The 72,089-nt window shown below is 37.8% G+C and overlaps 5 protein-coding genes across 5 annotated transcripts in view; all 5 read right to left on the bottom strand.

The window, feature by feature from the left end:
* Window positions 1-958: 958 nt before the first annotated feature.
* On the bottom strand, window positions 959-5,689 carry LOC145782242 (solute carrier family 35 member G1-like). Its single transcript, XM_082594025.1, has 3 exons — window positions 5,494-5,689; window positions 4,514-5,388; window positions 959-3,942 (listed from the first exon to the last, which is right to left on the bottom strand). The coding sequence occupies exons 2-3, from the start codon at window positions 5,378-5,380 to the stop codon at window positions 3,817-3,819; spliced, it is 993 nt and encodes a 330-aa protein (XP_082450151.1). The 5' UTR covers window positions 5,381-5,388; window positions 5,494-5,689; the 3' UTR covers window positions 959-3,816.
* Window positions 5,690-17,180: 11,491 nt separating this feature from the next.
* Window positions 17,181-20,012, bottom strand: LOC145781766 (solute carrier family 35 member G1-like). The gene is made up of 2 exons (XM_082593438.1): window positions 19,149-20,012; window positions 17,181-18,460 (listed from the first exon to the last, which is right to left on the bottom strand). Exons 1-2 carry the CDS (start codon window positions 20,010-20,012, stop codon window positions 18,332-18,334), a joined length of 993 nt encoding a protein of 330 aa, XP_082449564.1. The 3' UTR covers window positions 17,181-18,331.
* A 6,014-nt stretch (window positions 20,013-26,026) lies between these two features.
* On the bottom strand, window positions 26,027-30,441 carry LOC145781767 (solute carrier family 35 member G1-like). The gene is made up of 2 exons (XM_082593439.1): window positions 29,578-30,441; window positions 26,027-28,689 (listed from the first exon to the last, which is right to left on the bottom strand). The coding sequence occupies exons 1-2, from the start codon at window positions 30,439-30,441 to the stop codon at window positions 28,567-28,569; spliced, it is 987 nt and encodes a 328-aa protein (XP_082449565.1). The 3' UTR covers window positions 26,027-28,566.
* A 5,502-nt stretch (window positions 30,442-35,943) lies between these two features.
* On the bottom strand, window positions 35,944-65,463 carry LOC145781768 (solute carrier family 35 member G1-like). Its single transcript, XM_082593440.1, has 3 exons — window positions 65,203-65,463; window positions 37,727-38,766; window positions 35,944-37,043 (listed from the first exon to the last, which is right to left on the bottom strand). Exons 2-3 carry the CDS (start codon window positions 38,588-38,590, stop codon window positions 36,921-36,923), a joined length of 987 nt encoding a protein of 328 aa, XP_082449566.1. The 5' UTR covers window positions 38,591-38,766; window positions 65,203-65,463; the 3' UTR covers window positions 35,944-36,920.
* A 5,296-nt stretch (window positions 65,464-70,759) lies between these two features.
* Window positions 70,760-72,089, bottom strand: part of LOC145782591 (sodium-dependent phosphate transporter 1-B-like) — a 10,348-nt gene continuing 9,018 nt past the window's right edge. Inside the window, exon 15 of the mRNA XM_082594404.1 lies at window positions 70,760-71,748. Within this exon, the coding sequence (XP_082450530.1) occupies window positions 71,593-71,748 (156 nt within the window). The 3' untranslated portion in view covers window positions 70,760-71,592. The remainder of the gene's footprint in view (window positions 71,749-72,089) is intronic.

Raw genomic sequence — 72,089 nt, forward strand, 5'->3', positions numbered from 1 at the left:
CGTAATAAACGGTGATGACGTCATCATCCAGTTAAACCAAGTATCACAAACAGTTTCTTGCTCACTCAAGTTTTCTCACATGCAAGATGAAGATTGCAAACCTTCAGTGACAATTTTTATCAATACGTGAACCTTTAAACTCGATTATCTCAAAACCACTTTTTTTAACTTGGGCCACTTTAGAATCAGATGTCCCGTGTTGTTCGCATGATATGTCCTGCCCAATTCCACTTTAAACTTTTTATTGTTTGAATGATATCTTTGATTTGTGTTTGTTGTCGTTGTCGTATCCATTTGGCTGGTTTCCTGTCTTTCCATGTAATGCATAAGAGTACTTTTTCATGTGATCTTTGCGCAGTGCGTAGTTTGAGTGTCAGTGCTTTCGTTAAGTTCCATGTTTCTGCTCCGTATGTCATTATTGGGAGAATGCATTGATTATATAAACAACAAGATGGCTTGACACAATTGTAAATGACAGTGGTATGAGAGTGCATGAATTGAAGGAGGCTGCGTGGGATCGAGAGATGTGGAGAAAGATGACGTATAGAGTGACCGAGAGTCGTAAACGACTGAACGGATGAAGAAGTAACTGAACTTTTCTTGGATAAATTGTGTTTTGAATTCGTTCTTCAATATTTTTAACTTCCCTTTTGATGCAAGACAAATCTTCTACAAGTCAGCAGTTATGAACTGAGCGAATGGCAGTTGAGCAAGTGACAACTAAGTTAGCAACTTTTCAGCAAGTGGCTAATAATGAAACTGAGCAAGCCAAAGCATGTCACGAGTCAGCATTGTCTGACGACAAAGCAAATAAATAAATTTATCTGAATCAAAATCTTTTTTCTCGGTTACGTCACTAATGGCTAGTCGTTGAAGACGATACATTGCGAAATTAATTCAGTTGCTTCCAGAACCTGCTTAGAAACCACCGTGAGAAAACATTCCAATCACGCCACTCTTGCATTGTGTTGTGTGTTATAGCAATAAGCATCAGCCTTGAATCTTGTCGGCAAACATGGATGATATAATGAAATGAAAGCGAGAACATGCAGAAAATCTTTGCAAAATTTACGATGAAACGCAGTAAATTAACATCACTTTCTACTATCATCCAAGCTTTGCTAAAAACTTCAAGGCAAAAGTATTATTTTAAGGTTTATCCCGGTTCATTTGTATCCAACAACAAACCATCCTCCCAGCCTCGCACGCCATGGAAGGAATGATGCGTCGCGCGTTGATGACGTTTACAATCAATAAATTGTTGACAACCACCGGTCTGGTGGGGCACAATGAACCAGAGTATCGTTACCGACAACGCTTGGGACAAACAAGAAGTGTACAGAGAAAATATTAAAAAAGTAACAGAAGTAATTCTACTAAAGAATAAATAAAGACTACGGGGTCTGGTGAAATGTAATTGGATGAAACTTTGGAATACTCTGTTTAATACTCACACGTCTCAACACTAGGCAAAACCTTTAGAGTGTGTTACGTTTTGAATTCACATTAAACAATAAAAATACAACAATTAAAGTACACACAGAAAAACTACGAAGGTGACCGAACGACTTTGAGTAGCTGTCACTAGCAATATTATGTTCAGTTGTTACTTCATAATACAGAGCACCACAAACATTGGTGTACAATTAACGTCACAATGGTCAAGCGTCGTGTGCTTTTGTGAAGCGAACAGCAATATAGCGGACACGTGGGCCACCAAATGGTGCTGCATGAGGTCCCAATGGTGTAACATGACCATTTCTTCTTTTTTTTGGGTGTTAATTTTCCAGTAAACTTTAAATATGTAATCTACTTGTATTTAAAACAAAAAACAATAGTGAAACACAGGCGGTCGTTTGTTGAATAAAGGGAACACCTAAAAAGTGGTCACGCTACTCCACTGGTGGCAACATATCTGGCGACAGAAGGCGCTAAAGCGATATTGTTGTCGGAGATGCTACAGAAGAAGCTAATCCCGGCCGGAAAATCAGCAATTTTTACCTTGATTCAACATACACAGACGTTGTATGAAAGTAAAAGGAACTGATTTGCTAGCAGAGACCAGAGAAGAATATGCAATGATTCCGACATTAATGCAATGAAGACTAAAGATATTCTCTAAAGTGGCAATGAATCGGTCTGTGTAGGTCAGTAGGTGAGTGACTAAAGTAGGTCAGTGGCTACGCAATCGCTCATCACGTCATATAAAGGAGGCACAAAGCTGCACAATAAGGTTGCAACAAATATAACAACAAACTATCATTGCATCTCTTCTACAAAAAGTACGAATTGCATGGAGACTTCGCAAAACATGAAGACACATGGGAAACAGGCAGAAAGTTCACATGAAGCTGAAAAATGAACGTAATGGAAAATTAAAACTACTGATATTTCATCGATTCAATCATAAGCTATGGTGGGACTTGGTAGAAAGATGTGGAAAGTGGGGTAAGACGGTCCGGATGAATAAAAATCAAAGTTGTTGATAAAAGAACGGGAAGAGCTCAGTGAAGGAGGAACACTGCGTGACATCGACAAACAGAATTGTACGAACTGTGTTTGGGCAATTTGAGGTAAAAAATACTTTTCATATGTACGTCAGTACTCAGTACGAAAGCAAAGTGACAAGTAAAACAAATAAGTTATGAATTAATTATTAAAATCTAACAGAACTTAAAATCGAAGATAAAAATATATTTCAGTAGAACTCGTTTTGTTGCATTCTCGCCAACAACAAACTTGGGATGGCCGATCAGAAAGCGAGTATCATCATCATCATCAGTGAGTATTATCATCAGGTTGGGAGTCTATTCACCACCAGACATCGCTTTGTTAATCGTACTCCTCCTGTTCGGTGGACAAGGTCGTGCAAAGGTTGCTCTAGCAACCAACCACGTGGTTACGAAAGTTTCTCAGTTTGAAATCTTCCCGTTTCTGGTGCTTAACACCAACGATTGACACGCAACGACAGCAAAACTCGACTTAGCACGCTGCGGCACTATGCACGAGCATTACTCCATTTTTGCAAAGCACAGCCACTGAACAACATATGTTAGACTACCATGTTGTGAAGCGACAAAAACCAACTTTGAGAAGTCAGAAGAAAAGAACAATACATCAACATAAATTATTGCAATTTCATTGCTGAAAATTATTACAAATATATTAACAAACCCCAAGAGACATTCTTGCTTGATAATTGTGCCACAGATATGCCTCCATGTTGACAAAAATCAGAGCGGAATGAGCAATGTGTGGGATAAAAACGAAGAGAAAGAAAACGACTGAAGAGGAGACGGAAATGAGGGAGACTATAAACTAACTTACAAAGGCAAATAATGCCCATGTACTAAGGAGGGAGGAAGGGAGGTTTTTTCGAAAGGCATTGAAGATGGGTGGGAAGAGGAAGAAGATGCGATGGACAGAACAAGATGGAAAATAAGAGTGAAGGCAACCGCTGCAAGCAAAGAATCGGCCCCCACCACAAGTGGAGAGAAAACTAAATTTAGATGATGACGTTCGCGCTTTTATAATTTAAACCTGGGCTTATAAAAAGAATTAGTACGATTGCAAAATAACTAAAAACATCAATGCAAGACATCTCGCGCACTCACAGCGCGCATTGTGTTGTGAAACAATGTAGCAATCAACAGTAATTGATTTTCATGCCGCAAATGGCATGCTTTTGTTTGAGCGCATCTTTCAGATGCATCATGGTAGTGACATCATAAAGGCGAAACATGGCACAAAATGGAAATGTTATAAATGAAATTCTCCTAGTCGCAAACAATAAATAAGGAAGGTCACTTGCACTGGTCATTCGCGCTTGTTGGCGATGGTTGTGTTGTAGACCTTCCGAATGGCAAGCACGAATATGCTGAAAAAGATCAGGCCTGAACCCCCTAAACTGAGGGGGGAGGGAGGGTCGTGAAGGACGACAACCTGAACAATAAAATAGTTTTCGTTGAGTTGCTTTGTTTTATTACTTGACAGTGTTGACACATCAATCAACTTAGAAACAACTTCTGACATTTACAAGTCGATAGAAAACTTGGAAACAAATGAAAGGATGGGTGTGCATTTCATATAAACTAATCAAGAACGATTGTACAAAAGAAATACGATGACAAGTTATTGAAAATCTTCTGTTCAGAGTAGCAACAAAAGACAACATATTGTGCCTACTTAAAAACGTGAAAATGTTAATTATATGGAACAATGCCCCAAGGAGTTCTCCATTCTTAACACCACCAAACCTTGTATCCACAAAATGGTTCAAATCAACACAAACATGTAAAAGTGCCACTAACAAGAGAAATATACTTTTTCAATTCTAAACTTTATGTCAGTGCAAGATTAAGGTGAAACGTGATGTGCTCATTCAATGCACAATAATTTAAGTTAAGCAACTAAGCTCACCAGACCCTCAAAAGAAGTAATACAGTAATACATAAACAAAGTACATCAATTTAAACACCAAAGTTTTATAAAATAACACTCAATGTCAACTCACCTGCAGCACAAACACAATGACGATCTGAAATGATCGCACAACGCAAATTGTGCTCGCTCTCTCGTAATGTAAACTGGTGGTCATCAGCCACTGTGAAGCCAGGCCGGTGAATCCAACCAAGAAAATATAAGGAAGCTCATTCCAGCAGGGGAATGCGAAGGCTTCTGTCACGACTGTTATAATGGTTGATGTGAAGAATCCCATCAGGGAGTAGTAGAAGACATTGAGGGAAGCGTGGGTTGCTTTCCCAAGTTTCCTAATGATCACAAATGTTACCCCTGCAAAGACCCCTCCAGCTAAAGCAAACATAACTCCAACGATGTTGTACCCATCATTTCCAACACCTCCGAATATGAACGATGGTTTTGCGATAAGAACAATCCCTGCCATTGCAAATAGAGACATGACCACATCCAAAATTGTGAACGACTCATTCAACAATAAATAACCAAGAAATCCTGCGAAAATGACGTTGGAGAAAGAGAGAGTGACCGCATCACCGAGAGATATTCGCTGGACTGCTTGGTAAAGGCAGATGGCTGCAGACGATCCAATCAGCCCACGAAGCAGAAGAAACTTAAACATCCCAGGAGGTCCCAAGATATCGAAAGATCTGTATTTCCAGTTGTATGTGACATATGGCATCAACAGAAGAAACTGCACGGCACAACGACTTGCTGACAATTGAATAGCAGCATTGGAATGGATCAACTTTACAAGAAGATTGTTGACAGAAAACACAGCCGCAGACACAACGCAGCAGAGAATACCGAAGCCAGGAAAAGGTGGCTTGTGCTTGTGTATCGCCTTCTCATTGTTGTTCTCTTCATAGACAGATGGACCAGGCTCTTCAAGTACCACAGACATTACTTTTCCTAAAAATAAAAATCAAACGTAAGCTACTACAAAAAGGTACCTTATGCTTGTTCTCAATGTCTTGAAACAAAGTATAGCCTAGACTAACGATATAAACTGCTTACCTAAAGCAAGAAATTAATGAAATTGTATTAGTTTGAGGCGCAGGCTTTCCTAGTTTCATCCCAAACAGCTGAATATCTTGAAAATTTAGCAAAAATTCTTTCTTGTTGAAATATTTTGAATTCACAGCAAAGCTTTGCTAATGTTACTGAAATAATTAAGTCATAAAAGTAAGTTTATGTATCAAAATAACCTTCCTAAACTTCTGGTGGTGAGAATAAAAATAAATTAAAAACATTATATTTTGATACAATTCATCTGGGGATGTTCAATTTAAAGACACAATCATTTTTGTTAAGCTTATTTTAAGCAACGGTGATAGTTATCATCTTATCACTTTGGCTCTTACAGCTCTTATCAATTTGTCTGCGTATCCAAATGGTGAGAGCCCTGGTCTGAAAGAGTGCCAGTTCGACACCGCTCAAGAGCATGTGGCTGTGTCATTGGCAAGACACCTAAAGGAAAGCATGCCATCAATTGCAGATAAACCTTGATAAGAGATTATTATGGAAGCACAACATGTAAAAAATACATAGAACAATAGTACTGTAATGTAATAGATTATGTCATAAGATGATTCCAAGGTAAATTTTAAAGGATCCCTGTTCCAGCCTTGAACGTATGTAAGCTAGGTTAGTGCATTTATGACTGTTGGTGGAAAATATTCCAGGCATTTATTACACATACTGATTTATTAAAAAAGTATTTTACAATGAACTTTTGGGGTTCTCTATTTTTATTACTAGATCATGTGTACCTATATGGTATAGCCTACATATACAAGAAATCACAAAACCATATCCTTGAGTAATGACTTCTATAGTAATTATAGCCTCTGCCTTCATTTTTGATAAATTAAATCAGGGGTCACCAAACTTTTTTCTCTGAGGGCCGGATTGCTGCAAGATTAACAGCTGCGGGCCGGATGCGAATTGCGAAAAGATATACAACTATTTAGAATCTCCATTGACTTGATTTGAGCACAATAAATAACAAAGTCAGCGGTGGAATAGCAAAGTTGTGATGAAAATCGAAAGGTTGCAGGAAAAGTTATCCCCTGCTGTGATACACTACAGGGCATCGTGCTCTTGAAAAAATATTACATCTTTCCAAATTTGGTCTAGTAGGCTGTCCCCATTTGTGGTGGCCTAATGTTAAACAGCAACGTCTGTCTTTTACAAAAAGTTTGGTAACTTTTTTCCGCAACAGTTGTAGTGCAGCTGTTATTTCCGCAGCACGTGGTGGACCAGATAAAATCAGTTCGCGGGCCGGTTTCGGCCCACGGGCCGTAGTTTGGTGACCTCTGAGTGAAATAAGAATATGTACAGTACAGATATGCTTGTATTCCACAATAAATTCTAGAGTAGTGATGAATAGGCTTCCAGAGGTACGATAATAATTCAGAGACCAAATTATTAGACTGGCAACTAGGCCTATCCTCTGAATGAAAGCCATTTATCCACAATACTCTGTAAAAACTGTTTTTGATTCTTCTAGGCTTGCTTATTACAGCATAAGAGCACAGCAATCATGTCAAGTGCTTGTGCAGAAAAGAGAAAACCTTCAAAGGTTTAACACTTGAACTCGCAACTTAGCAAGAACTATCTTGTTATTCAGGCCTATCAGGGCCGGATTAAGGTTTTCATGGACCTGGGGCTATTGGTAATCTGAGGCCTATATTTCATTTCCCTCATTGTACCAATCACAATTAAAATGAAATAACAAAAATTATACCCGAAGTACAGTATTTACTTATTAAACTCATTCAAATGACATGCTTTCTGGACTTAGACAAAGCAAAGCTGTTAATAACATCATTGGTGTCTATTTTTTCCAAAATTTTGTTTTCAATGCAGAGTAGAGCCAAGGAATGCAATCTTTTCTGGTCCATGGATGAAGGCAGTTGATTCTTTACTCTTTTAAGCACTGAAAATGAGCGCTCACCTGAACAATTAGAAATCATCAGACAAAGATACATTCTTAGTAGCCTACAACAAATACGTTAGGAAATGCATACATAAACTCATTTTCATTGATGAATCTAAACATTCGAGTTTCTTTGCTGCATTCGCTGTTAAAATAGTGTTGTTTAAGCAGTGCAGAAAAATGAATTATCTCTTCAGGCAGTGATTCTTTCAGAATCTTGATCATCTGGATGATAGTGAAGCAATGTTTTAGCACTCTCTTCAATTTTACAGTTAGACATGGTGTTTAATTCCGCCAGAAACGAAAATCTTATTTGAAGACGATCGTATGCTGCGATTCGGGATTTCATACACAAAATAATTTGGTCAATGATTGGCAAATATGAGTCTACTTTGAATCTGCACGATGGATCAAGTGATGTGTCTTCAGATCCACCTTCGCTATCCAAGCATACTTTTCTTCTCTTCCTTCTTGAAATTTCTTCATTCAATATAATGATGACAGCCACTTAAACCCCCCCCCCCAGGGTTATTCAACTAATCTTAACAAAGGTCCAGTTTGACAAGTTGCATATTTTTAACGGTCCGGTGAACAAGTTATTTCACACGCAACCACGAAACCTAAACTACTTTATCAAACCACTTTCTTAGGTAAAATGTAACTCGAATTAGATTTCTGAGAAAGTATTGGAGAGTTTGGGAGTCGACTACCCCCAGCAACTAGATTAATCACAGTAGAAATTGCTTCCTTCCAGTAGAAATATGTTTAAAAAAGCCCTGAAACGTGGCAAAGAGGGTATTCTTCCAAAAGCTCAAGGTCCACCATCAACCCCCAGAAGGTCCGGATTCGGACCGCGGTCCGCCAGTTGAGTAGCCCTGCTCTACCCTTTTTTTGAGTTTTTGAAATTGGGATCTAAATTTTTGAACAAAGTTATAATAGACCCTGAAGCAGATTTGTTGCCTTATTCAAAGTAATTTTGCTATCCTGTAGCGCCCGACTAGTTTTATAAAACCGTTCCATTATGCAAGACCATAACTCAATTAAAATAACGGTTTCAAGCTTTTCCATTGACAAGATAGCCTAAACCCCTTGGCTGTTTCTTTAGTTTGTGATTGTTCGTCATTGTCATCAGACATTGCTTTCAAGACTTGAAGAACTGCTTGATAACTTTTTCTTAGCGCATGTATAACGTCATATCGTGTGCCTCCCAACGTGTATCAGACGAAGGCTTAATTGTTGGCAAATAAGTTAAGAACCACTGGTTTACACAGTTAGCGTTCGTTCTATGATATTCGTCCTTTATTTTTTCGATCGTGATAATAACACTGGTCTACACAAAATTTCATGTTTGGGTTTTGACAACTCATTTTAGCTAATTTTGGGGCGCTGAATCCGAAAATTAACTCAGATTTTCTCTATCACATCACGTTTTTGAGATATGAAATATCCCTAATTTTTGAAAAAAATCAATTTTTGCCCCCCCTCTGTTGTCAAAACAAGGAATTCTGATGCAATAAACACTGTTTTACCTGCAATAATCTAGCTTTAATTAGCAAACAAGCATTCTATATTATATTCACTCATATTTGCGTTGTCTTTATTAAAAATTTCATGCCTTGAAATAAAAAATAGGCATGCAAAAGAGCAACCATAATAACATCAAACGCTACATTATGCTGACGAACATGTCGATAGGACAGTGACAAGGTATTATCTGAATTATAGCCTACAGTTCACACAATATGCACATTGCACATAGACATTCCAATGGAGTGCAGAAATTCTGAAGACACACACAGAAATAGCAAAGTGCCAAAATAAAGATTGACTCAAAGGGACTTGGGCAGGGCGAGTTCAGAAACAGTCAAAAAAAGAGCTTTCATAAAATATGAACTCTTCACTTACGGTATGCTTAAAAATGCGCTTTTGAGGGACTTTCTTTTATGAGCAGCATCTGGAATTTCTCTTTTAAAACTCCAGCAATAGTCGGCCAGCCATCATATGACAATCCCACCGACCTTGATAACGTTCCTCCATAGTTTTAATATCCTGGTGGAAACGTTCACCCTGTTCTTCACTAACTTTCCCAAGGTTTTCTGGAAACTCATCCGCATGGCTCTTCAAATAGTGAACTTTGATGCTCATCCTGCATCCCAAATCTTCAAAACTAAGCAGTAGCTCCCTTAAGAGATCTTTATAATTTTCTGCTTTTCTGTTTCCCAAAAAATATCTCACAACAGCACTGAAAGCATTCCAAGCTCTAGCCTCGAATGGCAACATTGATTTTACAAAATTTTCATCCTTTAACAATTGCCTGATTTGTGGTCCATTGAAAATCCCAGCTCTTTTTTTCTCTTCACTGAGACCAGGAAAAGCATAACATATAATATACTTAAAACACTCTCCTTCATGATCCAAAGCTTTTACATATTGTTTCATGAGACCAAGTTTGATGTGAAGAGGAGGCAAGAGGATCTTTTTGATATCAACTAACTGATCACGTATGATATTTTTGTCTCCAGGTGTCATGGTGAGCCTTGGAGGCCACTCTTCTTTGTTCCAGTGCTGATCCTTGGCCCTGCTGTCCCAGTAGCATAGGAAACATGGGTATTTGGTGTAGCCACTTTGTTGCCCCAGCAACCAGCTGGCTTGAACGTTCAAGCCAGCATGGAAAAATGCAACGCTACCAATCTCCACTATGTCCTATTACGATTATCATAACAGGAATTTTTTTTATTTTAAAGGAAATCTGAACCAATTTATGAATTTAGTGTAAACATATCTCTATATTTGAAAGTTTATAGCTGTCACAAAATAATTATATTTGACATTTTACTGCACTAAAAAGGGTAAAATTGGTCAATTTCATAAAATAATGGCAACGATACAAAAAAAACTTGATGTGATAGAGAAAATCTGAGTTCATTTTCGGATTCAGCGCCCCAAAATTAGCCAAAATCAGTTGTCAAAACCCATACCTGAAAAAAAAAGTTGAAATTTGTAGACCAGTGTAAGCATGTCAGTTGCTCTTAGTAAGTTGTTATCGGTGGGCCTATTTTTTGGTGGGCCTGGGGCTGCAGCCCCATCAGCCCCCGCCTTAATCCGGCCCTGCTGCCTATCATTGGACCCCTAATCAATCCATTAACAACAAGATCTTGAAAGATTAAAATCAATCAATCAATGGCTGGTTTATTTTTTTCTCAAATTATCACGACAAATACACTGGTAGGCCTACATTACATAGAAGTGAGAGAGGAAGAAAAAGACCTTATGAGGTCACCAAGTCAGCTTCCACCCTGGCAGCAGTATTTTACAAAAAAATATTACCAACAATATTGAAACAAACTCTCCAATCTTTCTCAACATATTTGCTCTCAACTTAACCTCATCGCGACTGAACCAAGCAACTTCAGCAACATACTTATATATAGTTGGCTCACAGCGGCGTCCGGCACCTGACGTGACTAACGTCGCGTCTTGTCGCGAAGAAATTGCGAAACAATGATATCGACAGGTTGCGTCATCAAAGCCTTCTCGGTGCGGTTCACCGTTGGAAAACGATGAGATGTTGTCACATAAGCACTAAATGCCACTTTGGCATGAAAACATTGCGTTTATCATCAATTTGAATTTCATTACCTAACACAGACTAAAAACAAAGACTCAACTATCTGTCAACCTCAAACATTTATTTTGATTTGATGTCACTTTTAATCTTCACGCTTGAACAAATCCAAATTCTTAAGCATCACTTTTGGGGATTACCCAACAGCGGTATTAAAAATAAAAATTCCGAGAAGCATCATAGTTCTATTAAATACTTTTTGAGAGAAATTAACTTCCCATTGGCATAATGTTCTTCAGAGGAGGTGCGGTTGTGTAAGCTTTCGAACTTGGCAGATCTATTTCGGCGTGTAAACGAGCGAAACACTTATTTACTCGGCTTTGCACAAACATTTTTGCGACAGAGTTGCTGAGCATTGTAGCCTACTGTAAGTCAGCACTTGAAACATTATTTTCTGGATCATATGTGATCTTAATCTTCATAAAAAAATCTGATTAAATTATGTTGTAGCCTACTGTAATTCTACTTTCGCAGCAATCCTATTAGTCCAGATACAAAAAAAGCACTGTCACAATTAGGGACATCTCGTGGAAACGAATACCGGTACTTATTTCTAACGTTCAAAATAATCAAATTTCTCGTGGTTTTCCCACCGGCTACTTATGCGAGAAATCTTTTTTATCACTATCGTTTGGTAAAATAAAGAAATCTGCTAGTTGCCGAAGCAGAGACTTCTTCGATGCCTCTCGCATAGCCTAGCATACTGGCAGCGGAACAGTAGCAAACTTTCCAAAGACGTTGATTATCAGGGCCGGATTAAAGGTTTATGGGGCCCTGGGCTGAGCTGAAAGTGGGGGCCCTTATCAAGTGACATTTTTCGCTAAAAATTAATGGTGGAGTGGAGCTACGACACGGGCCCAGTTGCATGTACACCGAGCCCCAAACAGCGGACCAGTAGCGTACGGTAGCCAGAAAAAAATTGTGGGGGGCCAAATATTTGATGAATTGAAGAGAACAACAAAGTGTTTGATTTAAAGCCATCGCCAGTTGATGTGCAGTGGCGTATCCTGGTGGGTTGAAGCAATAAAAGTGGTAGGGGGGATAGAATGTGCCGAAGGCACGCGTATTCTAGGGGGGTCCAGGGGCATGCCCCCCCGGAAAATTTTTGAAAAATTACACTCAAATAATGGATTATAGTGCTTTCTGAAAACACTTTTAGGGTAATATTTGTATGAAATTTATTAGCAGATAAACAGCTATTAACTTATTAAAGATAGCTCTTACACACGAACGGGCAAAAACTGCGGCTAAAATTAGAGAACACTAAAAACTCAGCTACACAAAAACTCAATAACTACACAAAAGCCCAACAGAGTAAGCCATTCTGAAATTGCTTCCACAAATTACAATAGTTCAAAGAAACGTAAATCGAGTAAATTTTGCGCGATTTACGATTTGCAAAATTTATTGGTGTCTTTCTGTGTGTCTAAAGCAAGTCCTTGGGGGTGTTAATAGCCAGATGTCTTGGAAAACGATATAAATTTCTACAAACTTTATTATATTTTCAACAAAGGGCTCAACTTTGGAATCCAAACTTAGAAAATTTGGGGAGCATGGCCCCTTTCGCCCCCCCCCCCTCTGGCTACGCCTATGCAGCGGATCACCTTCTTGTTTGCCCTTGGCTTGCCACCCAGTGCAGTAGGTGGGACCTGTCAGTGTATAACTCCGTTGCGGAAGAATGTGTCAATCTGTGGTGTACGGTATCAACGAACTTTAGAAGACTCGATAGAAGACGAAGAACTGCATCATATCTAACTGACCATCTTGTATCAGATAATGTCTTCAAAACAGGCAAACCATCTAGGAATTTTTGATGGACTTGCCAACGATGAGTAGACGAGACGAGCCATGAATAAAGGCTTTGCAACAATTCAAAAAGCTCAGCGGCAGAACGGCATGTTTCTACAGGACATTTAGGCTACCAATTAAATTAAAACGGCAGCCGTGGCCGAGTGGTTAGCGCGTTGGGCTCGCAGTCGAGAGCCTGCATGTTCGACTCCAGCCACCCGCACTTGCTGTTGTTTCTCTGGGCAAGAAACTTTACGATAATTGCCTCTACCCAGTGATCGATTTCGAGTAATGGGTAGTACCAAATTTAAGTCATAAGTAGAGTAGACAACCGGAAACAGACATTGCAGTCGGCTGCAGCGTGGGTCAGGTGTACGTCGGAAGGCGTACACCGATGCATAGCGCTCAAGTCCGCTTTCCCGCAATGCAGGATAAAGATAATAAAACAAACAAACAAAGTGAATGTGCTGTGCAAGGGACATATTGAGCTACACTACATTTCTCGCGCAGAAGAGCTTGAAGACCGTTATACTTGCCACTCATATTGGCAGCATTATCATAACTTTGACCTGCAATCCGCACCATTTTCGGATATGAAAGTATCAAATAAATATGTTTTTGTTAAAAAAACGAAGAAAAATTGAATAACTGGGATTGGGCAGGTGTGCTGCAGCACCGCAGCACATATGGGTGAGCCGCCCTTGCTTGTTTGAGATACAAATTAAAGCAGTAGGAATCTCCAGCTGTGCAACTAAAAAAATTAGTAGATTTTTTTCTTTGATGTGGGGGCCCCCAAAAGTGGGGGCCCTGGGCTTCAGCCCAGTCCACCCCCCCTTAATCCGGCACTGTTGATTATTATAATAATAATGCTTGTTTTTATACAGCGCTGTATTCAAATCAGATTCAAATCTATTGAGACAAAAGTATTGATGTTTTGTTGTGTGAGTTAATTTATTGCCGTTTTTTCGTTAATTTTATTGCCGTTAAATTTCGCCCTAACCAGTCGAGCTTCGAGGTTAAGATTAAAAAGTTCACTAAGCATAATTCTGCGCTAGGAAATGCTTAGAAAAGTTACTATACTTGGGTCCAACCTGTCAGAGGCACTTTAAGTAGATCAGACATGCAGAATTGTTGCATTATGGTACTTAACTACAGCTTTAGATAACAAAAGATTACAAACATCAGTAGCGTAGCCAGGAATTTTGAAAGGGGGGGAGTTGACGACCCAGCGGCGGGGGGTCTGGGGGACCTCCCCCAGAAAAATTTGAAAAATTACTTTGAACTTGGTGCATTCTGAGAGCATTTTCAACAAAAATGTGGTTACGAATATTCCTGTAAAATGGTGGTGTCTGGTGGCATAGCAAAAGGATAAGATCATGTTTTCTTCGGCATTTGTCGGAAATAAAGCTAATTCTCTATGTTTTCTTGTTGCTAATTTCTGGCTGAGATGTTTGGTATTGGCAAAACTTGCTCTTTTAATGCAATTTTGTTTAAAATTAAGCAATTTTTTTAGACTGAAAGCATCATTCTCAATATCGTGACGTCACACGCGTGCCAAAGGGGGGTGTTAGATTTTCAACAGGTCCTTGATAGGCCTACCTTTAGTTTTACTGCATTACTCCCGTTAATTTGTGTATTCGCCACCTAGCGTCGTTTGCCCTTCATTGTTATGTTATCGCTCTTTGCAAATGGCAACACTCACCATGAGATTGTCATCGAACTTTCGAGACGTTTTCCTTTTTGCTGCTAGTTTGCCAGCTAGCCGAACTTGTTAGTTACTGTAGTTTGTAACTGAAAGTTGATTGAGTGATGTTTATGCTTTGTTAGCTGCTTCTCTGTTATGTATTTCTACAGGACTTAAGTTTGACAACTGCTATGGTAATACTGTATTTACGTGTAGGCTGAATTCCATATGTGCAGCTTGCTATCTCTCAAAGTTCAACTTACTTGTGATGTAATAATGTTTTTTGTAGCTGAATGTTGACTTTCTACCGTGAACATACGTAACGTATCTCTGATGTGCGTAAATTGTTGTTAGTCTAATACTTCAAACTTAAATATTGCAGAGTCAATCACCATAGAATCCTCCGCGTACAAGTGCATCATTTGGCCTTAGTGATCCGGTTATACTACCGGTACGTTTATTATTCTGAATTGTATGATTGATTGATTTGTGTCGTGAATTGTGGATTCATGTTTACTACTGAATTATTGACCAATAATTTGTCAGTCTAATGGAAATTAATTCTTGTAAACCGATCTTAACTAGGCCATGTGAATTGCCACGTTTCTTTGTTTTTAATGCTGGTCTAGCGTTATGGTTGTACGGTAGCCTACGTAATAATTGTGAAAGGTAACATCGCGAATTTATTTATTCAGTGCGTCATTGGCCAACCTGTGGAAGTTGTGTACCGTACAGTGGATTGAGAACTGTTAGTCAACAAATTTGGTACGTTTATCAGTTCGACTGTTGTGCTTGCTGAATTGTGACTAGTGTCTTATGTTGTGTTATTTCTTGACAGAAAAACCGTATAAACTTCATTGCTGCGAAGCAGTCATTGGAAACCGAGTGATTTCTTCAAGTTGGCGTGCTTTAGTAGTGCTCAGTCCTGCCAGGTGGATTAGGAAAATCGTAACGTCACCGGCGCAATTAACTACCGTACCTGTTGTGTTCGCGTCGCACACAACAGGGGGGGTTGTAACCCACAAACCCCCCCCCCCCCCCCCTTGGCTACGCCACTGATAAACATCTGTTCTATTTGCGACGATCGATTGTTACCGGTCTGTGAGCGTTTTTCAAAATTCTTGGGCTACTTGTACACCGTTATAAAAACTGTGGGCCATGGCTCAGCAGTGAATCATAAAAGCATTTTCATTTGGCCACAGCCTACAGAGGTAGCATTTGTGTAAATTTTGGCGCATTAGTGTTGGAGGTCGAACTTATCAGTAAGCTCTTTCAATTCGAGCCTTTTTAGAATTGAAGTGTAAATTGACGTCTGCAGACGTTAAATCAACGTAAAAACGATTGATTTGTTGTCTGGGTCGGTGTGACTATGAGCAAGCGAACCGAGCATAAAATGTTTCTAAATTAAAAAACAGTGCAGCCTGTTTGTTTTCAATTTGAGAAAGCAGGTGGTCAATAAAGCCTGCTACTGTGATGAATGACAAAAATCAGCAAAATCTTATTGCCATCCAATAAGTTACTTCAAACTGATAGAGTCCAATAGGCCATAACGTAGCCAATGAAAACCACTACAAATATCAAAATTGATTTCGCACTCGCTCATTGGATGCACACTGTGTTTTTTTCGCATCCACACAAAAATAAATGACCATCCATCCAATTAACTTTCCTTATTATAATGAAAGAGTATTGTGTACGAATGAATTGCCTTCTTCTTGGGTTTGAGGCCACCGCAAGTCACGTTGTCAAATCCAGGCACAGCGGCCAATGAATTGTGTGTTCATCGAGCGTTGTTAGCTCCATATATCTAGCCTGGGTCGGTATACAGGACAATGGTAGATAATGTGGTGTGCAGTCTGAAAATCTGAGCCCCATGCACAAGACGGTGAGTCGGCGAGGCCCCGTTGAAACATGCTGCCATTGAAACGGCCCACCCCAGTTCGCAAGCGATTGAGCTTCACCCATTCCTTCCGAGTTAGTTCTGCTCCAGGTGGTGTAACATCTTGGATGAACTTTTCAATGTTCATTCATAGCTTGTCACGCCAGTGTCGGAGCCAGGTAAGAGCATTGTTTGTGATGTTTTGAGGTTGTTGTCATCACATGAAGGGCTAAGGGGGCAGTTGGTGAGGATGTGCTTCATCGTCTGATTGTCTATGCCGCAGCCGCAATCACACGTAGGGTCAGGAGTCATCTTCCATCGGAAAAGGTTGCTTGTATTTCTCCCGACTCCACAGCGGGCTCTATTGAGGCAGCACCACTCTCTTCTCTCAAGGTTGAGTGAACTCCAATCAATCACAGTCAGTCCGGCCGAGATTTTATCTTCCACTCGGGAAATAAATGGTTTCAGGAGGGGAGTAACAATGGGGAAATTCCCGCTGTGATGGCCTCAAATGTGGTGAGTCCTGGAAAATCAAGTTATTGAAGCGAATGGCAACAACTGGAGACCGCAACTCACAGGTCACCTGGGTGGTAAAAGGATAAACCCTCGGCCCCGGTTGCCAAGGAAAGAAACTCACCCTACTGAGCAAGTGCACTTCTCAATGCAGTTACAGTGGAAAGCCTTATTTAGCTTACTAAAGCGAAATGCAACACCTTGGAACATTTAACACAAAAGCATAACGTAACAGCGTTAATTTCAAATTCATATTTTTTGTTATCACAGCAAATAAGACAAAAAAACAGCAAAGAAATGAATAGAAAGATATAATTCATGAACTAAGATTTTACAAAAGTTAGCACTGAATTAACTGCAGGCCTTAGGCTAAGTTTATATCAGCAAAGAGACATCTTTATAACTTTATATTTCTAGCGGGCGTATTAAACATCTTCTTGCCAGGTAGGTACTTCATCAATCATCAGAAATAAATTCTTTGACACCTTGTTGGTGATTCAGATTGAAGGTGCAAGATATTTTGACCCACACAGAAAAGTACAAAAACACAAGAAAAAGGAACAAATAACAACACTTGCTTCCAAAAAAACAACAATCTCACACTTCAAGTAGATCACAGGTCTATTAGTGTAGAGCGTGTTGTATCCTACCATGCACATTGCACAATAACGTACCATGTTTATATAGACTAGCACAATATCATGTTATAATTAAAAATGCATGGAGAATCAGCAGAGCCCTATTTATGGCATATGCATTTACTTTATTACTGTAGAGTAGAACATCATTAGTGCTTTATTTAAATAGAATCAATTATCATATAAATCAATTATCATGTCATAAGCAACATCAAGCCGATGTTAGAGAACCGACTTCGCACTTTGTAAAACTTGTTCTTTTTAAACGAAAGAAGTTATTTATTGTTTCATTTATCGGAAAAGCGTTGGAGTGCATTTTGTAGGCGGTTACACAGCTTAAACATACCAGAACAGGCTGTACGTGCGTGGAAACAGCAGGAGTCGATGGGAACCCAACAGCATTCCACAATGGAAAGGAAATTTAATTGCGCTTTGCATCATCAGGGTCCTCAAACGTTCAGATGTTGAATTTGATCGTGATTTTTATCACAACATACAACTTGAAAAACTACGGTGTTCAATATTACTTTAATAAACACAAAACAATAAACAACAAAAATATGCATCTTGAATAAACCGAGAATCACTGAACTGGCCTATAGCTTACAATGAGCCAAGGCGTTTTATTCAGCGTAGGCTACATCATTGCACGGACAAGATCAAAAGGTTGAAACAATTTCGTCGACTGCACTTGGTGTAAGTTATATTTGACCTGTGGGCGTAGGCAGATTGGTATTTGCCAAGTCTTGTCAAATAAAAGCGAATAAAGATTTCAATTTCCGTGGTTTCAGTTCAGCTTTCCTTGTCTCTCTTTAAACTTGTAAAGTTTTTTCAACGTAACTCCAAACACGCTGGAAAATATCAAGGCAGACCCACAAATGCTGAGAACTGAAGGAATATCGTGGAGAATCAATATCTAAAAAAATTGAAAGTTTGGTAAGTCTGAATGTCAAGAAAGAAATTCAATACATTTAGAAAATCAAGCAGAGCTGGTTCAGCTCTTTGAGACTGGAGTGTGCGTTAAGAGCAACTCACGTTAAGGACTGCTCTCCATTGAGAAGCACCTAATGAATGGAATAATTCACAGACAATAACACTTCAACAATTTTCGGGATTTTTACTCTGCCAGTCTCTGTAATTGGCCCTGCTTCAGAGCCTCTTCGCCAGAATGCAAAACTGCCAGGAATAACCTACCAAGGCTTTGTCAGTACGAAGATAAAAATTCAAACCAACAAAGCAGAATTATGGTAATCGATTGCAAGGTCAATGTAATGCAACTATCAATGCTCTTAAAGCGTTTGAAAAATATATAAAAACACGGAGACCCGAATCGGTACAATGAAGGCATTAAAAGTGAGCCTGTCATTATTTCGGATTTAATATATAGGCTACAATTGCAATGATTAATCCACCACCAAAACTACATGCAACTATTTGTGTATTTGACAGAGATTGAGATTACTTCACTCAATTGGGGAGTAGCAACTTTGTTTTTATCTGCTTGTATTTCTGAACACCACAAAGATAAACAATACATGCCAAACATAGCAGAGGTCTACAAATAGGTAGAAGCGACAAAATGTTCATTAAAACAAGACAGTTACCTGCATGACATAGACAATGACGATCTGTAGGGATCGGATGACCGGAAAGACGGCGGCTCGTTCGTACTGGAGTCCGATAGTGAGGAAGATCTGTCCTCCTATCCCTGTCACTCCGATGAGAAAGATGTAAGGAAGCTCGTGTTGGCATGGCAACCGAAATGAAGACGATGCGACGAGAGCGGTTATGCTGGTGAGCGATCCCATAATCGAATAGTAGAAAATGTTGAGGGATGGATGGGTCTTCTTACCCAGCTTTCGTAGGACAACCATGGTGCTCCCGCTTAAAAACCCCGCCATGACCCCTAACCCCACCCCTAACCCTTTCTCATATCCATCGCTGCTTCCTTCATGTCCGAACAGAAAACTGGGTTTTGAGATCAAAGCGACCCCCGCAATTGTCGTAAACACCATTATGACGTCAAGAACAGTCAGTTTTTCGCGGAGAAAAATAAACGCGAGCACAGCCGCGAAAATAATGTTGGTGAACATTAGAGTGACAGCGTCACCTACCGGAATGCGCTGGATCGCCTGGTATAGCAGCAGAGAGCCGGTGGAGCCGGTTGCGGCGCGAAGAAGAAGATACTTGAGCATCCCAGGTGAACCGATAAAGTCGACAGAATTCCTCCGCCAGTTGTACATGACGTAAGGAAGCAAAAGAATGACCTGCACGGCACAGCGACTCGCCGTGAGCTGAAGCGCCTCCACTGACGTCACCATCTTGACAATCATCGTGTTGAACGCGTAGATGGTAGCGGCCATGAGTCCGCATGACATCCCGACCCACCAGTAAGGGGATCTTTGCTTTATTTGGGGAGAGGCGATTTCATCACTTTCTGCAACAATAGAAGTTTCCCGCAAATGCATCTGAGGACTGTAGCGTTGACAAATCACATTTCAAGAATTATTTGTGTCCGGTGTGAAGCGGGTTGATGTAATCACGTGACTCAAGAGCAGCGTCGGATTGTTATTAACTGAAAAAGAAAAGCAAAATATTGAACCTGTCATATTTGTGGGTTTCTGACCATAGCTGTAAGAGATAAGGAGCAGGGGGGCGATTGCTTCCCTGCTAAAAAAAAATGTCACAAATTTGGGCAAAAATGTCCATCTATTTGGGCAAATCAATCTTACCATAATGTTTCGACGTCTCACCAGTTTAGAAATTTTACATGCTTGTTATAATTTATAGGGTGCATTAATATTTTCCAATGAATGTAAAATGTATTATCGCCTACTTTGAAAACCGTTGCATGTGGTACTGCAATCTGGGCAAAATGATAAGTTTCGATTCGACAGCTGCAAGATAGAACTAAAAGTGTACAGTTGGCAAACAGAGGTAAGCTTAATTACTGATATTCACTAACATGAAGGCTGCATTTTTTCATAGGTAAAATTTAAACCCCTAGCCTACTGGTAACTTTATGAAGTTTTTTGTTATTTTCTCAATATCTTTCTAACGTAGTTTTATATAAAAATCATTTTGGAAAAAATATATATAGTTGTTTGGACAAATCAAATCTTACCATAGGTTTTCAACATTTTACCAGTTTAGTAACTTTATAGTGTTGCATTTTGTATAAAAAACTGTTTTGCTTTGAATGTAAAACATAGAATCGACAATTTTGAAAACTTTTATATTTCGTATTAAAATTTGGGCAGAATGTTAAGTTTCGATTCAGTATTTGCAGAAAATGAATGTAAAATAATGCGTTTGACAAGCTAAAGTAAGCTTATTACAGATATGCATTAGAATATACACACTAGCCTACAGTTCTTTATCAGTAGAATTTTGAAACCCTGCTGGGTCCTGGTGGGCTTATGAAGTTTTTTGCTTTTTCTCTATATCCCACTAATGTAGTTGTTTGTAAAAACATTGCGCAAAAATATCCAGCTATTGGATAAATCAATCTTACCATGAGTTATGCTATGCTCGCAAAACTTGACTTAAATTCTACAAAGATAGCTTATCATTTTTAGATATGGTCAAACAAGATAACCATTTGTTATAAGTTACTTATAAACTTTAAAAATCAATAGTTGTGCAGTCACATATAGGCTACACCACTTTTGTGAGCATTTGATCCTGGCAACTAACTATAGGCCTGCACAAAGTGAAAAAGTATATTAAATGAAAACAACTTGCGAATTTTCTAGCATTTAATTTCATGTTTTTGTGGGCTACGGTTTAACTGTTTTCTAATTGAATCTTTTTGTATAAACTGCTGTTTGTCTTTGCCAGTCCTGGGGTTGATATGCTCAGCTATTTACTCTCAATGATGTAGTATTAGAACAACAACAATCCAACATAAAGACACATGTTATGTTGTTTTGTCATCCAATACATGCAGTTGATGCATCATTCCAGTTAAGCTTAATACAGTATATATAATTTTTTGTGATAGAGTTTTATTTTTTACTATTTGGGTTTTGTGGCCGTGCTAACTACTGATATATAGCCTACTACATAACTTTTCCATTCAGGCACGTTTTAAACCTTTCAAGGTTTTGCCACCTTTTCCCGTTCGTCAACGTGCTGGTAGGTCTATATCGATTTTTGTAGTTAGTATCTTTTTCGTCCCCGACGCGTTAATGACGAAAAATAAAATGATTGATTGATGATTGAATGTAGATTAAAGTTAATTCAGCCTTGTTTTGCTGTTGTACATTTTGTTGCCTGTGTTTTTGTGCACGGCTAAGTTGATGGCTGTAGAGTTATTAGACTGCAATACCTCAGGCATTGTGAACAATTTTGTGTTTTTGAAAATATATTTTGAAAGACAAAATTTGGGCAAATTTTGTTTGCCCCCCCAAAATGTGTTACTCTCCTACGGCTAATCGGCTATGTTTCTGACAGAGGAAAATCTTGCAACATGCATCAATGCTCTCACGTGATGGTTTTGCTCACACGTCTACCGCCAGAACACATTAAGGTTATATGCTGGTAGAGAATTGGTTTGCGCGTGACTTCTAGAATAAAGAAGCTTTAAGATCAAGCGGCACTGGTTCGACTCTCATGGTGTGTGCTTAAGCAACGTACGTTAAGAAATGCTCTCCATTTAGCGGCATCTAATGGATGGAATAATTCCCCGGCAACAAGACTTCAACAATCGGAAACTTCACTCTGTCAATCTCGGTGACCGGGCCTGCGTCTGTGATTCAAAGCCTCTACAAGTATGAGAAACTACCAGGATTAAGCTCTACAAGAAGCTTTCCCAGTCCGAGGATAAAGATTCAATCAATCAAAATGTAAATGTACCCTTTTCATTATCGTGGTTCTCTCACTGGCTGCTTGACATGTGCCCAGCTTTTTCATACTTTTTTTTATTTCACTGGTTGCTAGCTGGCCCAAAACAGGGAGCATCTATCAAGTTGTTTAAAATTTCCCCTTCTTTGCTTGTAGTTTCGGGTCAAAAATGTGACCGGTGGCCTCATTTCCGTTATGTTTCTTCTGGCACAAATGTCTCATGACGTCACAATGCTTACCTGGTGACATGCAAAGTGAAAGAAACAGTGACAAAGAACTTCCAAACTGCAACACGCCAACACATCTGTAACTTTCCTGTGGGCATTTATAGTTTTTCATCTGTGCCTTTCTTGGTATGCAACCACAGAAGCAAACCGCCATTGCAGTTGCTGCTGTCTGTACTTTTATTCTCAGTTTATTTATTATTATTTTATACTTTTATTTTATATTGATGCTTCACGTTGTTCTTCCATCTGTTCACGAAAATGAAACAAAACATGCCAATAAACTTCCATTGCACAACTGATAAGTCAATATTTGATTTCATTGCTCAACCCAGGGTTGCCAGGTTTCCGAAAACGTTTTTAGCCACAAGAGGCAACAAAATTAATCAGTCCCTATATCGACCCTAATGAAAATCAAAAGTCATATGAAACTATTAAAACACACTTCAATTAAAACAACTGACACAATTAAAAATCCATACAAACAATGTCACATTCTTGCTCAGCAAGTTCTCCAAGATTAATGGTTCTGCTATCTCATGTATTTAGTTCTTTGATGTTGATCGTTTGTAAACAGTTTCCGCATTTTGACTGTTACTTTAAAATCTTTGCAGCAGTTCTGATTTAAAGTTAGCCGAGACTTAATTCTTAATATTGAATCCAGTGTAGAGAGATTTAACTTATTTCTTTGTTTGCTTTAGTTAGACATTGGTGACAAAAAAAAACACCCGTTCCACAAATGCATTGCTTACAGAAATTGAAAATGCATTGAGAATGGCTTGAGTAATTATGGCAATCAAATACCGTATAAAAAACATGAATAAAAAACAGCATTAGAGTCTACTTGTTAACACTTGATGTGGAAAAGGGACCGATCAGCAAACAAAATTTCAGGCATTCATTCCTAAGCCTAGTACTTCATAAAAGCGTTGAACTCTATAGTTATGAGACTCGTACTTCATAAAAGCGTTGAAAACTTCAACAGTTCCACTAACACTCTAACTCCTTGTAAATTAGCCAAAATTAGCCAAAAATCAAGTGGCTAAAACTCAATTTTTTTTTCTAGTCCAGCGCACCAGAAATTAGTCACATCTGGCAACTATTCCTCAACCCCAGTACCTACGTCCTTGTGGCAAGTTGGTCCTCTATTGCGTCACGCAGTGAACGCTTCATTGCCTTCACATTGCTCGTGCTCAGTGACGTCACACAAAACAAACAAGGAGACATCGCGAAGCCGAGAAAGATGTAACTGTAACGTCCGCTTTGTTTATTTGGTTGCGACGTTAGAGTGACGAATTTTATTTATTGTTGAGCTTTGCTCTATTGAACTGCCTGGTCAGTTTCTTCTGCCTAGATTGCTTCCAACAACACGACACATGAATTGGTTTTCACGTGTTCTTTTAATGTGCGTTTTCAGACAATCTCATATACAGGTAACTTTGAGATTTTACTTTCTGACCGTCTTGAGAATAGAAAAATTTAGAATGAAACAATTCAATCGACAATTTACGAAATTCCCTTTCTCTGAAGATTGACAAATGTTGAAAAACAAATACGTCATAAAGGTTGTAGAAATCAATGAAAACTGACGTTATATTATCGAGAAATAAGTTGTTGGTAGGAAAACGAATGCAAGTGCAAAACACAGGCACAACCGAGGCCAAATATAGACAAACAAGTCGCGTAGTCACTTGAACACAAAGGGAAAAGAATTTATTTGAAGTAAAACTACTAATTATTCTTTAGAATAAGCCATGCAATGCACAAATGAATGCAGAGGGCTTAAGTAAAATATTCGGCAGTAACAGTAACTACATGTAACTGTACGGCGACGGAACAGACATTCTCCGACAGCTTTTTACAAAGACTATAAAGTTTTTGTTGTTGGACGGCTTTGGAGTTTTTGTATTTTATTGTTGTGACTTCATTGACAATGACTATTCATTATGATGTCAATGACTAATAGTAATGTAATATGAAGAAAGGCGTTCTTCCCGGCTATCAGCACAAGGCTGATTACTCACTAGCACAGCGAGCTGCAGTGACGCTTCGCTAACCAGAACGGTGTAGCTTCCACGCCAGCCATTGAGACCTCCAAAATAACTTAAAAGTAATGTAATATGTAATGTAATGTATGTAATGACTATCAGTAGCGTAGCCAGGAATTTTGAAAGGAGGGTGTTTTGACGGCCGCCGGGCAAAGCCCGACGGCCCTTTCGCTAAAGGCCACACCTAGCGGCGGGGGGTCTGGGGGCCTCTCCCAGAAAATTTTGAAAAATTACTTTGAATTTGGTGCATTCTGAGAACATTTTCAACAAAAGTGTGGGTATGAATATTCCTGTGAAATGGTGCTGTCGGGTGGCATAGCAAAAGGATAAGATCATGTTTTCTTCGGCATTTTTCGGAAATAGAGCTAAGTCTCTATGTTTTCTTGTAGCTAATTCCTGGCTGAGATATTTGAATGTTGGGTATTGAAAAAACTCGCTCTTTTAAAGGGCGGGGAAACCCAAATTAACTTTGCGAGTTTTTTGTTTCAGCGTGATGTCATTGTGTACAACATGCGTTTTAGCAATAAAAAAATCCAAATTTTGTTGCCTTCGTCTCGCTAAGGCCGCTTTTGTTTGATACCCGTTTGCGAGGTCTCGTTGCGCATCAAGCTGTGATGCTGTTCGCTGTGACGTCACAAGGTACATATAGCTGTGGCCAAAAGTTTAAGACCATACTTGATTTATGACGATTTTTGCATTACTTCAAAATACTGCATCAGGTATAAGATGATGCATAATGATGATGCAACTGAAACAATATCTGATGCAGTATTTTGAAGTAATGCAAAAATCGTCATAAATCAAGTCTGGTCCTAAATTTTTGGCCACAGCTATATGTACCTTGTGACGTCACAGCGAACAGCGTCACAGCTTGATGCGCGCGAGACCTCGCAAACGGGTATCAAACAAAAGCGGCCTTAGCGAGACGAGGGTAACAAAATTTGGATTTTTTTATTGCTAAAACGCATGTTGTACACAATGACATCATGCTGAAACAAAAAACTCGCAAAAAGTTAATTTGGGTTTCCCCGCCCTTTAATACAGTTTCGTTTAAAATTAGGCAAGCTTTCTTTTAGAGATGTACGGTAGGTTGATTGCTTTTTTTTGCAAGATTATTACAGTTTTATTATTTATCAATTTTCTCCTTGGATGATCCAAAAAACGATCTTATTGCTTTAAAGTTAACCTAATGCTTTAAAGTTAACCTAATGCTTTAAAGTTAACCTAATGCTTTAAAGTTAACCTAAAGTTTAGAAAATGTAACGTCATAGACGTCCAAACATCTTGATGAGTGTCAGACAAAAAGCTTTGAGACAATGAAGTTACTTCATTTCTGATATATTCAAGTTTTGCATAACGAATCACTGGAATCGCGAAGCCGAGAAATTTGTTTGTTAAAACAGGCTGAATGTTCAAAGCAAAAACAGCCATCACAATGAACATCCACCGAAGTATACTAATTTACAGTACTTAGATAAGCAATGAAAATTAATAGACGGCATTGTTATTAATATCAATTCAATATGATTTCAGTGATTATAATACAATGTAATATAGTAGCGTTGAAAGGTCAGTGCAATTTTTCACAGCTGTGGATATTGCGGTGTTTCCATGGACTGCACGAGTTAGCTGCAGACTATGGATACTGAACAGTTGTAGAACAGTCACACCCTGCTATAGGCATAAAAGGTCATTTGAATAATATTATAATAAAGCATATGACACACAAGTTCTTACTCATTTTAAAAGATAAAGCACCAGAATTGCGTAGAATCGTAGTAAAATCATGCTTACAGCAAACAGCTATGAAAAATTGATGAACACAAGCAATAAAAATGCAAAAAATTATTGATACTGATGAAACTAAAGGGAAAAAGAAAGTCGACGAACCTTTTCACACATCTTGTTAATGACATCCTCAACAGTTGGGACCAATTTTCTTTACAGATTAAGCAAAGCCAAACCATTTAATCGGTTTTCAGAGGTTGAATTTCTTAAATAAGTTTTAAGTCTTCGATAAGCAGAAAAAGATCTTTCATTGGTGCATCATTCTTAATATCGTGACGTCACACGCGTGCCAAAGAGGGGGTTGAAACCCCCACCCCGTCCTTGGCTAAAGAAGTTAAATCAATGCTAAAAATGACTTATTTTCGGTCTGGGATATCTAAAGAAGGGGATGCGAAGGCTCGCAGTGATTGCCTTATTATCATGACACTATTCAATTCAATTTATTTCTCTTTGTCAGAATGCAAAAGAAATGATATTGTGAAAAAGAAATACAGCAACAAAACCAACAAAAGGAAAAGGTGGCAAAACCATAATGGTTTAAGATGTGCAGTGTGCATGAAAGGATCTAATAATATGCATCGATAAATATAGTTAAGCACGGCCACTAAACCTGATACTAAACAAGTTGATGAATTAGTTAAGAATCAGTCGCCTCCTCGTTCCTGAAACAACTGGAGCGCCAATTCTTAAAGCAATGAGAACACGACTGAACCCAACAACATCACAAAAACAAACTAATATACACATATTGTAATTACGTAACGGACTATCAAAACAAGGACTATTTACAGATTTTATACAGAAATAAAGTGTTCGCAGCAATGATATTAAGTAGCCTATAGATTGCAGAACAAATACACAATATGGCAGCTCATTATCAAGATAAAATAGTTAAAAAAGCTTTGTTTTTTAAATTAATTTCCTGCACATGGAAGAGCATAAGAAGCAGTTTTTGGTATTTCTAATAAGAGTTGAACCATCTTTTATAGCGTCAGTGAGGGATGGAATGTTTTGGTACCGCTAATGAGAGGTGGAGACTCTTTGGTAGTGCCGATTAGGATGAGGTGTCTGAGTTGTTTCAAGCACCAGGGGCGGTAGTTGGTACCGCGTTAAACATGCGGTTCTTTCTAAATTTGCAGAAAGTTTTGTAGTGCAGCTGGTACTGTAAGCAACAAAAGACAGTTAACAAATGTTATGGAGTGCCGATTTAAAGAATACTTGTATGGAAAGACAGTTGAAAAGTTACCAGAAACCTAAGCTGTTTAGTTTTTGCAGCAGGCTAGTCAATGTTTTTCAACCTTTTTTGAGCCACGGAACACTTTATGCATTAAAATAATCTGACGGAACACTAAACGAAATTTTATAATGATACAATAAAAATAAACAACACAACAACAATTCATTTACTTTTAGTTTTTGTCAGTGCGATATCTGCGCCTGTCTGGATGTTCACAAAGTTGATATTTGGGCAGAAATTGCAGACAAACGCGAAGCTGTTGTGATTTTCGACCGGTGATTTGGGAAAGATTTCATTGTTTTACACCAGGGGTCACCAAACTTTTTTCTCTGAGGGCCGGATTGCTGCGAGATTAACAGCTGTGGGCCGGATGCAAATTGCGAAAAGATATACAACTATTTAGAATCTCCATTGACTTAAATTGAGCACAATAAATAACAAAGTCGGCGGTGGAATAGCAAAGTTGTGATGAAAATCGAAAGGTTGCTGGAAAAGTTATCCCCTGCTGTGATAGGGCCTATGTTGGCATCGTGCTGTTGAAAAAACATTACTCGGTCCATCACCAGGGTCCTCAAACGATTTTCGTCACAACATAAAACTTGAAAAACTACAGTGTTCAATATTACTTTAATAAACACAAAACAATAAACAACAAAAATATGCACCTTGAATAAACCGAGAATCACTGAGCTGGCCTATAGCAATGAGCCAAGACGTTTTATTCAGCGTATATCATTGCACGGACAAGATCAAAAGGTTGAAACAGTTTCGTCGACTGCACTTGGTGTAAGTTATATTTGACCTATGAGCATAGACCGTTGTAATTTGCGGAGTCTTGTCAAACAAAACGGATAAAGATTTCAATTTCCGTGGTTTCAGTTCAGCTTTCCTTGTCTCTCTTTAGCTTGTAAAGTTTTCTCAACGTAACTCCAAACACGCTGGAAAATATCAAGGCAGACCCACAAATGCTGAGAACTGAAGGAATATCGTGGAGAATCAATATCTAAAAAAATCGAAAGTTTGGTAAGTCTGAATGTCAAGAAAGAAATTCAAAATATTTAGAAAATCAAGCAGAGCTGGTTCAGCTCTTGGAGAATGGAGTGTGCGTTTGAGCAACTCACGGCAAGGAATGCTCCATTCAGAGGCACCTAATGAATGGAATAATTCACAGACTATAACACCAAGGATATCTAGAGAAGGGGATATGAAGGCTCGCAACGATTGCCTTATTCTCATGACATTACTATAGCGAAATCGATTCTTATTTAATAAATAACACTAAGAGGTTAGATTGTTGTGCAAATGCCAGCATTTGATGAATGCAAAATAGCAGTAGGCTACTAATGGAATAATTCACAGACTATAACACTTTAACGATCTCGAAACATTCACTCTGCCAATACCGCGCCTGCATCAGTGGTTTGATGACTCTACACTCTACAGTCTACAAGTATGCGAAACTGCCAGGAATAACCTATCAAGGCTTTGTCAGTACGAGGATAAAGATTCAAACCAACCAAGCAGAAGAATTACGGTAATCGCTTAATGTAATGCAACTATCAATGCTCTTAAAGCGTTTGAAAAATATATAAAAACACGGAGACCCGAATCGGTACAATGAAGGCATTGAAAGCGAACCTGCTGTCATCATTTTGGATTTATTATTGGTACAAATGCAATGATAAATCTGTCACCACTAAAACTACATGCAACTATTTGTGTATTTGACAGAGATTGAGATTATTTCACTCAATTGGGGAGTAGCAACTTTGTTTTTATCTGCTTTTATTTCTGACCATCACAAAGATAAACAATACAATATATGCCAAACATAGCAGAGGTCTACAAATAAGTAGAAGCGACAAAATGTTTATTAAAACAAGACAGTTACCTGCATGACGTAGACAATGACGATCTGTAAAGATCGGATGACTGGGAAGACGGCAGCTCGTTCGTACTGGAGTCCGATAGTGAGAAAGATCTGTCCTCCTATCCCTGTCACTCCGATGAGAAAGATGTAAGGAAGCTCGTGTTGGCATGGCAATCGAAATGAAGACGACGCGACGAGGGCGGTTATGCTGGTGAGTGATCCCATAATCGAATAGTAGAAAATGTTGAGGGATGGATGGGTCTTCTTACCCAGCTTTCGTAGGACAACCATGGTGCTCCCGCTTAAAAACCCCGCCATGATCCCTAACCCCACCCCTAACCCTTTCTCATATCCATCGCTGCTTCCTTCATGTCCGAACAGAAAACTGGGTTTTGAGATCAAAGCAACCCCCGCTATTGTCGTAAACGCCATTATGACGTCAAGGACAGTCAGTTTTTCGCGGAGAAAAATAAACGCGAGCACAGCCGCGAAAATAATGTTGGTGAATATTAAAGTGACAGCGTCACCTACCGGGATTCGCTGGATCGACTGGTATAGCAGCAGAGAGCCGGTGGACCCGGTCGCGGCGCGAAGAAGAAGATACTTGAGCATCCCAGGTGAACCGGTAAAGTCGACAGAATGCCTCCGCCAGTTATACATGACGTAAGGAAGCAAAAGAATGACCTGCACGACACAGCGACTCGCCGTGAGCTGAAGCGCCTCCACTGACGTCACCATCTTGACAATCATCGCGTTGAACGCGTAGATGGCAGCAGCCATTAGTCCGCATAATATCCCGACCCACCAGTAAGGGGATCTTTGCTTTGTTTGTGGAGAGACGATCTCATCACTTTCAGCAACAACAGAAGTTTCCCGCAAATGCATCTGAGGACTGTAGCGTTGACAAATCACATTTCAAGAATTATTTGTGTCCAGTGTGAAGCGGGCTGACGTGATCACGTGACTCAAGAGCAGCGTCGGTTTGTTATTAACTGAAAAACAAAAGCAAAATATTGAACCTGTCATATTTGTGGGTTTCTGACGGAGGGGAATCTTGCAACATGCATCAATGCTCTCACGTGATGGCTTTGCTCCCACGTCCACCTCCAGCAAACATTAAGGTTACACACTGGTTGAGAATTAAAATGTAAAATGCACCCTTTTCATTATCGTGGTTCTCTCACTGGCTGCTTGACCTGTGCCCTGCTTATTTTTTATTTCACTGGTTGCTAGCTGGCCCACAACAGGGGACTCCAACCAAGTTGTTTAAAATTGCCCCTTCTTTGCTAGTATTATTGGGTCGAAAATGTGACCAGTGGCCATTTCCGTTACGTTTCTTCTGGCACAAATGTCCCGTGACGTCACAATACTTATCTGGTGACATGCAAAGTCAAAGTGAAAGAAACAGTGAAAACATATTTCTAACTGCAACACGCCAACTAATCTATAACTTCCCTGTGGGCATTTCTGCTTTTTCGTCTCATGAAGTATGCAACCACAGAAGCAAACCACCATTGCAGTTTCTGCTGTCTGTACTTTTATTGCAGTTTCTCAGTTATTTTATATTGATCCTTTACGTTGTTCTTACATCTGTTCACAAAAATGAAACAAAACTTGCCAAACTTCCAGTCAATATTTGATTTCATCGCTCAACGCTACGACGCTACGTTCTTGCGGCCGTTGCGGCAAGTTGGTGCTCTATTGCATCATGCAGTGAACGCTTCATTGCCTTCACATTAGCTCAGTGACGTCACACAAGACAAACAAACCGACATTGCAAACCATTGAGCCGAAGAATGATGTAACTGCGGCGACAGCACAGACATTCTCTGACCGCTTTTTTACAGAGACTATAAACTTTTTGTTGTTGGACGGTTTTGGAGTTTTTGTATTTTATTGTTGCACGACGACGCTCACACGACGACGACGATTGTTGTGACTTCATTGACAATGACTATTCATTATGATGTCACCGCATCGTCACAGAGGTGATAACAATTGACATCATTGTGAATGTGAAGTCATCTACACAAGCCGACTGAGAATCAAACCTGGAGCCATGGAAAGTGAGATTATTGGTCTGGCTGGCAACTTACAGGAACTCAGGGAGGACAAGTGTCTCTGTAAATCAGTTCAAAGGCGTTTGAACAGATTCTTGCCAACAACTTTCGCATTTTACTAATTCTCTATAATTTACTTCACAATTCGTTGAATCGACTTGAAATGAAATCAATTTTTTACTTTATGAAAATCACCGGCAATACAATTGGTTGCTTTTACTGCTAACAGCATAAGGCCCAGTGAAAGCCCCTGAAAGCAAACAAGTTACCCCCCAACGTGACCCCTTCCACTTAGAGTTTTAAGTTCTGATCTCTAACCTGAACCTCGTTTGATTTGTAGCTGACTCCCAAACAACAAAATCCGTCATTTTAACTTTGATCCAACGTCTGCAGATGTTGAATCAATGTAAAAATGACAAGTTTTGCTGTTTAGGCTGTTCGTCCACGTGCGCGGTGGATGCAAACGTTCAAGAAAAAAAGTTTTAAAACTTTTCCACGCTTCTCAAGGATGTCATCGACTTGCATCATCGCTTCTTCGGTTAAAAATGCCGAAAAAAAACATGATCTTATCCTTTTGCTATGCCACCAGACAGCACCACTTTACAGGAATATTTATACCCATATTTTTGTTGAAAATGCTCTCAGATTGCACCAAATTCAAAGTAATATTTTAAAATTTTCTGGGGGAGGCCCCCAGACCCCCCGCCGCTGAGTGTCGCCTTTGGCGAACACGCCGTCAAAAACCCCCAAATTCCTGGCTACGCCACTGATTGTTCGTATCTGTTTTATCTTTTTAATTCATTTTCAAATTTTCTGCCCCCCCCCAAAAAAAACTCCTAGATCCGCGCCTGTCTGCAGATGAGGTCAAAATAACAAAAACCTTTAAATAAGCCTGAAAGCCAGCACAAAGATCTACAAATGGCATCAGAAATCATTGTTTATTGCAGTCACAGTTACTTGGCACATTTTAGAAATACTTTTGTGCAACACTTTCTGCAGATCGCCTCTTTACAGCTGCAACATATCAGTGTCGTTCTGTTGCGGTATTTGGAAGTTGAGCACGTCCTTCGTTTTTTTGGGAGGGAGGTTCCCGATCCGCTTCAGCTACCTCACCACTTTGTTTGTTTGGTAGCTTTCCACAAAGCTCTTCAGCTACGCATTGAATGTACTCACGACGACTAATCCTCGATCTGCATATTTCTTTGTAATTTTGCTTCCATTGTCTTGATTGATTGAATCTTTATCCTCGGACTGGGAAAGCTTCTTGTAGAGCTTAATCCTGGTAGTTTCGCCTACTTGTAGAGGCTTTGAATCACTGACGCAGGCCCGGTCACTGAGATTGGCAAAGTGAAGTTTTCGACTGTTGAAGTCTTGTTGCCGGGGAGCTATTCCATCCATTAGATGCCGCTGAATGGAGAGCAGTCCTTAACGTGCATTGCTCAAGCGCACACCCCGGGAGTCGAACCAGCGCCGCTTGATCTTAAAGCTTCTTCGTTCCAGAAGTGACGCCCTAACCAACTGAGCTATCGGGGCGGACTTGTGCTTGTTACGTCATTACCGAACAATGCTGAATCATCAAAGTGTTAGGCCAACGCATCGCAGTACAAAAACTGCCATGCGTTGAAAAATCCACTTGGTCGTTCAATCAATCATTTTATTTTTTGTCATTAACGCGTCCGGTGTAGCAGTCCAAGAGTTAATGCATGCCAAAAGTTACAAGAGTTGCCAAATATTTCATTTAAATTTTATTTAATTTTGTTTCAAAAAAATAATTAAATTTTTAACCTCTCACAAGGTCAGATTAATAATTACAAGTATTTTGTAATGTTAACTGAAAAGCTTGCATTAGTTTGAGAGCAATGAATTCATTACACTTAGATAAAACAATTTTCGCTGTTCTATTGATTGTGAAAACGCCTGGCACCGCTGGTAACTTTTGGACTGACAGTAACTTCCAGACTGCAACGCCGCAGAAGCAGTCCAAAAGTTACTGCTATAGTAAGTGGGTGTGGTTTTTGGAAATTGTTTTGGGAAAACTTGTAAATGGACTGAACCTTCACTTGGTCAGTAGATTAAACCCTCTGCAAGTATGCGAAAGATGAATCCCAAGGATAAATATTCTCACCACGAAACCATAATTCTAGACTTTTAAGTTTCGTGCCACGTGTTTTCGATGGGAGTCCCACGGAAATTCATTGGAATCTCAAAGTGTTCAACACTTTCGTAAAAGCTAAAGCCTTCCCCGCGTGTGAGACTGTGATAGCCTACTCACTGAAGGTTGATGGCGTTTTGACTACTGGTTGGCCTACATGTAGCCTAAGTTACTTTATATTTCTTCAAAACGGTAGTTATGAAAAACCAGACCAAAAATAGGCTCAGTGCTTCATTCACTAGAAAACTTTGGTTTTAACTTTCATGAAATACATAAAATATAGTCAAAGAGTCTTCGTTTATGTTGAGATTTATGAGTAACTGAAAGTAACTAGTAACTGTAACTAGTTACATTTTTGAAATCGGTAACTGTAACGGTAACTCAGTTACTATTTTGACCAAGTAACTGTAACTCAGTTACTTTTGAAAGTAACCCTGCCCACCTCTGTCAAAGACTATATTCGTCAACTACAACTCAAGACCAGCGGCTAACAAGTCAGCCTTCAAATGCAAACTTTGTACGATATATTAAGGCCTGTTGCTGTATAGCTTATTAAATGCCACCGATTCACGTATAGCAACGATTTAAACTTTGAAATGTTTGGAGCGATGATCAATTAAATTATTTGTTTCAACAGAGCCATATAGCCTACAATGAGTCAATAAAACACGCATAATACTACATTGTGAATCGTAGGTTACATTATAGCACAATCAAGATGACAGCAAAAGACTATAGGCTAACTAAGTGATCATCTAGTCCAGGGGTGGGCGAACTACGGCCCGCGGGCCGCATGCGGCCCGCGAGACCATTTTATGCGGCCCGCCGGCACTTGCAGAAACTACTACTCATCACTTATTGTTTTAATTAAACAGGTTACATGACAAAATATTATTCCCTTTCCGAGTGTGTTTTTCTCTTCACTTTTAGTGCGTAAACACACACGTCAGTCGCGCATGTATTGCAACATGCTTTCACGCATTGTTTGATGCAATTGTTTGATCATAAAATACAAATACGGTAGCGGCTACCGTAGGCCTACCAGTACTTCTACATTCCTCCAAACAGCTTTTCATTATTATTTGAGACGCACTGTTTAATGTTTTCTACTTCGACAGGATTTTTGTTAAAAAATAAAAGATTTATATTTTTACTCTGTTAAAATAATGAGTGCTGTTAAGAAACGAAAGATTGAAGATGAAAGTCGTGTTTTCAATAAGGAATGGACTGTTAAATACTATTTTATCGAAATTGGGAATAAAGCAGTTTGCTTGTTGTGCCGTGAGTCCGTGGCTGTTTTGAAGGAGTACAATTTAAAAAGACACAACCAAACCAGAAGACTGTGAAAAACTGTGAACAGTTGCACAAGTCTCATTAACTTTTGTGATGATGATTGCATAGCTTTAAACGTAACTGAGTGTGAAATACAAAAATTGTGTTTAATATGAATATGCGTTCATTTACACACCGGGTAAATTTTCCTACTTTGTAACGAGAGTGTGCGGCCCTCCGGCTGCAACATTTTTTCAAATGTGGCCCTCAGTACAAAAAGTTTGCCCACCCCTGATCTAGTCAATCACCTCCCCATGCAAATTTATTTGCCAACGCAAGTAAGGCACGGACACAACTTCAAATGGTATAATACAAACAAATCAGGTTAAAATGATAGCCTACGTAAATTGTTAGGTCACAAATTCAAATTTCATTCCAAAACAGCAACAATTTCTGGTACAAAACTCATCTTTTAACTTTCATCTTATTTTCGCTTCATTCCCAATTACGTTTCTGCTGTAAATCATGTTGTTAAGATGCAATGGTGGATAAGTCTTCAAGTTCAACATGTTTCCAATGTTGAAATCATTTATACAAATCTGCTGCAAGCGTCAAATCTCAAAACCCTGTTTTAGTAACTTCTGGACTGGCAGTAACTTTCAGACCGCGTATACGCGGTCCAGAAGTTACGGTAACTTTCAGACCGCAGTAACTCCTGGACCGTTACACCGGGACGAAAAAGATACTAACTACAAAAATCGATATAGACCTACCAGCACGTTAATGAACGGGAAAAGGCGGCAAAACCTTGAAAGGTTTAAAACAAGCCTGAATAGAAAATCATGTATCGTACTGGTATTGGGTTAGAAGTCAGTAATTAGCACGGCCACAAAGCAGTTTCATGTGTAACTTTTTTATTTATAATAAACGAGTACGGTAATAAAAATCACACGTAAGGTTGACTACAAGAAACAAATAATTGTCAGGAAGTTTGAGCCGAAAAGCGCAACATTTGACTGAATGCCAGCTATTCAAAAATGGAAATGCGTCATCAAAGCCACTTGGTCGTTCTAGTATAATATGACAAAATGTTAAAAAACAAAAAAAAAGAATTTCTCAATAAATTACTTCAAAGGAATATTTTATCACAATACGTTGAATCGACTTAAAATGAAATCAGTTTTTTACTTCATGAAAATCATCGGCAATATAATTGGTTGCTTGTACTGCAATCAGCATAAGGCCCAGTGAAAGCCCCTGAAAGTAGACAAGTTACCCCCCAACGTGACCCCTTCCACTTCTAATCTTGAACCTCGTTTGATTTGTAGCTGATTGTTCGTCCACGTGCGCGATACATGCATTTAAACAAAAAAGTTTTAAAACTTTTCCACGCTTCTCAAGGATGTCATCAACAACGCTGACGTAAGCAAAACGATGATGCAATATTTGTTAAACAAATTTCCTGTAATCTTCAGTGACATCACGGTCGCATGACATAAGCGATAAAGCGGCTCACCTCACAATCTGTTTCATTGTGACTGGATAAAAACAATGTTACGTGAATAACTGGATATATCACAAAATAAAAGTGAAAAGAACTATAGTGTTCAATATTACTTTAATAAACACAAAACAATAAACAACAAAAATATGCACTTTGAATAAACCGAGAATCACTGAGCTGGCCTATAGCTTACAATGAGCCAAGGCGTTTTATTCAGCGTAGGCTACATCATTGCATGGACAAGATCAAAAGGTTGAAACAGTTTCGTCGACTGCACTTGGTGTAAGTTATATTTGACCTATGAGCATAGACCGTTGTAATTTCCGAGTCTTGTCAAATAAAAGCGGATAAAGATTTCAATTTCCGTGGTTTCAGTTCAGCTTTCCTTGTCTCTCTTTAACTTGTAAAGTTTTCTCAACGTTATTCCAAACACGCTGGAAAATATCAAGGCAGACCCACAAATGCTGAGGACTGAAGGAATATCGTGAAGAATCAATATCTAAAAAAATCGAAAGTTTGGTAAGTCTGAATGTCAAGAAAGAAATTCAATATATTTAGAAGATCAAGCAAAGCTGGTTCGTCTCTTGGAGTGTGCGTTTGGAGTGAGCAACTCACGGCAAGGAATGCTCTCCATTGAGAAGCACCTAATGAATGGAATAATTCACAGACTATAACAGTTCAGCAATCATCAAAACTTTCACTCTGCCAATACCGAGCCTGCCCCTGCATCACTGGTTTGAAGCCTCTGCAAGCATGAGGAACTTCCAGGATTACCCTATCAAGGCTTTGTCAGTCCGAAGATAAAGATTTAAAACCAAACCAACCAAGCAGAATTACGGTAATCGCTTAATGTAATGCAACTATCAATGCTCTTAAAGCGTTTGAAAAATATATAAAAACACGGAGATCTGAAGCGGTACAATGAAGGCATTGAAAGTGAGCCTTTCATTATTTCGGATTTAATATATACAATTGCAATGATTAATCTACCACCAAAACTACATGCAACTATTTGTGTATTTGACAGAGATTGAGATTATTTCACTCAATTGGGGAATAGCAACTTTGTTTTTATCTGCTTGTATTTTTGACCATCACAAAGATAAACAATACATGTCAAACATAGCAGAGGTCTACAAATAGGTAGAAGCGACAAAATGTTCATTAAAACAAGACAGTTACCTGTATGACGTAGACAATGACGATCTGTAGGGATCGGATGACCGGAAAGACGGCGGCTCGTTCGTACTGGAGTCCGATAGTGAGGAAGATCTGTCCTCCTATCCCTGTCACTCCGATGAGAAAGATGTAAGGAAGCTCGTGTTGGCATGGCAATCGAAATGAAGACGACGCGACGAGAGCGGTTATGCTGGTGAGCGATCCCATAATCGAATAGTAGAAAATGCTGAGGGATGGATGGGTCTTCTTACCCAGCTTTCGTAGGACAACTATGGTGCTCCCGCTTAAAAACCCCGCCATGACCCCTAATCCCACCCCTAACCCTTTCTCATAGCCATCGCTGCTTCCTTCATGTCCGAACAGAAAACTGGGTTTTGAGATCAAAGCGACCCCCGCAATTGTCGTAAACACCATTATGACGTCAAGAACAGTCAGTTTTTCGCGGAGAAAAATAAACGCGAGCACAGCCGCGAAAATAATGTTGGTGAACATTAGAGTGACAGCGTCACCTACCGGAATGCGCTGGATCGCCTGGTATAGCAGCAGAGAGCCGGTGGAGCCGGTTGCGGCGCGAAGAAGAAGATACTTGAGCATCCCAGGTGAACCGGTAAAGTCGACAGAATTCCTCCGCCAGTTGTACATGACGTAAGGAAGCAAAAGAATGACCTGCACGACACAGCGACTCGCCGTGAGCTGAAGCGCCTCCACTGACGTCACCATCTTGACAATCATCGTGTTGAACGCGTAGATGGTAGCGGCCACGAGTCCGCATGACATCCCGACCCACCAGTAAGGGGATCTTTGCTTTGTTTGGGGAGAGGCGATCTCATCACTTTCAGCAACAATGGAAGTTTCCCGCGAATGCATGTGGAGCTTTGCCGAAATAAACTTGATTGATTGATTGATTGATTGATTGATTGATTGATTGATGCATCTGAGGACTGTAGAGAGCTGACAAATCACATTTCAAGAATTATTTGCGTCCGGTGAGAAGCGGGCTGATGTAATCACGTGACTCAAGCGCAGCGTCGGATTGTTATTAACTGAAAAAGAAAAGCAAAGTACTTAATCTGTCATACTTCTGGGCTTCTGACGGAGGGGAATCTTGCAACATGCATCAATGCTCTCACGTGATGGCTTTGCTCCCACGTCCACCTTCAGCAAACATTAAGGTTACACACTGGTTGAGAATTAAAATGTAAATGCACCCTTTTCATTATCGTGGTTCTCTCACTGGCTGCTTGACCTATGCCCTGCTTATTTTTTATTTCGCTGGTTGCTAGCTGGCCCACAACTGGGGACTCCAACTAAGTTGTTTAAAATTTCCCCTTCTTTGCTTTGTATTATTGGGTCGAAAATGTGACCAGTGGCCATTTCCGTTATGTTTTTTCTGGCACAAATGTCCCGTGAGCAACTTTCCAAAAGGTACCATAAAAAAGTCCCTACTTTGAAATTTGACCAATCAGAGTCGTGCTGATCAGTAGCGGAGACACTTTAACATTTATTACTTTGAACTATGTTTGGTAATTACAGAAGAAAAAACATCAATAGGCATAACAGTGGTGAGAATCAAACTAACATCAATGAAATGACTACCATCGTCCTAACTCTCTGCGCCAAGTCAGCCGATGACTTAATTTAGCTACGATTTGCATTTTTCCTTTGTTCTTTCGAAGTTTCAACATGGGGGATTTTTTATGGTACCTTTTGGAAAGTTGCGTCCCGTGACGTCACAATACTTATCCGGTGACATGCAAAGTGAAAGAAACAGTGAAAAAATATTTCCAACTGCAACACGCCAACTAATCTATAACTTCCCTGTGGGCATTTCTGCTTTTTCGTCTCATGAAGTATGCAACCACAGAACCAATCCGCCATTGCAGTTGCTGCTGTCTGTACTTTTATTCTCAGTTTATTTATTTTTATTTTATGCTTTTATACAGTACTTTTATTTTATATTGATGCTTTACGTTGTTCTTCCATCTGTTCACGAAAATGAAACAAAACATGCCAATAAACTTCCATTGCACAACTGATAAGTCCATATTTGATTTAATTGCTCAACGCTACGTCCTCGCACCCGTTCCGGAAGTTGGTACTCTATTGCGTCACGCAGTGAACGCTTCATTGTCTTCACATTGCTCATGCTCAGTGACGTCACACAAGACAAACAAGCCGACATTGCAAACCATTGAGCCGGAGAATGATGTAACTGCGGCGACAGCACAGACATTCATTGACAGCCTTTTACAGAGACAGGCCCGTAGCCAGCCGGGGGCCAGGGGGGGCGTCGCCCCCCCTGAAAAAAATTTCGCCCCTCTGGCAAAATCCCAACATTCTCGAGCAACAGCTACAATTATAATGATTTTGTCCATCTTTCCCGTTGCAGAGCTCCAACCTAGGCCCAATTAACTACAATTGTTTTGTTTAGTTAACAGCTAAGATGAATAAACAATGTCGCCCCCCTACCCCCTCCTTTGGCAACCTCAACATGTTGAATTCAACCAAAGCCAACACGTGTTAGGTTGGTAGAAAAATTGTCAGAAACTGTGCAAAATGAAAATGTTTTGGGAAAGAATGATAACCTAACAAAGAGGGAATGGTTTTCCAACAGGCCTGCAAACCGGTACAAATTAGGCTATTTGATATCAGCTGTCGCTATTCTCGGTACCATACCTAATTCTAAGGGTCAGTGATAACCAATTTGTGCAGTGATAAACCAAATTTGCGCAGTGATAAATCGCAAAATGTGCAGTGGTAAACAGGGGCGCCGGAACGATTTTTGACTGGGGGGGCAAGATTACGAAAAAAGGGCACTTTTGTTAACTAAAAGGCCAATTTTTTTTTCAAGTTTTGAGATAAAATATAGCGATAATGTTAATCTATCAGCTCACTATGTATTGAGTAATGGTAGCCTACAAGTGTCCGGTACACAAAGAAGGGCATCATGCTATGTTATAATGATGTAACCTACTGTCAATAAAGCAGCTCCACTAGGGCTCTTCTCCAGATTCTTGGGATGCGCAGGTGACGCAAGCAGCAGGAAAGGAATTCTTTTAACCAGGACCTCATAGAGGGGGCAGCTTGGAGTATTAGTTCCGGGCATAGGTGGTCAAGGCCCGGGGATTTGCCTGGCTTTAGGTGCTAGAGGGCGGAGGCAAATTCTTCTGGGGTAAACTCACCAGAGATGTTGCCCTCGACAGGTGTTGGGACCTTCCAGAGGTCCGTCATTTCCTTGAGGACGGACTTGTCTGATTCACGGTCTCTCGTTCTGTGCACTCCATTTTTCACAAGTTGTGAGACGATGGCATTTGCTGAAATGGGGCATTGGCGACGAGAGGCACGTGATCTGCCAGTGAGGTTGTTGAGTGTACTCCAAGCTGTGCAGCTGGAGTGCGTGAAGTCGATTGAGTCTATGGCTTCTGTCCAGCGCTTCTTCCTCTTTGAATCCAATCTTGCCAGCAGGGCTGTTGCTGAGTTGGTGGTGGCGGTACCCTGGGGGGAACGGAGGAAGTCGCGGTAAAGCCTGTCGCACTCCACATCCCAGCAAGGTATGTAGTTTTTCCGTCGACCTCGCGGGATGGAGTCTTTTGCCGCAGATATGATTGCATCACAGAAGTCCTGGTAGGCTTCATCCACTTTGATGGTGTGTGGGGATGGGAGGTACTGCGTAGCTTCGTTTGTGAGGAAGCTGTAGTATTCCCAATCGGCCTTTCTGAAGTTCCATCGCTTGACAGGCTTGCTCGGAATAGGTGTGGCAAGCAAGGGGGCCGTGATTAGCGAGGGTCGGTGTTGAGACCTTGGGAACTTCTCTAACACACGTCTGTCCGGCTGGCGATCATCGGGGTCATCACTTGCGAAAGCCAGGTCTGGGTTCGTGCCAGTGTTCCAACGACCGGAATGGAAGCTCGGTGCGCCCTTAGGATCGTATAAGAGGGCGAGGTTGTTGTTGGTTGCCCAAGCGGCCAGACTATCTCCGTCGTTGTTGATGGAGTTGTACCCCCAGTCAGTGTGGTGGCAGTTAAAATCGCCAGCGTAGAGGCTGGGGTGGGGGAACACTGGGATGGCTGTTGATGTTATCCGCGAAGGTGGGGGCTTGTAGACATTGACGATGTTGTAGCCTGCTACATCTACACAAAGCCACTCGATCTCCGATTGAGCTTGGGATTGGTCAACCAAGGACCAGCTCAGCCGGTCATGGACAAACGTGGCGAGGCCGTGTTTCCTGCTGCAGGTTGCGCCTGCTAACCCAAAAACCCCCCCAAACATATAGTCCAGAAGAACAGCTCATACGACGAAGACGAAGAATAAAGCAGCCTGGGGCCATGGCCGCTAAGTAGTGCTTGAATGACCACCGGTGCTACCTCCTCAATCGGCCAAGTTTGGCCGCCGGTCTATTCTAACCTATTATTTAATTTCGCAATAGAATGATCGTGGATTAACTGTCGAAAATAAGTAGTATCAAAATGTGACGCAAAATTAGGACAGCGCGTCATAATCGCCACTGTTGCATTGTGCTAGAATATTTTTTATTGATGAAATATATCCATCTGCGATCACCAGCGCTGTAAGTCTTGTTTGTAATTGCCGACGTTTATTTTAACAAAGTCTTAATCCGAAGTGCTAATTTAGATCGGCTGGCAATATTGTCGTTTTTATGTCGATTCGATGTTATCGGACATTGAATCGTTGTTAAAAAGGAGAACTAGGTTAGTTGACATCCGAGGGGAAAACATTTTTTGATCATATTTTGCAAAAATTACGCTTCTTTTAGTAATGTCCTTCACATCATTGATATACTTATTTTATTACCTTGCCGTCATCAGTAGTTGGAGATGCATGTCCATGGCCCCATCGGTATCACCGGAAGTAGCACCAAAGGTGGACCCAAGGGTATTGACGGAAGTGGTATCCCCGGGTATCATCACAGACAGGGTATCACCATCTGATTTCGGCGCGTGACATCATTCTATGAAAGTATTTTATTAAATTTGATAAATAATAATTGTTTTTGAAACGCGTTCCTTTCTTGTTTTTCGAATCTGTTAAGAGTGATATTAATGAAACCGTTTTGTTCTTCACAGCTGTTGGTGGTTAGGCGTAAAACTCTCATAAGCAGTTTTGTTGTGGATGCACGAACTCAACCTGCTTCCTGAAGTAGACTTTTATAAACTAGCCTAGCAAGCAGCTGGTACAATGCACTCTTAGTCAGTTAACATTATCTAGTTTTTCTTGTGTTGTTAGATTGTCAGAGTATGATAGTAAAGTTTAGATGTGATAATTTGTACTGAAATATGTTAGCAAAGTTTAATATTGGTTCGTTTATCTAAGCAGACAACACAAAGATTGTTATCGATGACTTCTGTCTCCACCCTTCTTTGTGGTCGTTGAAGGCCTTCCATGAGTAACTCCCCCGCAGGTCTAGTTGTTTCACTTTGTAGGCGTGAAGTATCAGGTTCCCCGGAGAAGAACATATATCGTTGTTCTGTTCTCGAGCGATGGTTGTTGATCAAAACCCGTCCATCTCTTGTGAAACTGCTATGTGGACCGTTTAAAAATTGACTGGTGATGATTTCTATGAAACGCGTTCCTTTCTTATTTTTCAAGTATTCACACCTGTTAAGAATGCTCATGGTAAGTTGTTTTGTTCATTTTTTTTTTAAATTTAATTTGATTGGTATGTTACTTACAGAGGGCTCCATTTTGCAAAGTTTATGAAATGGATGGGTATATTCTTTATAAAAAAATTTCAATAGGCGTTTTTTTAATTATTTAAACTTAAATCCAATTCATTAACCAAAAAGCGAACCTAGAAATAAAAAAGTATTGGCTCCCTTACTGATCATGACTCTTCAACAAATTTATTACAACGCAATACCATAAACGAATGTTTGTTTTTCTTCTCGTACAATACGTAGTGGGAACTGATCGCGTGTAAGTTAGCAAACTGTCTGTCTGTATGTATATGTTTTGTATATGTTCTGTATGTGTCTGTATGTTTTGTTAATTTTTTATCGGTTTGGTTGCAGCCATGTTTTTTCGTGAAGCTGTTTGCTTGCAGGAATAGAGTTTTCACTATTGATCCTGGTAAGTAGGTCTACTGGTTCGATTCCAGGTCTTTCCAAATAGTGTGTTTCATTTTTATGGGCAGTAGATCTTTCGAGTTTCATAACTTGTCATTGATTGGTGGGATCTTTTGGTAATTTTATTGGTATATGAGGTTTCACTGTTGTTTCGAATGTTTAGGTTGATTGAAGATTTCGTTGTACTTTGATGAGTTTTTTGATCTGTGGATCGGTTTTAGTTCATTGTACGGCAAATGATCAAAGGGTTGGTTATAATTATTATAATCTATGACTTGTCCAAAAACCTTAATAAATACTGCATTTAATCATCTTGAACAATAATAAATACTGCATTTTTTCATCCTTTCGGTTAATCTTCGTTTCGGTTTATGTTAGTTTCGATAAACCTTTATTTCTTTAGGTCTACGTTTCGCTAAAACAGTGGTTTCAGCTAAACCTTTATAGTAACGTTTAATACATGTAACTATAACCGGGAGAAATAGCTTGGTCAAAACAACGTAACTTTAGGTTTATCATACAGGAATAACAGTTACGATTGTGTGTTATGATGCTTATTACAACTAAACCACACTCTATGATAATGACATGACGATACAACTCAATACACAACCACTAAATTAAGACATGTAGAACCTCCTGTTTTAGTTGTGTTCAGTTTAAACCCATGTATCTTATCATTGATAATAATTTTGATAAATACAGCTAACTTGGAAATTATTTTTGTTGATATAGTATCGCTTAAAGATTGTAAGAATAATGGCTTGGTTAAAACAACGTAACTTTAGGTTTATCATGCAGGAATAAATTTTATATTTTTATTTTAGAGAATGCTAATACCAGCTAAACAATCAACATTTCTTTTTTACAATGAGAACACCAAATGAACAGCTATAGAGCAAATTGTTACAACATATACTTCTACAATCGGAGGACTGGAAAAAAATCAACAAACCTAGCACAATCTATATCACAAATTGTTACCTTAAGACAAGCATGAAAAAATACAAACCTGCAGAATGAGAGCTCAAATTTTGCAACACGTAATGACACCTGCTGATAAAAACACACAAACAAATCTCCAAACACAGATTTTAACGTTACAAATTATGCAACAGAAACTTGTGATATTTTGTTGTAGTTTCTTAAGCTTGTAAAAATAAAATTGCAATTTGTTGAAAATATTTTTTAAGTTTGTAAAACAAAACTTAAGTTTGTGACTTAACATAATTTTTCATGTGTATGTTTTCAGAGGTAAACTTTCAGTTTACAATTTGTCAAAACTACTTTTTAGTTTGTAAAACAAAACTTAACTATTTTTTTTTTATTTAAAATAATTTTTCATGTGTATGTTGTTAGAATAAAAGTTTTTAGTTTACGATTTGTCAAAACTACTTTTTAGTTTGTAAAACAAAACTTAACTATTTTTTTTTATTTGAAATAATTTTTCATGTGTATGTTGTCAGAATAAAAGTTTTTAGTTTACGATTTGTCAAAACTACTTTTTAGTTTGTAAAACAAAACTTAACTATTTTTTTTTTATTTAAAATAATTTTTCGTGTTTATGTTATTAGAATAAAACTTTATGATTTATTAAAATCATTTTTTTTCAGTTTTGTAAGTTGCAGAACTAACATTTTTTTAATTTTTTAATTTTTTTTTTCGTGCTAATGTTTTAAAAAGTTTTAGTTTACAGTTTGTTGAAATAATTTTGTTTTCAGTTTTAAATTATGGAACTTAAAAGTTTGTAGTTTGTTAAAAGTATTTTTCAGTTTAATAAAAGTTATGTTTGTGATAAATTTTTCGTGTATATGTTGTTAGAACAAAACTTTCAGTTTACAAATTGTCAAAACTACTTTTTAGTTTGTAAAACAAAACTTAACTATTTTTTTTTTTTTTTTTTCGTGCTAATGTTTTAAAAAGTTTTAGTTTACAGTTTTAAATTATGGAACTTAAAAGTTTGTAGTTTGTTAAAAGTATTTTTTAGTTGTTGGTGTTTGCAATGAAAAGTTTATGATATATTAAAATTCTTTTTTTTTTCAGTTTTGTAAGTTACAGAACTAACATTTTTAATTTCTTAAAATAATGTTTTTTTGTTTTTTTTTGTGATAATGTTTTAAAAAAGTTTTAGTGTACTGTTTGTTGAAATAATTTTTTTATTTCTCTCAAGAATAATACATCTGCTTATTTATTCTTTTTGTTTAAGATGAGGTATTTCCAGCAGCCATAAGCTTACTCCCAGCAACCTTAAGCGTATTTCCAGCAACTTAAAGCACACTTATGATTTGCAAACTCTTAAATTGTTTTTATAATATTAATCTAAAAAGCATAAAACACTTTTGATGTGTCACACATGAGACTTTTGAATGACAACACTGTTTACTTAGGGTTTCACCTCCATTCGGTTCTGAAGGTTTTATTGTTGAGCTGTTGGATCCGTGATCAATCCCACGCTTACATTTTTAAAACGGATTAGTGTCTTGTTTATACTATGGTCACAAGTATTTTTTTTTCACATTTTCAACCACTGTTATTTTTGTTAAACACACGCATGGTTTACTTTGTAGATGCTAAAAATTTTATACTAGTAGTTTTATGAAGAATATTACTTAAAGTGATTTATATTTTCTACCTGCTACAACTGCAATTTAATTTCACATTCATTCTTAGCGATTTAGAGATTACTTATGTATATTCTTCCTATTCCATAAGTACAATTCATCTGTAAAGATAATGATTACCTATAACTAACTGTTTTGAAGTAACAACACAATATTTTTGAATCGTGGTAAGTTGTATTGCATAAATCAGTCTTAATGCTGTTTTATTAAAAACGTCTTTGGTAGGCTACATAGGCGTTGCATTTTGCAAACTCCAGAACCACTGCACAAGATTGTTTAAGAAACAGAAGAAGTCACGGAGTTGCATTGTTTTGATGATATGCTTTGACGGGTAAAACTTTTGTAGTATTGACGTAAATTTACCATTCAAGGGTTGGTAGTTTATAAGTTTATAACACAAGATTCACTTTAGTTATAACTTAAGATTCACTTTAGTTTCCTTGTTGACTTGCATAAGTAACTAATCAATGTTGTTTTATGAACTTTCATGCAGGTTGCTGTTTCGTTAAGGTTCTTCAGTTTTATAAAGTTCAGTGCTTAAACTGTTTTGTAATTATATCTAACCTAATATGTAACCTCTAACAAATATTCCAAACTATTTTATCACATTGAAAGATGTTTTTCTAGTAACCCATTGTTTTATACGTTCTATATGCCTCTAACTTTATGTAATGATTTTTCCACATCTAGCCTACTTATAACCTAATTTCAGTGAGGTAAGGTATATTTAAACCAACAACTTTCTATGAGTATCAATCCACAACTTAATTTTTTTCACTTCAATTCATTGCTGGGTGAAAGCACACAAGCAGATCTCGGAAACAAAAGATTATTTTATACCAGTCCTAATACATTGTCTTGTATTCATCCAAACTTCAAAATTTATCTGTTACACTGATTGATTTGTATAAAAACGAACCCATAGTTTTTTAATTCCTATCAAATTCGTCTAACGAAGTGGATCTTACAACTTAATCACTTCCCTTAATTGGATGACACCCTTTAATAAACTGCTAGCATCTCCTGTTTGAAAAGCTTAGGCACCTGCTATGGCACATAATTTCATGATCACGAGTTTTCACAGTTGAATTATGACTTAAACGTCTTTGTTTTATCATAGTCAAAACATTTTTTAAATGAAATTGCAATAAACTGTTTTATGGTGTTCAAAACAGACGTAATATAACAATGTTTAGTTTGGTCATGCGTACTGAACACTAAGTTAAGGTGTTGATCTTAGGTTTTTACGTGTTTTCTGGATACAATCTACTTATCACAAGTTTACTTATAATAAAAACGGCGGATAAAAACAAAGAAACTCAAGTTAGAATGATGTAACCTTCGGGATTTGCGATAATTTTGTACCTACAAAATGTCAATTTTGAAACTGAACCAAAGTTAAACACATATAACGATAACATTTTACTTGTTTATATACAGAAATACCAAAAGTATTAATTATTTCCAACCATATAACGCCATCCATTCGTTTAGAATCGACATAACCCATTTGTTTAAACAAGTCTGAACACGATTTATATGAAATTAGCGGTTTATTTTAAATCGATCACAATATCGTTTCGAATTGATTTTGTGGCAATTAAGGTTTTATTTTAGTTTTCGGTAAGTGTTTATTTATTTACATGATGTAAAGGTATGATTTTGTTTTTTCATTTCACTGTGTTATTGCTTGGTAAATTTTTGTTAGTATCTCAGCCTTTTGTGTAACTTTAAGTGTTTTGTATGATCTAAATAAAAACCAAGCAATATGATACATTTCATGGTAACTTTTGAACAAGTCTAAACCGGTTTTGATGAAAATATGGTAGAAAACACATGATGATGCTTTATTAAATGACCCACGTGTATCACCACGAGCCAAACAAGTTGCAATAATTTTGTTTCACGACATCAAAAAGCTTTGTGTTCGTAGATTTTAATAATTGTTTGGTCTGTAATTGACTTAACCGGTTTGTTTACCATCAACTTACGTTTAAACATAAGAAAATTACTTGAACGCTCTACTTGGATACATAGTACTATAGCATTTACGCGTGATGATTACTTTTAACAACTGCAAACCAATGATGCCAATTTATTCTACAGATCCATTAAGTAAAGATTTGTTTATCATTATCCGGCACTATTTCTATTGTCTTTTCACCATTGAATCAGTTCCTTGGACTTTTTTTGTCGTATGTTGTGTAATGTTTAATTCTTAAAAATATGTTATTTGAACATTTTCCGCTTTTATGCTTATCCTCATCTCAAACAGATTGCTTGTGAAGACCGTATATTTTAATAGTTTCCATATTTTAGTAAAAATTTCCATGTTTCATTTAACTCTTTTATCTTGTTCCTACATCTAAACTTATTGTTTGGTTCCTCCTGAACTGTCTTTTGGTCACATGTTCCTGGTGCTTCATCTTTATTACCCTATCTCACTTAGAATACACTGGTTTGTGGTTAGTCTATGTAATACCGACGTATACACTTTGTACTAGCTTTTACTTCCAGACAGTAGATTCATCCTCTTTATCTTCACTTAATCTTACAGTATAACTGCTTTAATTTCTTCCAAACACCTCTTCTTTGGTATTTCTCTGATCATATTGGACCAAAACTTAATAAGTTTATCAACTAGTTTTTCTGTCTTTACATATCCATCGTATTTTACCACCACTCGTATGTATTTTCACAGATATTAATCCAAAGGTAAAGATTTAATTTTGTGTAACATTTTCAAAATAACCTCAAACGATTATTTAAGACATGTACAAAATATCATAAAATTATCTTTCAACCTAAAAACAAGAAAGAAAGAAAAAAAAAAGGTATGTCTATGCAATACTTTTCACTAAACACAGATGCAAAATTGTTAAATCACTCAGTTTTGATGATCACTGTCTGTTACACAATAACAATATATCTTTTGCTTGAGAAAAACGTTTTTTTCTTTTAGATAAGTCACATATCTGTACACACCTTTCCACAGTGATTGTCTAACAAAGTGGTGCTCCTTCCACAACACTTACTCGAGATGTTTGTGGTGATGTGCTTGTATTTAATATGATTAGGTTATGCTAACTGTAAGCCATCAAACAAATTCTAAGACAATGTAAGACTTTCACCAAAGCGTATTTGTCAAGAAAAACTAGAATATACTATATAGAAAAATACTTTATGTATTCTATATAATTTTTATAGGTATAATATGATATAATAGGTATAATATGGTATAATATGATATATATGTAATAAGAATATAATAGAAAGATATATTTTTATAGGATAATCTAGTTATAATATGTTTTTCTGCAAACGCGCTTTGGTGAAAGTCTTACATTGTCTTAGAATTTGTTTGATGGCTTACAGTTAGCATAACCTAATCATATTAAATACAAGCACATCACCACAAACATCTCGAGTAAGTGTTGTGGAAGGAGCATCACTTTGTTAGACAATCACTGTGGAAAGGTGTGTACAGATATGTGACTTATCTAAAAGAAAAAAACGTTTTTCTCAAGCAAAAGATATATTGTTATTGTGTAACAGACAGTGATCATCAAAACTGAGTGATTTAACAATTTTGCATCTGTGTTTAGTGAAAAGTATTGCATAGACATACCTTTTTTTTTCTTTCTTTCTTGTTTTTAGGTTGAAAGATAATTTTATGATATTTTGTACATGTCTTAAATAATCGTTTGAGGTTATTTTGAAAATGTTACACAAAATTAAATCTTTACCTTTGGATTAATATCTGTGAAAATACATACGAGTGGTGGTAAAATACGATGGATATGTAAAGACAGAAAAACTAGTTGGTAAACTTATTAAGTTTTGGTCCAATATGATCAGAGAAATACCAAAGAAGAGGTGTTTGGAAGAAATTAAAGCAGTTATACTGTAAGATTAAGTGAAGATAAAGAGGATGAATCTACTGTCTGGAAGTAAAAGCTAGTACAAAGTGTATACGTCGGTATTACATAGACTAACCACAAACCAGTGTATTCTAAGTGAGATAGGGTAATAAAGATGAAGCACCAGGAACATGTGACCAAAAGACAGTTCAGGAGGAACCAAACAATAAGTTTAGATGTAGGAACAAGATAAAAGAGTTAAATGAAACATGGAAATTTTTACTAAAATATGGAAACTATTAAAATATACGGTCTTCACAAGCAATCTGTTTGAGATGAGGATAAGCATAAAAGCGGAAAATGTTCAAATAACATATTTTTAAGAATTAAACATTACACAACATACGACAAAAAAAGTCCAAGGAACTGATTCAATGGTGAAAAGACAATAGAAATAGTGCCGGATAATGATAAACAAATCTTTACTTAATGGATCTGTAGAATAAATTGGCATCATTGGTTTGCAGTTGTTAAAAGTAATCATCACGCGTAAATGCTATAGTACTATGTATCCAAGTAGAGCGTTCAAGTAATTTTCTTATGTTTAAACGTAAGTTGATGGTAAACAAACCGGTTAAGTCAATTACAGACCAAACAATTATTAAAATCTACGAACACAAAGCTTTTTGATGTCGTGAAACAAAATTATTGCAACTTGTTTGGCTCGTGGTGATACACGTGGGTCATTTAATAAAGCATCATCATGTGTTTTCTACCATATTTTCATCAAAACCGGTTTAGACTTGTTCAAAAGTTACCATGAAATGTATCATATTGCTTGGTTTTTATTTAGATCATACAAAACACTTAAAGTTACACAAAAGGCTGAGATACTAACAAAAATTTACCAAGCAATAACACAGTGAAATGAAAAAACAAAATCATACCTTTACATCATGTAAATAAATAAACACTTACCGAAAACTAAAATAAAACCTTAATTGCCACAAAATCAATTCGAAACGATATTGTGATCGATTTAAAATAAACCGCTAATTTCATATAAATCGTGTTCAGACTTGTTTAAACAAATGGGTTATGTCGATTCTAAACGAATGGATGGCGTTATATGGTTGGAAATAATTAATACTTTTGGTATTTCTGTATATAAACAAGTAAAATGTTATCGTTATATGTGTTTAACTTTGGTTCAGTTTCAAAATTGACATTTTGTAGGTACAAAATTATCGCAAATCCCGAAGGTTACATCATTCTAACTTGAGTTTCTTTGTTTTTATCCGCCGTTTTTATTATAAGTAAACTTGTGATAAGTAGATTGTATCCAGAAAACACGTAAAAACCTAAGATCAACACCTTAACTTAGTGTTCAGTACGCATGACCAAACTAAACATTGTTATATTACGTCTGTTTTGAACACCATAAAACAGTTTATTGCAATTTCATTTAAAAAATGTTTTGACTATGATAAAACAAAGACGTTTAAGTCATAATTCAACTGTGAAAACTCGTGATCATGAAATTATGTGCCATAGCAGGTGCCTAAGCTTTTCAAACAGGAGATGCTAGCAGTTTATTAAAGGGTGTCATCCAATTAAGGGAAGTGATTAAGTTGTAAGATCCACTTCGTTAGACGAATTTGATAGGAATTAAAAAACTATGGGTTCGTTTTTATACAAATCAATCAGTGTAACAGATAAATTTTGAAGTTTGGATGAATACAAGACAATGTATTAGGACTGGTATAAAATAATCTTTTGTTTCCGAGATCTGCTTGTGTGCTTTCACCCAGCAATGAATTGAAGTGAAAAAAATTAAGTTGTGGATTGATACTCATAGAAAGTTGTTGGTTTAAATATACCTTACCTCACTGAAATTAGGTTATAAGTAGGCTAGATGTGGAAAAATCATTACATAAAGTTAGAGGCATATAGAACGTATAAAACAATGGGTTACTAGAAAAACATCTTTCAATGTGATAAAATAGTTTGGAATATTTGTTAGAGGTTACATATTAGGTTAGATATAATTACAAAACAGTTTAAGCACTGAACTTTATAAAACTGAAGAACCTTAACGAAACAGCAACCTGCATGAAAGTTCATAAAACAACATTGATTAGTTACTTATGCAAGTCAACAAGGAAACTAAAGTGAATCTTAAGTTATAACTAAAGTGAATCTTGTGTTATAAACTTATAAACTACCAACCCTTGAATGGTAAATTTACGTCAATACTACAAAAGTTTTACCCGTCAAAGCATATCATCAAAACAATGCAACTCCGTGACTTCTTCTGTTTCTTAAACAATCTTGTGCAGTGGTTCTGGAGTTTGCAAAATGCAACGCCTATGTAGCCTACCAAAGACGTTTTTAATAAAACAGCATTAAGACTGATTTATGCAATACAACTTACCACGATTCAAAAATATTGTGTTGTTACTTCAAAACAGTTAGTTATAGGTAATCATTATCTTTACAGATGAATTGTACTTATGGAATAGGAAGAATATACATAAGTAATCTCTAAATCGCTAAGAATGAATGTGAAATTAAATTGCAGTTGTAGCAGGTAGAAAATATAAATCACTTTAAGTAATATTCTTCATAAAACTACTAGTATAAAATTTTTAGCATCTACAAAGTAAACCATGCGTGTGTTTAACAAAAATAACAGTGGTTGAAAATGTGAAAAAAAAATACTTGTGACCATAGTATAAACAAGACACTAATCCGTTTTAAAAATGTAAGCGTGGGATTGATCACGGATCCAACAGCTCAACAATAAAACCTTCAGAACCGAATGGAGGTGAAACCCTAAGTAAACAGTGTTGTCATTCAAAAGTCTCATGTGTGACACATCAAAAGTGTTTTATGCTTTTTAGATTAATATTATAAAAACAATTTAAGAGTTTGCAAATCATAAGTGTGCTTTAAGTTGCTGGAAATACGCTTAAGGTTGCTGGGAGTAAGCTTATGGCTGCTGGAAATACCTCATCTTAAACAAAAAGAATAAATAAGCAGATGTATTATTCTTGAGAGAAATAAAAAAATTATTTCAACAAACAGTACACTAAAACTTTTTTAAAACATTATCACAAAAAAAAACAAAAAAACATTATTTTAAGAAATTAAAAATGTTAGTTCTGTAACTTACAAAACTGAAAAAAAAAAGAATTTTAATATATCATAAACTTTTCATTGCAAACACCAACAACTAAAAAATACTTTTAACAAACTACAAACTTTTAAGTTCCATAATTTAAAACTGTAAACTAAAACTTTTTAAAACATTAGCACGAAAAAAAAAAAATAGTTAAGTTTTGTTTTACAAACTAAAAAGTAGTTTTGACAATTTGTAAACTGAAAGTTTTGTTCTAACAACATATACACGAAAAATTTATCACAAACATAACTTTTATTAAACTGAAAAATACTTTTAACAAACTACAAACTTTTAAGTTCCATAATTTAAAACTGAAAACAAAATTATTTCAACAAACTGTAAACTAAAACTTTTTAAAACATTAGCACGAAAAAAAAAATTAAAAAATTAAAAAAATGTTAGTTCTGCAACTTACAAAACTGAAAAAAAATGATTTTAATAAATCATAAAGTTTTATTCTAATAACATAAACACGAAAAATTATTTTAAATAAAAAAAAATAGTTAAGTTTTGTTTTACAAACTAAAAAGTAGTTTTGACAAATCGTAAACTAAAAACTTTTATTCTGACAACATACACATTAAAAATTATTTCAAATAAAAAAAAATAGTTAAGTTTTGTTTTACAAACTAAAAAGTAGTTTTGACAAATCGTAAACTAAAAACTTTTATTCTAACAACATACACATGAAAAATTATTTTAAATAAAAAAAAAATAGTTAAGTTTTGTTTTACAAACTAAAAAGTAGTTTTGACAAATTGTAAACTGAAAGTTTACCTCTGAAAACATACACATGAAAAATTATGTTAAGTCACAAACTTAAGTTTTCTTTTACAAACTTAAAAAATATTTTCAACAAATTGCAATTTTATTTTTACAAGCTTAAGAAACTACAACAAAATATCACAAGTTTCTGTTGCATAATTTGTAACGTTAAAATCTGTGTTTGGAGATTTGTTTGTGTGTTTTTATCAGCAGGTGTCATTACGTGTTGCAAAATTTGAGCTCTCATTCTGCAGGTTTGTATTTTTTCATGCTTGTCTTAAGGTAACAATTTGTGATATAGATTGTGCTAGGTTTGTTGATTTTTTTCCAGTCCTCCGATTGTAGAAGTATATGTTGTAACAATTTGCTCTATAGCTGTTCATTTGGTGTTCTCATTGTAAAAAAGAAATGTTGATTGTTTAGCTGGTATTAGCATTCTCTAAAATAAAAATATAAAATTTATTCCTGCATGATAAACCTAAAGTTACGTTGTTTTAACCAAGCCATTATTCTTACAATCTTTAAGCGATACTATATCAACAAAAATAATTTCCAAGTTAGCTGTATTTATCAAAATTATTATCAATGATAAGATACATGGGTTTAAACTGAACACAACTAAAACAGGAGGTTCTACATGTCTTAATTTAGTGGTTGTGTATTGAGTTGTATCGTCATGTCATTATCATAGAGTGTGGTTTAGTTGTAATAAGCATCATAACACACAATCGTAACTGTTATTCCTGTATGATAAACCTAAAGTTACGTTGTTTTGACCAAGCTATTTCTCCCGGTTATAGTTACATGTATTAAACGTTACTATAAAGGTTTAGCTGAAACCACTGTTTTAGCGAAACGTAGACCTAAAGAAATAAAGGTTTACCGAAACTAACATAAACCGAAACGAAGATTAACCGAAAGGATGAAAAAATGCAGTATTTATTATTGTTCAAGATGATTAAATGCAGTATTTATTAAGGTTTTTGGACAAGTCATAGATTATAATAATTATAACCAACCCTTTGATCATTTGCCGTACAATGAACTAAAACCGATCCACAGATCAAAAAACTCATCAAAGTACAACGAAATCTTCAATCAACCTAAACATTCGAAACAACAGTGAAACCTCATATACCAATAAAATTACCAAAAGATCCCACCAATCAATGACAAGTTATGAAACTCGAAAGATCTACTGCCCATAAAAATGAAACACACTATTTGGAAAGACCTGGAATCGAACCAGTAGACCTACTTACCAGGATCAATAGTGAAAACTCTATTCCTGCAAGCAAACAGCTTCACGAAAAAACATGGCTGCAACCAAACCGATAAAAAATTAACAAAACATACAGACACATACAGAACATATACAAAACATATACATACAGACAGACAGTTTGCTAACTTACACGCGATCAGTTCCCACTACGTATTGTACGAGAAGAAAAACAAACATTCGTTTATGGTATTGCGTTGTAATAAATTTGTTGAAGAGTCATGATCAGTAAGGGAGCCAATACTTTTTTATTTCTAGGTTCGCTTTTTGGTTAATGAATTGGATTTAAGTTTAAATAATTAAAAAAACGCCTATTGAAATTTTTTTATAAAGAATATACCCATCCATTTCATAAACTTTGCAAAATGGAGCCCTCTGTAAGTAACATACCAATCAAATTAAATTTAAAAAAAAAATGAACAAAACAACTTACCATGAGCATTCTTAACAGGTGTGAATACTTGAAAAATAAGAAAGGAACGCGTTTCATAGAAATCATCACCAGTCAATTTTTAAACGGTCCACATAGCAGTTTCACAAGAGATGGACGGGTTTTGATCAACAACCATCGCTCGAGAACAGAACAACGATATATGTTCTTCTCCGGGGAACCTGATACTTCACGCCTACAAAGTGAAACAACTAGACCTGCGGGGGAGTTACTCATGGAAGGCCTTCAACGACCACAAAGAAGGGTGGAGACAGAAGTCATCGATAACAATCTTTGTGTTGTCTGCTTAGATAAACGAACCAATATTAAACTTTGCTAACATATTTCAGTACAAATTATCACATCTAAACTTTACTATCATACTCTGACAATCTAACAACACAAGAAAAACTAGATAATGTTAACTGACTAAGAGTGCATTGTACCAGCTGCTTGCTAGGCTAGTTTATAAAAGTCTACTTCAGGAAGCAGGTTGAGTTCGTGCATCCACAACAAAACTGCTTATGAGAGTTTTACGCCTAACCACCAACAGCTGTGAAGAACAAAACGGTTTCATTAATATCACTCTTAACAGATTCGAAAAACAAGAAAGGAACGCGTTTCAAAAACAATTATTATTTATCAAATTTAATAAAATACTTTCATAGAATGATGTCACGCGCCGAAATCAGATGGTGATACCCTGTCTGTGATGATACCCGGGGATACCACTTCCGTCAATACCCTTGGGTCCACCTTTGGTGCTACTTCCGGTGATACCGATGGGGCCATGGACATGCATCTCCAACTACTGTCATCGTCGACACATGTCGAACGTTGCTTTTCGTTGCTAAAAACAATTCTAGGAGAGTGGCAAACTTGTTTAAAATCAGCCACATTGGAGACACTCGTGAGAGTGTCGTTAGATGGTCCCGCAGTACCGGATTACAATCCCGATAAAGCAGTTATTGCGTGGTACAACAATTCTATTGCAGGACGTCGCCCAGGCCCAGACTTCAACAACGCTAAGTGATCATTTTAGCATTGTTGCAAGCTTAATTCTATTTACTTGTGCTATCGTTATTTTGTATTTTGGCCTCCAAGCACGCAGATTTGGCCGCCAAGAAGGAGCTCCCGGTAGGCGACGATGGCTGCCGAAAAAAAAAACGAGTTTTAAGGCCTGTACTGTGTTTCAAACTTTTGTGCCGTAAATATTATTTTGAGGCAAAAATGAAAGATTATAATTAGGCTAAAAGCGAATAGCAGAAATTGTTATACTGTATTGCAAAATGTGCAGTAGCTTACATGACTTTAAAAGGGCACCATTGCCCCCCCTGCCCCTCCATCTGCAGAAAATTTGAGGGCGGGGGGGGCATCCGCCCCCCCTGCCCCCCCGCTTCCGGCGCCCCTGGTGGTAAAGCAAGTGGTTTTTAAAGACAACGCATACAAAATATAAACCCGTAATCTTTTAAGCAGTGTTTATTTTTTCTCTTCAATCCAATTACCGGTAGTGTAAATAAATTTTGTTTCTAGTTTTCTGATCTGTAAAGTGTTTAACCTTGCAGCAGATATTGCTACATTTGGATCTGGCACTGCCGTTTGTAATTTTGTGAGTGTGGATTCTCAGTGTTAACAAGGGTTGACGCTCCCACTAGACCACTGGTTCTTAAACTTTTTGAGACACGCCTCCCTTTTACTATTCTAACAAAATTCGCGCATCACCTTGTTTTAAAATCAAAAAACATCACGCAGAACAACAATTCGTTTCCAGGTAAGTTTCATCGATGCAAAGGAATAAGGATGTAACTGGTTTTTGGTTAGGCCTACCAATTGTTTAATTCGATGATTAGTAGCAGATAATGCACATCTCAGATCGGCTTCACAGTCAAGTTTGTGTCTAGATTTTGTCTTTATTTTCATGGAAATAAAAAAAAAAAAAATTCCGCACAAGTGGATTACATATTTCACTCAGAACTCAGTTAGTAGCATTGCTTCAAAGTCGTTTCTTTCAGTACTATTTCATTTTAGCTCCAAGAATTCGTTTTGTTTGTAAATTGTCAGTGAGGTTTCTTCTCCCGAGCTATCATGTGAGCAGTTCCGAAAGACGCTTCTACAACTTCCGCCGACCACGATTGGCGAAAGCACTCGCTACTTGCAATCTTCATTTTTTTAAAAGAGTTTTTCTTGCATTGGAAAAAAGCTGAAGGTTTATTTTTGTGGTCAAGGTGTTTTTTCATTCAAGATGACGCTGCGAACGAGTTGGTCTCAAAGCGTCGTTGCTCAGATTTTGAAAACACATGACGGCTGACGCGTTGTGGTGCAACTTGGTCATTTACTATGGCATCTATAAAGTTAAAATTCAGATAATCTTCGTCATACTTTCTCCTTTTTCCACTCATTTTATTGTAATAGAATTGATTAATTAAAAATAAACCTATTCAAATCAGTGCTAAAATTAAAAAAAAGTTTACCCATGGTAGCCTACTGTTGTAGAGTTGGGGATACTGATGCACTTCTAGCCGCTGTCACTTGTCAGTCAGTCGTTGCCATTATTATTACAATTAGAGCTCGAGGCTGCTGTGTCAGAAAACCGTTGCGTTACGAGAGTTAAGGCGCCGCAAAAATATTTAGCAACGTCTAAAACATCACAAAGAATGCGAGATGTGACAACAACACACTCTACAAACACTGTGCCACTGCAACACAAAGTTTCATCTTCAACAATCGACTGTCCAGCGTAGTTGTGAAGACATGTTTAGTCATAATTCATGCAGAGTTTTTCAATTTCTTGCGCCCCCCTTGTGAGCCTCACACGCCCCCCAGTTTAAGAACCACTGCACTAGACGGAGCATGTTACAACCAAGACAGGCAAACTTGGTGCTTATGGCCTTTGAACATTCTGCATCGAAATCTATCGATTTAGACTTGTTTGTGAGACGGTTTGCATCCAAAAATTCGCGACTGCAATTGCAATAGACAAGCTCACGGGTGTATAGGCGGAATGTAATCATATCTATCAAAATCCTCGGCACTAGCTTCTTCGAGCCAGTTAAAGTTTTTGCTCATAACAAGTACCGCTATTTATACAACAAGTCAACAATTGCTGTGTTATGTTGGTCATTGTAATATGGTTGCCGTGATCTAACTAGCGGATAAAATAAGAGACCAGTGTTAGTCTTAACACTAATCTGATATATTGCAATTTTTGTGGATACCGGTGTTTAAGAGGTTAAAATGCCAAAATCATTTAAATTTTTTCGGCCCCCCCCTAACTAAAAGTTGGCCCCCCTCCTTGCTCTGCGGTCTGGCTACGGCCCTGTACAGAGACTATAAAGTTTTTGTTGTTGGACGGTTTTGGAGTTTTTGTATTTCATTGTTGTGACTTCATTGACAATGACTATTCATTATGATGTCACCGCACCGTCACAGAGGCATTAACAATTGACATCATTGTGAATGCGAAGTCATCTACACAAGCCGACTGAGAATCAAACCTGGAGCCATGGAAAGTAAGATTATTGGTCTGGCTGGCAACTTACAGGAACTCAGGGAGGACAAGGTTGTTAAGTGTCTCTGTAAATCAGTTCAAAGGCGTTTGAACAGATTCTTGCCAACAACTTTCGCATTTTACTAATTCTCTATAATTTACTTCACAATTCGTTGAATCGACTTGAAACGAAATCAGTTTTTTACTTCATGAAAATCACCGGCAATACAATTGGTTGCTTTTACTGCTAACAGCATAAGGCCCAGTGAAAGCAAATAAGTTACCCCCAACGTGACCCCTTCCACTTCTAAGTTCTAATCTTGAACTCCATTTGCATTTGTAGCTGATTGTCCATTCACGTGGGCTGTGGATGCATGTAAGAAAAAAAGTCCGCCCCGATAGCTCAGTGGTTACGCGCCGGGCTCAAGATCACACGGCGCTGGTTCGACTCTCGGGGTGTGCGTTTGAGCAACGCATTTCAGGACTGCTCTCCATTCAGCGGCACCTAGTGAATGGAATAATTTCTCGGCAAGAAGACTTCAACAATCGGAAAACTTCACTCTGCCAATCTCGGTAACCGGCCCTGCGTCAAGTGCCTCTACAAGTATGCGAACAAGTACCAGGAATAACCTATCAAGGCTTTGTCAGTCCGAGGATAAAGATTCAAAACCAAACCAAACCAAAACCAAACCAAGTTTTAAAACTTTTCCACGCTTCTCAAAAACGTCATCAACAACGCTGACGTAAGCAAAGCGATGATGCAATATTTCTTGAACAAATTTCCTGTAATCTTCAGTGACATCACGGTCGCATGACATAAGCGATAAAGCGGCTCACCTCATAATCTGTCTCATTGTGACGGCGGGATAAAAACAATGTCACGTGGATGTGTCATGAAACTGATCAGTACATTCTTTGTTGCAACACAATGTACCGGTGCTGACGTCACTCGACTGAACTAAATTGTTTGTTCTAACTTAACTGCTGCATCGTTGAACTGAACTACTGAAGGTTTTACTTTGCCTGTTATAAAGTTGCGCTGAAGAGAATTTCATATTCGAAATCGCGATACACAACAAGATAACTTGATATAATTTGGGCTTGTACATTTTTCTTGAATATATTGTTCTAACAATAGGGCATTTTTGTTCAACCACTTTCAAAACATAAACATAAAAATTGTTTTCGCTTCAGATTTTGCATCTTAGTCACAGAACCCGATTGAGGTCATCCTCGGTCCAATGTGACGTCACAATGATTGCCATCACCTCATGAGGGCGATATTCGGGCCCCAGAAGTGGGGGTACTTCAATGGGCGGTTTTGTATTTCTTAGTTAAGGATTGCCGATAAGGAAAGAGAGGAGACAAAGCAGCGCAAGATAGTGGCCCAGCAATTTTTTCTTCAAGACAAAGGAAAAAGCATAAAAGAAGCCAGGAGTCGAGCTACCCCACGATGTGAACGATCCAGGGCACGGATAACAATACAAGTCGATAAAATTTCACTCCACTCAGTCTAATCCTACTTAGATAAAAATCTTTTAGGTCATTCTTTGTTTAAACAACACACCGATCTCTTGTGTGCTTTTTTGCAGTCACATTTCTAACTATTTTGCTTCCGACAACTGAATGCGGCCTCACAGATCGGAGGCAATTGCTTCTATCAAGCGGATTATCATTGTCATCGCCAAAGACATTGTGCACGATTGCACGGTGACGTCATTCAAGCACTTGAAGGGAATGATTTCTGAAAACCAATTTATCAAGTCCCATTGACCAATCACAGGTGCGCTGTGACATCCAGTGACGAAACAAACAGTTCGAATGTCACGTGTGAAAAATCTTCTGTGACGAAATAGATTCGATTATATTTCGGTGACATCATATCTTACGAAAGAAATTTCCCAAATTTGTTGTCCCATCTTAATCATCGGTCATCCCAGACAGAAAATCAGTCATTTTTTATATCGATTCAACGTCTACAGAAGTTAAATCAATGCTAAAAATGACTGATTATCTGTCTGGGATCTTAACAGGGGTATCGAAAGAAGGAGATAGGCTGCGAATGCACGCAGCGATTGCCTTATTTTCACGACACTACCTGAGCGGTAGTTTCGCGTTAACCGTTAAACATGCGGTTTTAAAAGTACCGCATGTTTGATGATTATGTGCCTGATCTGATACAGACGTTTGACCATGATCGCCAACGTCTGTAATAGGTCAGGCACATAATCATCAAACATACGGTACTTTTAAAAATTGCAGAAAGTTTTGTAGCGCAGCTGGTACTGTATGTAAGCAACAAAAGACAGGTAACAATGTTATGGAGAGCACATTTAAAGGATACTTGTTTCTTGTTTGAAAAGTTACCAGTAAGCTGTTTTTCCAAAGTTTTTGCAGTAGGCTAGATGTACGTAAAGCAAATAAACGAGTAGTTGAATTAACAAGTAACCATAAGCATTAAGCATGCAGTGAGTATCCAGGCCTGATGCTAATAGGCAGTGGCGCCGCCAGACCTTCAACAATGGGGGGGCAAAATATTGACAGTACAAGACAGTAGTGTAGTCAGAAATTTTGAAAGGGGGGGTGTTGACGGCCGGCGGGCAAGGCCCGATGGCGTGTTTGCCGAAGGCGACACTTAGCGGCGGGGGATCTGGGGGGACTTCCCCCAGTAAATTGTGAAAAATTACTTTCAGTTTGGTGCATTCTGAGAGCATTTTCAACAAAATTGTGGGTATGAATATTTCTATAAAATGGTGCTGTCCGGTGGCATAGCAAAGGGATGAGATCATGTTTTCTTCGGCATTTTTCGGAAATAAAGCTAAGTCTCTAGGTTTTCTTGTTGCTAATTCCAGTCTGAGATATTTGAATGTTTGGTATTGGCAAAACTCGCTCTTTTAATGCAGTTTCGTTTAAAATTAGGCAAATTTTGTTTTAGAGACATAGGTTGATTGCTTTTTTTTTTTGCGAGATTATTACAGTTTTATTATTTATCAATTTTCTCCTTGGTTGATTCAAAAAGCGATCTTATTCCGATAAGTCACTAACTTTTATGCTTTAAAGTCAACCCAAAGTTTAGAAAATGTAACGTCATAGACGTCATACATCTTGATGAGTGTCAAACAAAAAGCTTTGAGACAATGAAGTTACTTTATTTCTGATATATTCAAGTTTTGTATAACGAATAGCTGTTTAGACGTTAATCTAGATCGAACAAGCGATCTCAGCAGTTACAGATGGCTTGCATCCTTGCACAGTTTGACGTGAAATTACATCATAGGCTGTTTCTTGCAAACAGCAAACAGCTTTTCTTGCAAACAATGTATTAACATCCGTAAATTCAATTTGAAAGATTGAAACCCCCAAACCCCCCTCCCTTGGCTACGCCACTGGTGCAAGACAGTGATATTGTTACGGACAATCTTCAAATCAAACGTCACATAGAACCGTTGTCTACTGAACCTGACGTCTTACGTCGTGGACTGTTGCTAGAAATAAGCAAAGATTGCATCACCTTTGTCACACCTGTGAAACATTACATCATCGTTAAATCTTGAATTACGAGATATTATGGTGTAAGCCAAATTTAACAGGTGCTTGAATAGCTTCATAATGCTTATCATTATTACGTCACAGAAGGTGGTTACGTGCGTTTGAGATATCGTAATCCATTCCATCATTCTTAAAATTGTTGCTTGAAAAGTTGGTCGCGTATTAAAACGGTTTTGCTTGTGTTTACCCACTAGACGAAATTTCCGTCTTTATCTCAGTAATTTGTATTGTAGTGACAAGTTTTAGTGGGTACGGTGTTTCTCTCATTCTTCGACAGCCTTGGGGCTATTTTTACAGAAATACAATTCTTGAATAGACGTTTTCAGAGGAGTGTTTCTTTCGGTCATTGCATAGCCTACAGACGAACGGATCCGGGAAATTTATGTTACAATTTACCCACGAAGAGATTATGGATCACCGCTGTGACCAGTTAGCCTATTGTTTGTTTGTTTATCTTTATCCTGCATTGCGGGAAAGCGGACTTGAGCGCTATGCATCGGTGTACGCCTTCAGACATACACCTGACCCACGCTGCAGCCGACGGTAACGTCTGTTTCCGGTTGTCTACTCTACTTATGACTTAAATTTGGTACTACCCATTACTCGAAATCGATCACTGGGTAGAGGCAATTATCGTAAAGTTTCTTGCCCAGAGAAACAACAGCAAGTGCGGGTGGCTGGAGTCGAACATGCAGGCTCTCGACTGCGAGCCCAACGCGCTAACCACTCGGCCACTGCTGCCGGTTTATATTATTATTTATATTATATATTATTAAATATTTAAATCAAATGTAGTTATTACTATCTGAAGCCTTTACAAATTGTTTCACCTAACGGATCATCAGAAGGTCTTATTCAAATAGAATCAAAATCTATTTGAATAAGACCTTCTGATGATCCGTTAGGTGAAACAATTTGTAAAGGCTTCAGATAGTAATAACTACATTTGATTTAATTCGCTCTGCTTTGCCTTTTTGCTTGGCATTGAGCACTTTTTGTAGTATTAATAGTTTTCATTGTTTTATTAAATATTTATATTATATAACATTTAATTTCTCTTGTTTTCTACTGCTATTGTCTACTGCAATACAACCTACCAAAAGTCCCACATTTTTGACATGTCTGATCTGCTGAAAAAAATAAAATTCAAAATAAATCACAGTTTGATTCCGTATGGGACTTGCAACTGCCATGGCTAGCAAAATTCTGCGTATCTTTTTTCCAGATTGAAAAACCATTTTTTACAAATGCACTTTCCTATTATCCAACAGTCTGTTAGTTAAATATGCCTCATGATTTTGACTAGTCTGTTAGTTGACAGAGAAATTATCAAATACTGTACTGAAACGCTGTGAAAACGTTTTTCCATGCTTGGAAAATACAGATGTCAAAACATAGTAGATATATCAAACGCAGAGGCAGTCACATGCGTATTGCGTAGCCTATGACATTGTGAGAATTGAGGCTAATAAAAGTTAATGGAATAAATATACTGTCACGGCCACCGGGCGTAGTTCAACTGCAATAAATACTCAGCCGGTGTTAAATGATTTTTTATTCTTAATATTTCTTCTTCCTATCCACGAAGATTTCACCAGGAAAATGCACAATATCAAATGATAAGTTTAAAACACAACATTAGAGAACAATTTTAATATTTCTTATTAAGATGCCAAAAATGCAGTATGACGGAACAATACAGTTAAAGTCAACATGTTTCTACGTTTATTAGACGTAAAAACAAGCTTCACTGAAAGTAAAAATGGTCAATTAAAACGCCAACCCCAGTCAGCTAAATCTGCTGATTTTACATCGATTCAACGTTGTAGGGCGTTGAATCGATGTAAAAATGCACAATCTTGCTGGTGGAGATGCAAGTCTTCCAATTTAAAGGCAATAAGCAAAACAATATCCTCAGAAATTAAAGAATGAGAAAATAATTTTGCTTCAAGTGAAACGTATTTTAACGTCCAAACGTAGGAACATGTTGACTTTAGTTGCATTATTTCGTCATACTGCATTTTTGCATCTTAATACGTATATAATTTAATTGTTCGCTCATTTTGTGTTTTAAACTCTATCGTCCTTATATTGCGCATGAAATCTTCGTGGATAGGATAAAGAAACATTAAGAATAAAAAATCATTTAACATCGGTGGAGCATAATTGCAGTTTAATAGAATAAACTTTAACTAATATTAACAGGACTATAACATACCAAGCTGTTGAAAACTCGACAGGAAAAGCAAAATGTGGCATCCTTAGCTTCTGAATACTCCAGCCAGAGATAGTCATCAAACCACTGGTTACTTACTGTATTACTTTAGTAGACTTCGTTGAGTTAAATCTACATTATATCCTTGAAACATTGAATGACCCACTGCTGTATGCACTGCCACCACTCAAGAACCAAGCAAAAGCCAATCTGCTGAACAGCCGGTAACAATTGTTACGTGACAGGCAGCAGGCGAAGTACGTGAATAGAATCGCAAAATCGTAAGAATAACAGCAGCAAGAAGAGAAAGTTAAAAATAAAAGAGAAAGCTTTTACCCCCCCCCCCCCCCCCTTGTAACTTCAGTTGACTTCAGGTTGGGATCCAAATATTAAAAAAATAATAACAATATGTTATAATATAATAAAATTAAAAAGATGATGCCCAAAACATTGGGGGGAGGGGGGCAGATGGCCCGCCTGCCCCCTCTGCCGGCGCTACTGCTAATAGCGCAATGCAGGTTATCATAACAAGATTAATTAATCTACTATCTGTGCCAATTATCATGTTACGATATACTGGGATTATTTATGATAAACAAAAGCCCTTCTATTGTCAGACGTAATAAAAGTCATTGTATCCCCTTCTTTAAATATTCCTGGATCTTAGTAACAACCTGTATTGCTTTGTGAAAGCCAAATAAATCAACTTTGTGTGGATAATCATCATCATCATCCATCGTCGGTTTGTTCCCCACTAGTGGGGGTGGCCGATTGTTTCCGCGCAGCAATTGTTTTAATCCCTTTTCTCCATTTCACCCTGTCCCTTGCATCTTCCTCCTTCAGTCCGACTTTTTTAAATTCATCCTTCACTTGTTGTTTCCACGTTCTTCTTGGACGACCGCGTTTCCTCTTCCCATCCACCTTTAGATCTAGTGCCTTTCTAAGAAAACTTCCTTCCTCCCTCCTTATCACATGTCCATATCATTAAGGTGTGTCATATTTTTTGATTTTTAGAATCTGTATAAATATTCTCTCGGCTACCCCAACAAATGGTGCAAATCTATGCCTAGTACTGGGGAAAAAAGTTTTAGCAATATTGAAGTTTGTTTACCTACATCATTTTGCATCTGAAATTTCGAGAAAATTTGAAGTTTTTTCAATTTTTTTAAAAATTAAAAAAAATTGAAAAAACATTTAAAACACAGCAACACATCGTAAAACACTAATTGTTGCACAACTACAGAAACACAACAAAAGTTGGCAAAATGAATATTTAAATTGTTCCGAAACTGCCAAACTGGATCAACTTTGCTATGTCTTGTTTGGAATGATTTCTGGACATCAGCATACGGCTAACCTGCTGGGATTTGATGTACCCTTCCCTTCGTTCTTGTGTAAAAACAGTTGCTGCTGCTTCAGACACCATCTTTACACACTTCTCAACACTTTGTGTGTGGCTAGACCACATGGGCACGTCCATAGGAACAGCATAAAACTTTCTCAGTTCACTGCTTGTAAGAGAACATGTAAGAGGTGGCTCATAAGCCGATGCTTCCCACTTTATCATGTCTGAAATCTTAGTTGCATCGATATTAATCTCTTCCACCCGTCTCACTCGCACTGCTTCATTTCCGACTTTGCTTTCTCCTTCTCCTCTCAGTTCAATGATCTTGTTAACGGCCCAAACCCTTTCACTTTCATCCTGGGAACAAAGCATTGCCTGCAAAATTGTCTCGCTGAAGGCGTTCCAAGCTGATCTTTGCACTGCAGGAATGACCAGCTGCTGCACTTCAGTCTTTTGCTTTCTTATCTGTTCTAGCATGAACAACAAATTGGCGGGACCTTCTGTCCATTTATGTTTCACTTTAATATTAAACCAGTTAGGAAGATAGACCCCCATGATAAATTGAACAATGCTTTGAAGATTTTGTAGCTTTTTTCCCTTTAAATTATGCTTGGAAATCCAAATTCGGCAGAATCGAAGAGCGGTAGTGAGCCAGCGAGCATGATTTACAGGGCCAATTTCCATGCGAGCAAGAGATGGTGAGAGGTTACCAGTTTTTATAGCTTCATGGATTTTGTATGCATAGCACTGATCTGTAGACAGATCTTTTATAATTTCTGGTTGAAGATTAAGAAGTGCTGGACCACCACTAATCGTGGGAAAACTTGGATTTATCTCCATCTCCGTCGCATCGTCTAACATCTTGCCTAGGGGTCCAGACCACTTACTATCAGATACAGTCTTTCCATCAAGAGCAATTATAAGATGCCTCAAAGGCAGAAAGGCAGCTCTCCAGTGTGCAAGTCGCAAACTATCCAAACCAGTTTTCTGTTCAATTTAGTTTCCAAACAGTGCATTACTCCTCCTTTCCAACCTGTGTTTACGTTAGTTGAGTCACCGCCGACCGCCAGGATAGTTTTGTCCAATCCTCTTTCGACCAACCACTCGAATATCTTCTCAGCAATGATTTCAGCATGTTTCTTTTCTTTAGTTGCAGTATCTGGTGTAAAATGAAATAAAAAATTTCCTCCTGGCTCACTACACACCGAGTAATGTTCCTCCTTTACCATTTCTGGGTACTTTTGGCTGGATCCTTCAACATAGAAATAAGAATTAGTATTGTCTATCCTTCCATCAAAAAACACACAGGAAATTCCTTCCATTTTGATCTGCTCTTCAAGCTTGGATTCGATGCTTTTCATCACTTCTGTTTGTGCTCTTCTGAGCTTGTTATGGTCAATCACCTTAGATAGGTCATCCTTTGTTATAATCCCAGCATCCATCCAAGCTGCATTGGCTATTTCAGCTGCCTCTCGTAAGCCTGTGTTGTGTCGTAAACTAGCTAATGCAATGTTTTGGTATTTTTTCTGTGTTACGCTTACGTCGCTTTATAGTAGAAGGCCCAACAGAAGCTTCTGTAACAAATTCATTATCTTGTGGACTTTCGTTTGCTTGATAGTCATCTTGTTCTTCTTCTTGAGGTTCGTACATTTCATCCTTCTTTTCTAGTCTAAATTTTCTTTTCTCGCTGGCTTCCATCTGCCTTTTTTGATTTAAAGCACTTGCAATTTGTTTTCTTGTTTCAGGAACATCCTTATGAGACATTTGATGGGGCCCCTTGCTGCTATTTTTTTCCCTTTGTCCCTTGATGTACTCTAAATCCATAACTGGAATCTTGTGTTCACGGGTGCAGGTACAGAAAATATGAACCACTTTTTCACAACCCGAACCACATTAGCATTCATCACATGTTTTTATAACACAGTTGCAATGAAGGATGTCAAACAATGAGTCTATGCTTCCTAGAAACTTTTGGCGTGCTTCGGTATTTCCCTTACCACTTGCAATCTCATTTGCTCTTTTCCACAGTTTTTTTAACTGGTTCATAATGCTCTTTTCTGCAATAATGACAGGGAATTTGAATAGGGCATTAGTTTTTTGCCACTGAGCATACACCTGGTTGTAGATATCTGTAATGAGCTCATTCTGTGTATAATTTCTGCGATTAGTCTCACTTGTTTCTCACGAAAAGAGACCCAGCTTCAGCACATCTCTGACAGTTGGAAGTTCTGATGGCAGCATCTTGCTGCCACATCCTATCATATTACTTAAATGACAGCTGGAAGCACTTCTTGTGTCAGTAGCCATAATGACTGTTTAATTAAAACTGCAGTCAAGTTTTACTAACAGTAAAAATGATCTGGAAACAACAAAAACAAAACAATGACTAAACTTTTTGCAGTAGCCTACCTGTAATAGCTTGTGCTTAGTATGTTACTTTGCATGGTAAACCTTAGCTGAATGCTTAGCTTAAGTTATAACTTATATTGTACGAGCACTGTATACCTGGTTAAAACAATGCCTGATGAATCTAATCAAAAAGCGATCTGGATAAGCTTTGAATGACATTGCAGACATAGGCTACTGCAAAATTTAACAATCTTATGCTACTAACTGATCACTGAACCCAGTGAACAGGTTAAACCAATCTGAACTAAAGCTGGCTTTTGTTAAATCAGCAATCTTCACATTGATTCTATACATTGGTGTTGGATATTGCTAAATTATCTTTGAAAGCCTACTATTTCCTTGGTTTTTCATTCCCAAACAAACTGGAAAACCAGCAACCTTCAAGCTACCATTATCAAGCAACCAGAGTTCATTACTGCATCACAAATGATTTGATGCACTTGGAGAAGGTGTTTTAATCACTTTATCACATATTTATCTTGTAAACTTTTGTTTATCACTTTATTGTTAATGTTGTTTTAGAATGTAATCATATTCTTTGATATTCTGCAAAACACAAGCATCCTCATTGCCCTCAAATCAGAAAGTCAATAATGGAGACTATTGTTGGCTTTTTTTTCAAAATTCACTGGTTTTTGACATTATTTACAAGAATGTTTTTGGAGGGTAGAGCCATTTAACCACATTTAGGAGGGAGAGTGTAACTATTTTAAGCCATACTGGAGTCAAAAAAGCTGAAAAAAATTGTTGGGTATCAAATTATAAAATCAAGAAAATTTTTAAAAAATGAAAATTTTGGCCAAAAATGAAGATTTTCAAGTGAAAATCGATGTAGGTAGACCTTCTTCAAATTCTTTCAAATTATCAGAACTTGCTATTGTCATTAAAATATCACCTTTTTTAGCATAGCCGATAAAAAATAAATTTTTGCAAAAGTATGACACACCCTACCATATCATCTTACTCCATTTGCCCTTGCCAGTTGGTCTTTCTCATCTCTAGCATATCCAACAATTCTTCAGTCCTTTTTTCCCTTCTCGTTTTCACCCCACACATTGCTCTCACCATAGACCTTTCCGTTCTTCTCAGGGTTGCCAGTTTGTGATAATGTTCGTAGCATTTGAGAAACAAGTCTTAATGAAGCGCATGACATATTTTTTCCACACTGACAGAAACTTGAATGCCAAGATATTTTTATAATGCGTCATTGAAAAGCAGCGACAACGTGACATTCGCAGCAGTAATTGGCCATTCAATTTGAGATGAAATGATGCCCCATTCTGCTGCAGTGCATTCCACTTATCGTGTGGCTCTACCATGCGGTGAAGTGAACAATAATAAATTCCTCTGGGGGGAGCTCTTTGATGGCATTGAAGTGTAGCTTTCAAGTGCACACCCCGGGAGTCGAACCAACACTGCTTGGTCACAAAGCCGAGCAAGATGGTTCATGATAGGATTATCCGTTCATAAGTGATGCCTTTATCTGAAGCTCATTCACAATTCCAGCAACCTCCATGTGGTGATGGGAGGAAACACCGTTCAGTGGTTAAGCGCTTGACTCAGAGGCGCTGGTTCGGCTCCCGAGATATGCGCTTGAGCAACGCATTTTAGGATTGTTCTCCATCAGCTTAGAGAATGGAATAATTCACAGACAAGACTTCAACAATTGGAAACTTCACTCTGTCAATCTCGGTGACCGGCCCTGCGTCAAAAAGCCTCCACTCTACAAGTGTACGAAACTGCCAGGAATGACCCAAAAGCCTTTGTCAGCCCGAGAATAAAAATATAAAAACTAAAACAACATCCCCAACTTTCTAACAAGTTTATTGTTTCCACTTTGCGATACATTTCAAAACAAACTTGTTCAATTCAACTCATTTGATCAATTGGCAGTCAATTGTTGGTCAACAATACTCATTTGATGACACACAAAATTAAATAATACAAGTTTCAATGCTTTTCCAACATTTCGTGCATAATGGCAAAAGTCTTCAAACAGACAGGTTTTCGAATGAAGAAGTCGGTCGCCATATTGTAAACAACCTGAGCATGTGTCGAATCTTCATTGTAACTTATTTATGATGTAACAATAACGCGGGCACCAAGACTATGAAGCTAGCGACGAGCTCGATCATATGAAAATAACAAATATTCGTTCCGCATCAGTGATGAGTCACTTGGGGCGAAGTCGCCCTCTGGTGGTAAAATAGTCTTTTCCACAAAACAAATGCAAAATTGTCTCTGGTAAAATTCTGCAAAAATTCTTCAAGATTTTCTTTAAGATATGATTTGGCGTGGGTAGCTAATGCAAGAAATTGAACCTTTGCGAAATATAGAAACCGAAATTTTCCCAGCTGACATTGATTCACTGATTTTCTGGCCGGGTGGGTCTGCTTCCCAGGTCCCTAATTGCATCGCTGGGTGTCACGCCTGTGGTACATTGAGACAATCCATGAACAACCAACGGTCGGATTCAAGGGATTCAGACTTAAAAGGAAACTATGAATCTTGGCTATAAAAATATAAAATCTAGTTGAGGGCTTGTGTACGTCATAACATTCCAGAAAGCGTCATCACGAGTGCGACACCAACCGATTAATTTAGCATAAAAAGCAAACACGTGGTGGTGTTCTTGAGCTTCACAACGCGATCTGCATCAATATCCACATGGAGGCGGCACTAAACAGGCCAGACACGGGGACAGTGACGAACCAGGCGAGGGCGATCCCTCCAACCAGCTTCCAATCCACGGCCTCACGTGACCTCAACCAGCCAATAGAAACAACCGACCCAACCTAAAAAGATTACAACAGAAATGTGCATCAGAGATATGGAACATAAAAACAAACATGAAGAAGTCACGTGCCACCTGAGGCTTCATGCTAGATAGCAATTATAAGACAAAAAACTTATTCAAATAAAATTTGGTTTAGGATGTACATGATAATATCAAACATTTAATATTAAGGTTAACTGTTATTTTTTTATTCACTTGTTGATTCATTCATATCAGTTTGTATCCTCTGGGGATCCTTCTCTTGTATCATGGGCCAATCCTATAGATGTTTGCTGGTACACCCCTTCATTTTCTTATATGTGCCGCTAGAATCTAATTTCTTGTATTTTAGATCCATCT

The sequence above is a fragment of the Aplidium turbinatum genome, chromosome 13, assembly GCF_918807975.1.
Source record: "Aplidium turbinatum chromosome 13, kaAplTurb1.1, whole genome shotgun sequence".
In the NCBI taxonomy this organism is placed as follows: Eukaryota; Metazoa; Chordata; class Ascidiacea; order Aplousobranchia; family Polyclinidae; genus Aplidium; species Aplidium turbinatum.

Bases quoted from the DNA above. Each gene is read 5' to 3' on its own strand.
- LOC145782242 (XM_082594025.1), bottom strand. From the start codon at position 5,380: ATGTCTGTGGTACTTGAAGAGCCTGGTCCATCTGTCTATGAAGAGAAC. The intron at 3,943-4,513 runs GTGAGTTGACAT...TTTATTGTTCAG, and splicing joins TCATTGTGTTTGTGCTGCAG to GTTGTCGTCCTTCACGACCC.
- LOC145781766 (XM_082593438.1), bottom strand. From the start codon at position 20,012: ATGCATTTGCGGGAAACTTCTATTGTTGCAGAAAGTGATGAAATCGCC. The intron at 18,461-19,148 runs GTAACTGTCTTG...CAATTTTTTTAG, and splicing joins TCATTGTCTATGTCATGCAG to ATATTGATTCTCCACGATAT.
- LOC145781767 (XM_082593439.1), bottom strand. From the start codon at position 30,441: ATGCATTTGCGGGAAACTTCTGTTGTTGCTGAAAGTGATGAGATCGTC. The intron at 28,690-29,577 runs GTAACTGTCTTG...CGATTTTTTTAG, and splicing joins TCATTGTCTACGTCATGCAG to ATATTGATTCTCCACGATAT.
- LOC145781768 (XM_082593440.1), bottom strand. From the start codon at position 38,590: ATGCATTCGCGGGAAACTTCCATTGTTGCTGAAAGTGATGAGATCGCC. The intron at 37,044-37,726 runs GTAACTGTCTTG...CGATTTTTTTAG, and splicing joins TCATTGTCTACGTCATACAG to ATATTGATTCTTCACGATAT.